The 72,089-nt window shown below is 42.7% G+C and overlaps 10 non-coding genes across 10 annotated transcripts; 6 read left to right on the forward strand and 4 right to left on the reverse strand.

Annotated features, from left to right (window-relative positions):
• The first annotated feature begins 25,112 nt into the window (after nucleotides 1–25,112).
• On the forward strand, nucleotides 25,113–25,185 carry trnak-uuu (transfer RNA lysine (anticodon UUU)). The gene has a single exon. It is a non-coding gene; the product is annotated as a tRNA-Lys (tRNA).
• A 6,216-nt stretch (nucleotides 25,186–31,401) lies between these two features.
• On the reverse strand, nucleotides 31,402–31,483 carry trnas-aga (transfer RNA serine (anticodon AGA)). Its single transcript has one exon. It is a non-coding gene; the product is annotated as a tRNA-Ser (tRNA).
• Nucleotides 31,484–50,751: 19,268 nt separating this feature from the next.
• Nucleotides 50,752–50,824, forward strand: trnav-cac (transfer RNA valine (anticodon CAC)). Its single transcript has one exon. It is a non-coding gene; the product is annotated as a tRNA-Val (tRNA).
• Nucleotides 50,825–51,850: 1,026 nt separating this feature from the next.
• trnaa-agc (transfer RNA alanine (anticodon AGC)) lies at nucleotides 51,851–51,923 on the reverse strand. The gene has a single exon. It is a non-coding gene; the product is annotated as a tRNA-Ala (tRNA).
• Nucleotides 51,924–57,194: 5,271 nt separating this feature from the next.
• Nucleotides 57,195–57,276, forward strand: trnas-aga (transfer RNA serine (anticodon AGA)). The gene has a single exon. It is a non-coding gene; the product is annotated as a tRNA-Ser (tRNA).
• A 522-nt stretch (nucleotides 57,277–57,798) lies between these two features.
• trnal-cag (transfer RNA leucine (anticodon CAG)) lies at nucleotides 57,799–57,881 on the forward strand. Its single transcript has one exon. It is a non-coding gene; the product is annotated as a tRNA-Leu (tRNA).
• Nucleotides 57,882–62,494: 4,613 nt separating this feature from the next.
• Nucleotides 62,495–62,566, reverse strand: trnaq-uug (transfer RNA glutamine (anticodon UUG)). The gene has a single exon. It is a non-coding gene; the product is annotated as a tRNA-Gln (tRNA).
• A 2,909-nt stretch (nucleotides 62,567–65,475) lies between these two features.
• Nucleotides 65,476–65,546, forward strand: trnag-gcc (transfer RNA glycine (anticodon GCC)). The gene has a single exon. It is a non-coding gene; the product is annotated as a tRNA-Gly (tRNA).
• A 3,115-nt stretch (nucleotides 65,547–68,661) lies between these two features.
• On the forward strand, nucleotides 68,662–68,733 carry trnap-ugg (transfer RNA proline (anticodon UGG)). The gene has a single exon. It is a non-coding gene; the product is annotated as a tRNA-Pro (tRNA).
• Nucleotides 68,734–71,656: 2,923 nt separating this feature from the next.
• On the reverse strand, nucleotides 71,657–71,728 carry trnap-ugg (transfer RNA proline (anticodon UGG)). The gene has a single exon. It is a non-coding gene; the product is annotated as a tRNA-Pro (tRNA).
• Between the last annotated feature and the right edge of the window lie 361 nt (nucleotides 71,729–72,089).

Here is a 72,089-nt window from a genome sequence, read left to right on the forward strand (position 1 = left end):
TCAGCAGGTGAGAATCACCTCATTGATCTTTACTGCCCTGTAACTGATTGAGCGATATTGTACGTCAGTTCTGTGGGGAATTGTTCTTTTTGTAAAGTTCACTGTTCACAGAGAAAATGTCGCTTTATTCTCTGACTCTAGCACATCAGACTGTTTCTGGGATTAACACCAGTGTTGTGGCCGCACTCTGTCCACGTGTACAGTTTGTTGTGTGAATACATTGATTTTATGGTAAAGGGTACCACAACGCTGCTGATTTCATGGTGCATTCAGGTGCATCTTGTTTAGTCCTACGAGCTGTCCCGGAAGACTGCGGAGTGACTGAAGGTGGTTTTAGTTCAGCTGAGTCACATTAAACAGACAGGACACTAGTTCAATTATTATAAATCAAATGCTACAAAAATTCCAGTTAAATGACACATTATATGAGTCGGCCTTGGACTTAAATGTTTTGGGCAACTAAACTATTTCAACCATTTTCAGCAATTTTGAATGTTTTATTCAATATATTATATTTTAAAGACATCATTGGGGGGATGCAAGGCAGTGAGATTCAGTGTATACAGAAATACTGTTTCTTTCTTTTTTATTTTTTATGAACATGCACAAACATGAACCCCCCCCCCCCCCCCCCCGAATCCACGGTCCTCCTGTACAGATATGCATAAAATACATAGGGTGTATCTAGAAGAAATACAGGTCATAAATCCACAATATATAAAATGAAATCAGATCTGACAGAGTGCAGCTTCCTGCTATATGAACCCGATGAAGTTGCCTCTGTGCTTTCTGAAATGAAAGTGCACGCTTGTCTCCAGTGGGAGCTTCAGCAGACCTTTAATGTCTGAGTGAATTCACTGGGAGGGAAACATCATCTGTGTCCACATCCTCCAAGTTAAAGGAGCCACTTCAGTCTGTAAACAGAGAAACTGTCACTGCTGATGGAGGCCTTTACACAGCCTGAACCATCTGATGGCTTCACTGCACCGCCACCTGCCACAAATGTATATACCAAAAATAGTTACATCACATTTAATTATATTCAAAATAAATATAACACTCACTTTAAATGAGGTTGATTTTCCTATTGTGAGCCCTTCTGGGTACAAACTGCATCATTACAGACAAGAATGACTGAATGAAAGCGGCTTTTACTGTGCTGCTGCTAATTGGACGGCCACACATTGCATTGCTCACGTTATTCCTCTGTCCAGAAGGAACTCAGTGAGCAACACAAACCATCTAAGTAAATTCAACACAACACTGTTGAATCACCAATCTGATACTTATACCTGACACTGGGTGGCAGCACTTGACTGTGTGACATGCACAGTTCTTTGATGACACTCCAAAAAGTGAACTTGGTGAGTTGTTGGATCAAATAAATGTAATTACGTTTACATATTGTTGTGTTTGGTTTAAAATGTATTCTTGTTAAGGTAACAGTTGCATTCCCTGTTAGTTTGTATCACTTATGAGTCTGTCACTGACGGTGTCTCCTTCTCTGTTTCAGCTGAAGACACAGCTGGACTGATGGCAAAGCCCGCTGACCGTGAGTACAGTCTTCTCTCTGTACACCACACACACCTCAGTGCGAGTATTTGGGTTTTTACTGACCTGACCTTTGACCTCTCTGACCTCACAAAGAGGGCAGAGTCCAAAGGTCAGCACCAGTTCCTCTTGAACACACCATAAACCAGCTGATAGACTGATGATCTTTATTCTTTGATTGATCCCAAACTGGGAAATGTCAGGCACTCAGCGTTCTATACACCCTGAAGCCCATCAGTCCTCACAGGACAGAGGGCAGGGGTTCCTGAACGCACCACAGAGGTCATCATCTTTCTCTGCTCTCCTCTCAGATATACACTTTGTGGATGAACACAGAGCCGACCTGATCCAGAGAATCAGCAACATCGACCCCATCCTGGACCAGCTCTTGGGCTCGGTCATCCAGCAGGAAGCATATGATCGGATCAGAGCTCAGCCCACCAACCAGGACAAGGTCAGGGAGCTCTACACATCCCTGCAAGCTGGAACAGAGGCCAAAGATAAATTCTACCACATCCTCCAGACGCAGGAGCAGCTGCTCATCGATGACCTCAATAAGACGTAAGCTCTGTGAGGACACCCAGGCCTGAACACCAGTGTCATCATGAGGGAACAATATATATTTCTATATTTTACTCGTGTTACCTTTACTTTTCCCTTCGTTTACATATAAACAGAGTTTTCGGCTCTGAAAGATCTTGAACCCAGGGATCCACATAAAGAAAAGACACCCGGCCTGTATAGGCCAAAATAGGGTTACAATAATATTCTCATAACAGAATATGTCTTTACATATAGATACGGACATATAAACACATGTATACACAACCATGTACCATGTAAAACATGGCCTCTCAATGGTCATTATAAATATTCTCATTATCAGCTTAACTGATTATAAATATCAACATTAACATGAGACAATTTGGCTGGACCATTACTTTCCATACTAGAACTACTCATCTCCCATTTTCTTTTTTTTAAACCACTCTCAAAAAAACAGAGAGAGGAAAATGTATTTTAACATCAGAATATGAACAATATTTTTAAGCACAACACATGAACTGAACGCCTCCTTACTCCATATTATCATTAGCAAATGCTTCATCTTCCCTGGTTTCTTTGTGAACATATGTAAGATGGTTTTAGTCAGAAATACTATGAGTGTCCTGTTTTCTAAAGGAGACCTTAAGAGGACTGTTAGGACTATTGTGCAGCGATTAGCCTGTTAGATGCCATGCATCAGTTATTATTATGATGAACTAATTTCATTAGTGAACTTTACATGACTGACAGGTTTCGTTACAGAATAGCTCCTTATATAGACGTTCTTTTTGGCTGCCATCTCTTGTGTCTCGCACTCACTGTCTCACATGTGTTTTGATGCTGCCAACCAACGTAGCTACACACATGACAGCCTTTGATATAACACAGTCAGAATGTGTTTCTTCCTGCAGGGTGGACCATGGTGGAGAGCAGAGGTTAAAACCTGATGTGAGGAAGGGTAAGTTTGACTCAGTCTTTCCTCATGTTATTGTGCATGAGTCAGTGTTCTATCAGTCCATCAGAAGTCCTGTCTTTAATGGACATTTGTCTCTTGTATTCAGTCACAGTGTCATTGCACACTTACTGGATCCTTATTGTTCTGACCCACATATGCAACAAGAAAAAGGCTTTTGTCCATCAAACGTCTGGATGTGATGTCATTGGAGTGAATATGGACTGTGACCTGCTAGCATGTCCCAGGTGTCTTTTTAGTCTCATGTCCTCCTCACTTCCACTCTCACATGAGCCAGATGATTTGTGTGTCTTTAGTCTGTGTCTGAGTGCCTGTTGTGTTGATGTGTTTGTGTAGCTGGAGTCCATCTTGCTTTTGGATCAGTCATTGTCATTTGTAAGTAGCTCTGTATATATTGTCATGTGTAGCTGCAGCTTGTAGGAGGGAGACGCCCTTTTTCTTTGTTCTGTTTTTGGGTCAGGAGTTTTAGGTTCCAGCTTTGTCATTTTTTTTCTTTTGTTAGGGAACCTTAGTGTGTTTTAGTGTCTTTTTGTTTGTTGATTTGGGCACTGCTCCCCTCTGAGTTCATGACCTACAGCCTAACACTGAATCCAGCCTGTGTACCAAACACTGCAGTGTTTAAGGTGCTCTAATCACTTGCTTTGTCTGTCAGACTTACCATGCAATATTCAGATTTTCGACTGCTTTCTTTATGTGTCCACACTATAAAGTGTTAAATTAAAACTTGAAAGTGTACATTTTAACACCTGTTGAGAGTTATTTCAACTCTGACAGGTGTTAGAAAGTAACACTGGCTGACAATAGTGTTAAAACTCTACACTAGTGTCAGTGTTGCAAAAACAAAACTACCACATTACACTCACACTAATACTGACACTTGATTGTCCATTTAAACTCATATGTTTTAATGTGTTTCGTTATTTTAACATAGAAGCTCAAGTTAAGTTTATTTATTAGTAGTTTGTACCATGAGTGAAGGTGGTTAGGGGGCGCAGTGAAATGTTTACAGAAAACAACAAAGACCATCCATGTGTTCAGTTGCCTTGATTTACTCTCTTAGCCATAGCATTGCCAAGATGAATTCGTTTTTTTGGATGATAATGGATCTGTTTTGCTTTGTAGGAACACACTGAACTACCTGGGAAAGTTAGTTAAGACAGACAAGGTCTGCCTATATGTGTAAACACACACTAACACTACTCACTGTCTTTGACAGATGGGATGGTTCCAGTACCGGAGTCACGCCACATCACATATTACCAAAGAATTCTTCAATCAAACTTCAAGGGCAAGATTCTGTATACACGAGAAGGCTGGGCAAACGATAAAAAGCGTCTGGTTGATATCTACACAGAGCTGTACATCACAGCCGGCCCTGACATACACATCAACACACAGCATGAGGTCCAACAGATCCAGAAAGCCTGGAGGCCCAGAGACACTGAGACATCTGTCAAACCCAGAGACATGTTCCAACATCCTTCTGGAGAATACATACCTGTAAAAACAGTGCTGACCAACGGAATCGCAGGAATTGGAAAGACCTTCCTGGTGCAAAAGTTTATGCTGGACTGGGCTGAAGAAACAGCCAATCAAGATGTGCATCTCATTTTCCCCTTCTCCTTCCGCCAGCTGAATCCACTGATGGGAAAACAGTTCAGTTTGGCAAACCTCATTCATAAATGTATCCCAGAGGCTAAGGGCATCAAAGAGGAGGCTCTTAATTGCATCTTTACTGCTTTAGAATCATCAGGAAACGGCAACTACGACGACAGCGAATTCAAGCTTCTGTTTGTGTTTGATGGACTGGATGAGAGCCGCCTTCATCTGGACCTTCATGTTGATGATAGTCACTCTGTTGATGTAACTAAGTCCACCACCACCGATATCTTGGTGAAAAACCTCATCAATGGAAAACTGCTGCGCTCTGCTCGCATATGGATAACCACACGACCTGCAGCAGCCAAACAGATCCCCACTGACTGTGTGGATGTGGTGACAGAGGTCAGAGGGTTCACTGACCCACAGAAGGAGGAGTACTTCAGGAAGAGGTTCAGAGAGGAGGAGCAGGCCAGCAGGATCATCTCCCACATCAAGACATCACGAAGCCTCCACATCATGTGCCACATCCCAGTCTTCTGCTGGATCACTGCCACAGTTCTGGAGGACATGTTGGAAACCAGAGACCTGCCCAAGTCCCTGACTGAGATGTATGCAGAGTTTCTGATGTTTCAGGTAAATCAGTCCAAAAAGAAATGTGACCCTGAACAACTGTCCAGGCAGTGCATTTTTTCACTAGCAAAACTGGCTCTTCAGCAGCTGGAAAAGGGCAACATAATCTTCTATGAAAAGGATCTGAAAGAGTGTGCCATCGATTTCAGTGACGCCTCAGTGTACTCAGGAGTGTTCACAGAGATCTTCAAAGAAGAGCGAAGAAGGAAACAGGAATTCACAACATTCTGCTTTGTTCACCTGAGCGTTCAGGAGTTTCTGGCTGCTTTCCACCTCATACGCTGTTTCATTGATGGGGACGATGAAGAGCTGGTGAACTTCCTGGGAAAGAAAAGTTGGTCATCTCTGGATGACATCCTGGACAGAGTCATGGAGAAATCTCTGAACAGTGAAACTGGCCACCTGGACCTGATGGTTCGCTTCCTTCATGGTCTCTCCCTGCAGTCAAACCAGAGACTCTTAGGAGACCTGCTGGGTCAGACAGTGATCAGTTCAGAGGCCATCCAGAGAGCCATCAACAAACTGAAACGGAGAAACACTTATAATGTGTCTCCTGACAGAAGCATCAACATCTTCCACTGTCTGATGGAGATGAACGACCTCTCAGTGCATCAGGAGATCCAAGAGTTCCTGCAGTCAGAGAACAGATCAGAGAAGGAACTCTCTGAGATCCACTGCTCAGCTCTGGCCTACATGCTGCAGATGTCAGAGGAGGTTCTTGATGAGCTAGACCTGATGAAGTACAACACAACAGAGGAAGGACGATTGAGACTGCTTCCAGCTGTGAGGAACTGCAGAAAGTTCAGGTGAGTCCAGATGTGACCAATCAGTGCAGATTACTGGTTTAGTTCTTAGACACATTCACACTGTGTGTTTCTCTCTAACGGAGCTCCTTGTGTTCATTGACACATCACATCAGCTGTGTTTTTGTCTCAGATGTTAAATGAATGGACAATAAATGTGTCTGTATTTGTAGTTAAAACAGCTGCATGTGGCCAAAGAGCTGCACAAACTACATAGATACAAAGACTGCAAAAACTGCAGCACAACATCATGGTATGCAAACATGCACACACATACCATTACACAAACAGTTCAATCAGGATGTCACACAACAGAATAACTCTTAAAAGTCTCTGAATGAAAGACAAGAATTTATCTTTCAGCAATATCAGCTGGAAGAACCTACAACAGAGGAATAAAGTGAAATACACTGTCAAAATGAGACGATGAGAATGATCAGAACTATTGTTACATGTCAAACAGTCAGATCAAATGAGATCACTGCTACTACTTAAAGTGTCCCTTTCATAATGTTCTTGTTTCTGTCATCACAGACTTCCTGACTGTAAACTCTCAGAGACTCACTGGGAAGTTGTGGCCTCAGCTCTGAAGTCCGACCCCTCCCATCTGACAGAGCTCGACATGAGCCAGAACAACCTGGAGGATTCAGGACTGAAGCAGCTATGTGCTGGACTGGACAGTCCTCACTGCATACTGCAGGTTCTCAGGTCAGTTAATGTTATTATTAGGCTGAGGTCCAGTTTTTAAATCATCTGTCAGGACTGACAGACAGAAAAGGACCACAGACATGTGTATCTTCAGTCACTGTTGCTCTGATGACAAATCAGATCTACTCATATGTTCAAATGTTGCTCAGTAAATCAGTGAATAATTATTATTTTCTTCCCTCCCAGTAACAGTAATCTGTATGTTTTAATGTTATCCCATATTATTAGATGATCAGTGGTATCAATGGCTCTATCAATGTCTTGTATTGTTTTATTAGGTTGTGTGGCTGTGGTTTGTCAGAGATCAGCTCTCTGGGATCAGCTCTGAAGGCTAACCCCTCCCAGCTGAGATATCTGGACCTCAGTGGGAACCACCTGCAGGATGTGGAGCAGCTACGTGGTTTTCTGGAGAGTTGTGGACTGCAGACTCTGAGGTCAGTCTCAATAGTTTTATGTGTTGTGATGTAAAGTTTGTGGTGGGGTGAGCTCTGAAGTCCCAAGACTGCAGATCCTCGGGTCAGGGTAAATCTGGGTGTTGATCCAGTCTTCACATTTCATTGTTGTATATCAGCATGAGTTGTAGATATAACTAGTACAAATGAGTTCCAAAATAAAATTGTTGGAACTTTCTGGTGTAAAATATTTCTGACAAACATATGTGAATATAGAAAACACTTCAACAACATGTAGCGCTCCCCTCTGTAGTCATATTGATGATGTTATGTGCGATCACAGACGGAGATCCAGAAGCAGGTACATTTACTCACTTTAATAGAGAAAACAAAAAACTACCACTGAGGCGAAAACTGAGCTGAGTCCAAAATATAACCAAAAACAACCACAAGGGCGAACTACGAGGTAACTTGAAGGAGGAACGAAAAACAACCACGAGGGCGAAGCACAACTCAGGTCCAGGGCGAGAAACAACCGGGTGGCGTGGCTGGAGGCCTAGGCAAAAAACAAGGTAAGTCACTGGTCACTTAGAACGGACAGAAAGGTGGCTGGTTGCTTAGTACGAAAATAGCAGTGAAGAACTGGCGCCGAGGAGAAGGGAGGCGGCGCTTAAGTAGCCGGCGGAATGACGGGAAACGGAACCCAGGTGAGAAGAAGCCACGACTCCACCCAGCTGGACCATCGCGCCTGGAAAGAACAAAAACAAGGAAACGAGCAAGAAATGAAAAACACAGGAAGTGCCAGAGGAGCAACTCTCACCACATTACAGATGAGGGCAGGCTTTTAGGTTCTTTTAAAGTATTTATCCAATGTTTCTTAACCCTGATTAACTCAGTTTTAATTATTATCTTGGATGTCCCTTTAATACACACAAGTGCAGTGTTTAACCCATCAATCAAATGGCCATCTTTAAATTATATTTTTAATGAAGATCTTAACTACGTCTGCATATGTCTCTGCAATTGAATCACTGCCCTTTCTCAGGTGAGTAATAAGTAACACAACACAAGGTTTTAGAAAAATAATTCTCAGTTATTTAAGAAAAGGTTAATGCTGGTGAACTAAGAACATGAAAATAAAATTAGAATATTGTTTTGGAGCCTTAAACATCAAATGTCACTTTTTTAAAGAAAAACACTCCAGCTGTTTGGAGGCAAAAACACAATATAACCTTTTTTCTTAACCCTCTAATGAATTCAGAAACTCAGTTTACCAACCTCAAGGTCACTTAAACAAAAGTTGTGGCCCCCACACCTTAATACACTCTATAAAGCAGCAACTTAAATGATTACAGACTGACATATACCGCAGCAGGCGAAAGTCTTCCCGCCTCTCAGTATGCTGCTAGACTTCTTCTCACAGATTGTCCTGTCAACAACCTTAAGACACAAGTTACACACCGTTTTGTGCACTGCTAACTTAGAAATGAACACAGAAAATCTCTGTGTTACACATGTTTCTCCGACACACCTCTCCTAGTCTGTGTCACACTGTGCTCACGGTCCTGTCACTTGTTATTAACCCCATCTATGCTGGTGGGACATCTTTCAGCAACATTCTTTAACATAACACAACAAACATGTAACACTTTTTACCCTTTGAAATCACATTTTAAATGCTTACACATTTAAACTTGAACTGAAATGATCAACACTCATTAAAACATGTGGGGATTTTAAACTGGGTTACAAACAAAACACATTTAGGAATGAAACCTTCTAGATGTAGGCTTCACTCAAGAGATTAAATGATGATGGATTGTGCAAGTACATCTATAACATTAAACTGCAACTCATTAAACAAGACGAAAATATGAATTGACACACTATGAACACAAAGTTAACTAGAAAGCATTTCCTGCAGAAAATGTGAGTTTGGTTGCTGCAGCTGAAGCATTGCTCTGAATGATGTGAAGGATTGCTCTGAATTGCTGGAGAATCTGCAGTCTGAATTTAAGTTGCTGAAACACTTTGAATAGATGAAGCTGTTTTATTGTGAAAAGTAGAAAACCTTTGAACATTAGGAAGTTATGAAACAGAAACTGCTGAAGATGAACAATATGAAGTCACTGACCTTAAAGAATAGCCTGGAAATACACCATAAAGGTCTGAGGCTGGAATCATATCTAAAGCTAATAAGGACAGGCTGTATGGTTTTAATGTGGAAAAGTATCAGAGTTACCTCCCCCAGAACATTTTGGATGAAGTAGAAGCCATTTCCTGCATTCTGGTGGATTTCAACAGCTATTATACTGACAGAAGTAAAGGGTTAACTCAACAACTATTACTGAGAGATTCAATAACTCCTTATTTATTTTAAGCCATGATGACAAATATAAAACCAACTGAAAATGAAACAGTTCTGTCAGCCTCATGGTGGCACTACACTAACAGGTTATTAGAACAAAATGTTTACATCTGTTACTGTCTACCTCTGTGCCACCATGACTTTAACCACAAAAACCACATTTCTGTTTCACTGTATTCCCAATGAGGCCATCAGCTGCACTGTCAGGTTTTAGAGACTTCACAGAACAGATCAGATTAAACAGATTAGAAACAGATTACCCAAAGCCTCCAAAAAAGCTGCACAACAGGTAACTTAGTTCACATGAATCTGTGCTGATGTGTCTGCTTGTGTTGATCAGCACACAATCAGTTCACATGAAGTGACTGAAACACAGAGGGAGGATCAATATAGAAGGAAACCCGCTCCCTGTCTCTCACTCCTGGCCTGCCCTATATGCCATAACGTCTGCTGCACGGTGTGCTTGCAGCTGAATCTCAGACCTCACCTGGCAACAATACATTTTTTTCTGATTGGCTGATTCCTGTTCTCTGCCATAGAAATGACAGATGATTAATAATAAAAAATGTACAAACATAATTCACAAATTATAACCACTGACATTACTAAGCTTAGACAATAGTGTCCTTTCATGTTGTAGAATTGTTTTTTTCATTGCACTGCTCTACTTGTTACAATTATTCAGTATTGTTAAATGTACACATTTCATTTCTTTCAGACTGAGCAGCTGTAACCTCTCAGAGAGAAGCTGTGAAGCTCTGTCCTCAGTCCTCAGCTCCCAGTCCTCTAGTCTGAGAGAGCTGGATCTGAATAATAATGACCTGCAGGATTCAGGAGTGAAGCTTCTTTGTGCTGGACTGGAGAGTGCTGACTGTGGTCTGGAATCACTGAGGTCAGGATCTGGTTGTTGATCATTTAAATGCATACCTTAACATTATGTTTGAAGCTTTTCTACATGCAGTTCATGTGTTGACATGTGGAGGCTTTCAGACACTAATGTGCACTGAATTCTACACAAGTAAAAAGATCTTTATTGTCATTATTCACAACAAATTTCCATTCATTCATCAATAACAACTAAACTAATTTGCATTTCTTTCAGTCTGAGCAGCTGTAACCTCTCAGAGAGAAGTTGTGAAGCTCTGTCCTCAGTCCTCAGCTCCCAGTCCTCTAGTCTGAGAGAGCTGGATCTGAATAATAACGACCTGCAGGATTCAGGGGTGAAGCAGCTGTCTCACGGATTAGGGGGTCCAGACTGCAGACTGGAGACTCTCAGGTCAGGATCCAGCTTTTTGATCATCAGTTAAATTCTGCTTCATGTTCATGTTGAAGATCTGTTGGATTTTCCTTCTTTCTTCTTGAGTTCATGACATGTTTTGTACCTCCAGTCTGTCAGGTTGTCTGATCACACAGGAGGGCTGTGCTTCTCTGGCCTCGGCTCTGACCTCCAACCCCTCCTATCTGAGAGAGCTGGACCTGAGCTACAATCATCCAGGAGACTCAGGAGTGAAGCTGCTGTCTGCTTTACTCAACAGTCCAGATTGTAGTCTGAAGACTCTCAGGTACACAGAGACCACAGAGCATGAGTCCTCCTCAGTCTGTCAGTTTAGCTCATATATCCACAGCTGTTGATGGATGGACTGAAACTGCAGAGAAGAAATAATCACTGATCCCTGATGTTCATCTTCCTCCATCATTAAGTGTCCATCATGTTAACTTCACTTTTCTTTATACACGTTCTTCATGTCAAAATACAAACAGACTGATTTTCAGTCACACTTAGTGCAGATCAAATACTAAATGATGCCCTACTTATTAATGTCCTCAGCTGTAAGAACCACTGAATTATTTCCACAAACAAATGTTCCTGAAACAATCCATATGTGAAGCTTCAGAGGAGACAACAGCACAATGGTAGAAGGAGGAGTTCCTTCAGTCAGAGACAGAGAGCAGGGAGACACTACAATATTATCACTGTAAAAACTACACACAGACATGAGTGAATGTATTTATTTGAAGTGTGTCAGAAACTCTTCCATCCATGACACATGTGAACCAGGCTTGTGTTTGCATATAGAGTGAAAGGAACAAACAGTCAGAGACAGTGTGGCTTGTTTGCTGCTTTGGATAAATGCACAATGCTGAGATCAAACCTACACTGTTGCTGCATGAAGAGGATTTTACAGTAAAGCACTGACAGAGCAATATTTCACAGAATGGAGGACATGAATAAACACAGAGCAGATCAGGAGAGACTCTTCTGGAGTCGACACAGATGAGTTTCAGTCTGTTTGTGTGTCTCTGACAAACTGAGGAACTCTGCTTCATGTTGATCAGCAGTTTGGACTCATGTTGGTTAGAAAATCATTCTGACTGTTTCTTCCTGCAGGGTGGAGCATGGTGGAGAGCAGTGGTTAAAACCTGGGCTGAGGAAGTGTAAGTTTGACTCAGTCTTTCCTCATGTTATTGTGCATGAGTCAGTGTTCTATCAGTCCATCAGAGCTGTTGTAGCGCAGCCTCGGCGGTTGGATTTCTTTCGTGTTTACTGGAGTTTATTACTCCCCAGCAGGAGTTTTAGGTTCCAGCTTTGTCATTGTCACTGCTACAAACGCCAGTCCTAATTTTCAGCACAATGCAGCATTTCCATTCAACCAATCACAGGGCAGCATTCCAACTGTCATGGCGGCGCCCTGTCAGTAGATAGAAAGTATGTCCAGGCGTCTTTTAAATGAGTGTTTTAGCTATGTGACATGAATAACTTTGACAGTATCCATGAGGCAGTCCTCTTTTCTTCCATGGGAAAAAAGTGGAAGCCTTCCAAACAGAATCCCGAAACTCAGCTGGAGGGAAAATACCGGCCACTTCCTGTTCACATACTAAAGAGAAAAACTTTTGTCATGCGGATCAACTGACAGCCGGCGAAATAATATTATTAGAAATACATATATAAATACATAAAATGAGTTTTATGATGAAATGGATTTATAGCTTTTTGGGTGGAAAAAAGATTTGATTGTTTAATAAATGTTTAAAATCAAAATATAGATCAGATTATTTGATGTTATTACAAACTCATGATGATATATTACAGTTTGAAACATAAACTAGAAGTTTCATATAAACCCTTTTTGGAAAGAAAACACTTTTTTCTGGATTTATAGCGTTTTGGAAGCAATCTCTTCGTTTGTTAGGCGGGACAGCCGAAACCAGTTAAACAAGCTTTTACTGACAGCTCTGAACAGACCACATTAACTTATCATTCATTTTAGTGCAGCCGCCACAACTTCCATTTCACAAACCATTTTTTAATCTTCAGTTATTATATTTCCTTTTATTTTGCTTTGTGCTTTGGTTTCATTCTGTAACACTGGACTTATTTTCTATGAAGGTTTGAACTCTGACAGTGTTTGAACAGGAGAGAAAGGAGTATAAAGTGTGTAGTGAGGGCTTCACAGCCTTAAAGCATCTAGGGCAGGGGTGGGCAATTTTTGCGAGGGCCACATAGACTTCCATTAGAAAAGCAAAGGGCCACATTTCTTTCATCAATAATAATATGAATTGAATTGGAGATCACTGGCACAGTATCTACCTTTATAAATATGCTCTTGTTACATTTTCATCACTGTAAGCAGTGTTTCCCACAGACCAGTGTGTGGGGGCATCTCGGTGTCACATCGGTCGGAGAGTTGGTCATTGGGGTTTATAAAGGTTAAATATACACCTGCATGCTTATCTATGACAGTTTTAAAGCTACAAGAAGCATTTTGAATGGATTCAGTTAAATCTTAATTCCCTCAGTTAGTTCTGGGTGATAAGATGAATAAATACATGCTTACTTGAACCCTGCCTGGACCTTCCCCCACCTCAGCTCCATACATTACAGGCCAGTAGAATGAGTTTGCTCAGACAGACCTGTCCTTTCTCATGTTTCCTGGATGACTCACCGAATTGAAATTAAAGTTCTTACTTTAATTTGAGCCTAGTTTAGTTCTAATCTAAGGAATGGATTCCACAAACATCTGAAGCTGAAGGTTTTTATTTCACTGTATGAACTCAACACTGACCTCATGTGTCCGCCTGTTCTTGTTTTGTAAAATGAAATTTTCTGCTCAAATAAAGGTTCAAATAAATAATGTGATTTAACCACATAAATACATTAATAGCATAAATACTATAATCAGATATATGGAACTACTAAAGTTACAACAAGGCAACTAACTGATTAATAAATGGGTGCGCGATGTTCCATTATCAATAACGTTGGCCGTCTTCTCTGTGAACATATCCGCCGGTCCGGGTTTTCCTTCAACAGTCATGGTGCATTGAAAGGAGGAGCGGGCGGATCAGCTGCTCTCGGTGTGTGCGCGTGCATGTGCGCTTATGTGTGTGTGTGAACGCGGACGGGAGGGAGAGAGAGAGAGTTGCGCGGCGTTGAATGAACGGAATTATAGCTATATTATAAAATCGCATTGGCGGAAAAAAAACACGGAATCAATGTGTGGCGGAGGGTGTTGATGATGTGAACTGGTCTGTGTGTGGGGAACCCTGGTAAGAGTCTTTTGCTGTCATTTACTGCTCTCTCCTCTGTCCTCTGTGTGTGTCCAGCTCTACTCTGAGTGTGTGCTGGTTGTATGTTGAAACACACACACACACACAGAGCAGCACAGATGATGTGAAGATATTTTTACAGAAGAAAACCATTCGAGTTCAAACTAGTTTTAAAAACGATCAAATCCCAAAGCTCTGAAAGTTGGACAAGATCTGAGCTTTTTAAGAACAGATGACGAGGAAATATTTCGGCTGCAGCAGCGCGGTGACATCTGAATGTGCCTTGGAGTTTCTTCACGCTTTACCGTACATTTCAGCATAGTCACGCAGCACCAGGTCTGATCTAGAATAACTGTAAAAAATAAAGCCCATCACTTCACGGATTTCACCTTTTGCGGGTTATTTTTGGAACGTAACCCCGCGATTAACGAGGGACCTCTGATGAGAAGGAAGAGACTGGGCTCTCAGCTGCAGTAAAGGGGGCAGGTCTGGCTCCAACACAGGTTTCAATGTGCAAGATGTCTTGCCCTCACATTCTTCTTCCATTTCCACTTGTCCTGAAACTTCGGCCTTCGCTGTCAACCTTCCTTTTCTTACTCACACTTGCCATTTTAGAAATGGGCAATAAAAAAAAAACACAGATCACTGGCAAACAGGGTGGTGAGAGTTTGACCATGTTTGCTGCCATCTTGTGGTGAAATGTTAAATATATATAAATAATAATCATTTTTAAACGTGTGATTTCATCCTGTGGACAACAGTACTGGTGGCATATTATGACATTATTGATTTTATGCCAGAGGCTTCGGCCCAGTGAACATATGAACTGGACTTTTGGTCTGTTCTACAGGAAAAACCCTCAATGATAATGCACCAACAATCCCAACCAAAGAAAGGAACATAAGGACAGAAGAACCAAACAGGAAAGAAAATAGAAATAACTATTGTATATATAACCTAGAAAATTCCACAAGAAATTTTGAGTGGGCCAATGCGCGCTCACCCACACTCTGCTGCCGGTCCGCCCCATTATATACCACCAAACCTCATTCCTGATCACCGGCAGATGTGAAAGATGCCACTGATGACATTTCATGCTTTTACAGTGTTTCTGATTGGTTTTATATAAGGTTTAATAGGCCCCATGCTTCTCCATTCATTCTGAATGGAGGAATCCTAAAGATGTGGATGTGACTTTGGCTGCTATTTTATGAAGTTTGGTAAAAGACATGAACATGAGGACTCAATATGATAAAGTCCAACTCCTTATGAGCAGTTTGCAGTTGAAATGAATATTCTGTGTAGGGGCATGCCAGACTGATAGGCTTCCAAAGTTAGCTGGGTTTTGTCAGGGATCTCACCAGTTTCCCATTATTTCCTATGAGGGGGGTTAGGTCAGCTTAAGTGGCTTGCCTGTCAAAACAAAAAGTGGCACAGACATGGGGACTCAATATGTCAGAGGTCTAATGTTTATCTACATTTTACATTTTGAATGAAGGTTCTGTGTGAAAGCATGCCCAAACGCCATGCCTTCAAAGTTTTGACAGTAATTTGATGCCTGTGGGGAGGGTGGATCGCAGTTTTTCTGGATTTTTTCAAACACTGATTATCCGATCGCTACCAAACCACAGAGGGTAGTAGTCCTGACCGAGCCGGTCGATTTGATGTATAATTTGTAGGGGTGGCTAGCGCTAGTTAGCTGTGTAATGAATTAGAGGCTTTTATTTTGAAAATCAGTGTGTGTCTGTGTAAGTGTGTATGTGTGTGTGTGTCTGTGTAAGTGTGTGTGTGTGTGTGTGTGTGTGGGGGGGGGGGGGGGGGTTGGGGACACTCCCTAATGCATGTTAAAACATGTTTAAGTGTTTTATTTTGAAAATCTACACGTCAGCCATATCCTGTTATTGTGCAGGGTCTTTTATTTTGAAAATCCATGTTTGTGTGTCTGTGTGTTGGCAGGTGTGTATAGTGTGTGTCTGCATATTTCTGGGTGGCTTGTGTGTAGTTTACCAGGCCTAGTAAGGTGTGTAATGATTTGGAGGCTTTTATTTTGAAAATCAGTGTGTGTGTGTGTGTGTGTGTGTGTGTGTGTGTGTGTGTTTGTGTGTGTTCCTGTATGGGGCTTTTGGATGATGCTCTTTATCCAATGATACAGTTGATGCTGCTGTTCTTCTCATGTTCTAAATGTGTCGTCTGTCTTTACTCACATTGCTGCAAATATCCAGTTTGTGTTTGAACACAAAGCTGATAGTTGTGTGTTTGTTCATTCAAACATTAGTGACAAAAAGTCTGATGATAAACTTTGTATGAATGAACAACACATCAGTCAGTAAAGACAGAATGAAGCCATCAGATGTGTCAGATGATAAACTGCAGCTGTGTCTTTTTCTCTCCATCAGATTTCTGTCAACTTGAAGTCGACACAAACTCAGTGCACACAAAGCTCAAACTGTCTGACAACAACAGGAAGGTGACATATGTGAGAGAGGAGCAGCCATATCCTGATCATCCAGACAGATTTGATGTGTGGAAACAGCTGCTGTGTAGAAATGTTCTGACTGGTCGCTGTTACTGGGAGGTCGAGTGGAGAGGAGAGGTTTATATATCAGTGAGTTACAGAAGAATCAGAAGGAAAGGACGCAGTGCTGACTGCGTGTTTGGAGGAAACAATCAGTCCTGGAGTCTGTTCTGCTCTGATCATGGTTACTCTGTCTGTCACAATAACAGAGGAACATCCGTCTCCTCCTCCTCTGTCTCTCACAGAGCAGCAGTGTATGTGGACTGTCCTGCTGGCACTCTGTCCTTCTACAGAGTCTCCTCTGACACACTGATCCACCTCCACACCTTCAGCACCACATTCACTCAGCCTCTACATGCTGGGTTCTGGTTCTGGTCTCCTGGTTCCTCAGTGAGTCTGTGCTGTGTGTAGAAGCAGAGTGTGTGGAAGTGACAGCAGCTTCAACTTTGTGCTTTAAATGTTGATGATGTTTCACTTTCATTTGAATCACTGACTGTGATTTCAGGTCAGAACATGTTTTTGTCTTAGAAGCAGTGAAATGAAGAATGTGAAGCTGAATTTATGATCATGAACTTTGACATGTCCTCACAAATGAAACCCTTACATTAAGAAATGCATGATTCCATGTTGTTATGGCTCTGATATTAAAATGTAGTATTATAATAGGAGTTAATGGACCTAAGTGGAAAACACCATTTAAAACTGCTGCAATACAAACACTAATAACTCCAACTCAATATTTTGGATAAACTTTGACATGACAGATATAAAATAATGCCTGAGCCTCCCAACTTGTACAATAACTTGTCTCTCTCTCCCCCCCTCTCCCTCCCTCCCTCCCTCTCTTTCTCTCTCTCTCTCTCTCTCTCTCCTCTCTCTCTCTCTCCCCCCTCTCTCTCCCTCTCTCTCTCTCTCTCTCTCTCTCTCTCCCTCTCCAGCCTCATCTCCTCCGTTATCAATTGTCAGGTTTCTTCTGTTTCTCTCTGCTCCTCCTATAACAAAATGACAACAGGCAGAATGACCGTTTGATATAATAACAATAATATTGCTCCTCACGTGAACTATACTTTATACTATACTACAGTAAACAGTCCAGAAACAACATTCAATCAAAACGTTTAGTTTACAGCGCCTCGTATCAACAGGACGTCATGTTTGTAAATACAAAACTCATTTTCTTAATGCTACTAGCATTTTAAAACTCTCCAACTACTGCTCTTTACTTACATTTAAATGTGAATTCGGCACGTAGGTTTCATAGTTTTTTTTATGTTATTTATTTTATATGTTTTTTTTTCATACTTCTTGATACCACTTAGTATTTCGTGAGAATTACTTACTCTGATTACTCTTATTACTTACTCTATACTGGCCACTATTTACTTTGACAGCAAGCGAGAATATTTTTACTGACTAATAATTCAAAAGTAACATTTTCACAAAAATATTCTAGAAAGATAAATCACCTTTGAAATCAATCAAAAGATGATGTGGAAAAATTCTATATTTCTGCTGTAGACTGAACACAAGTTGAGTACCTTAGTCCTGACAAGTCTTTCCCAGTGTCCCTGCTGCTGTTTGACTAGTTTGAGAACGGGTTGGTTGGACTTCATTTCCCAGCAGCACTGTTCAGCAACAATATTCTGGTAAAGCTCCAGGTCGGCTCTGTACTGACGACCATTCACTCTGCCACTGCAGAACAAAAAGAGGGCATCAACACACTCCAAGTTTCCTCCATACCAGGTCACTTGTTTGCAATTCTGAAGCATTTAAGGCAATTTACAATTTCAATTTGCAAAAACACAAAAGGGAACAATATTCTACATTGTTTCATGATCATCTCTCAAACTCTATAATCTTCCCCTATATCCCTCCTCATTCTTTGTCAGGGTGAACCAATAAACCACTATAATTCCTTGGAAGCTTCCCACAGGTGAGCAACCACAAGGAATCAGGTATACTGACAGTCAAGAAATGCACCAACAACCAAGTTACATATTTGCTGCTGATAGAAGGTCTTAGGAATCAGATGGGCAAGCTTTATTCTACTGTTATGTAATGTATACAATGAAAATCTGACACAAATGAGGGCGGGTATATTGAGTCTGTGCAAACAAAGAAGTTTGTTCCCTGACATGAATGAATGTAACTGCAGCAGAGTAAAGATATCTTTGCTAAATTAGTATAATGTTAGGCCAATCAAATTTCATGATAATGTAATCACAAATTAAATGTAGATTTCCTTTAAATCCAATTATGAGACAGCTGTATTATTCAGAAACAACAGAATACAGAACAATCACAGTAGCACCAAAGGAAAGTGACTGAATGAGATGCCCTTTACATTAAACTGTAACCCGGAACTGTGTGACACCGTTTGTTTGTCTAATTTACTGGGTTCACCAAGATCACTCTTGCAACTGCACAGTTGACCGTCTGATACCAACGTACATGGGGGTGGTAACTGAAATCCAACAACAAAACACTTAGAACAATGTAACTGTATTATTAAGACCACATATTGTACGACGTCTCGTGCCTTTTTGTTGAGTCGTCTCTTCTGTTAGAGCTGATGACCTGCTGTCTGTAGCTTTCATCTGCCCCTTCAGGTACACCTGTACACATGATTTATGGAGTGTCTCAGCTCATTCATAGTAGCCTATATAAAACATCTTTCTGTGTGCTAGTTTACACCATCTCTTGCCTCTTAGTGTCAATCTGCGATGTTTAGTAAACTGTGGATCTGTATAGAAGTTACAAAAATGCTTTTACCATTTCCAGAGGGGTTTAAAGAGGCAGCCAGGCTAATCACTGGATACACGTCTATCGCATCCCTCTTCCTGTGTATGATAGCCAGCGTTCAATTAAACATTTGTGACAGTGTGTATGTGACAACAACAACATCAAAATGGATATAAACCTTAAGTGGCTACAGAGCAGAATGAAAGGTATTACAGGACCACAGAAACAAGAGAGCAGAGGCTGTGTGGTTCCCTTACGCTCTTTGCAACAACAACCACCTAATCAAAGGCAATAAGCTCTGACAACACCCCAACAAACTGGGAATAGGGTTATAGAATAATTATTGTATGTTTCCTCACTGTAACGCTGCTGTTAGTAATAACAGTTTCTTTGGCGGACCTTGAAGTTTCTATGCCCTATTACTCAACACTGTGCTCTGTTTGTACAAGGAGCCCTGACAATCAGGCATCTCTGCCACTCCCTACGTATTGATAATAATGCCGCACAAACTTAATCACAGTACTCATGTTGAATGTATACAAGACCTGAAAGAATACAAAGCTCAATCAAAATCAGCAGCACACCATGCCAAACACATACTGGTACTCACACTCAAAACTACACTGAATCTCTGAAACACATGCTTATCTAAAGACACCAACCTCTCCTTAATTATTATTAATTAATATTATGATTCATTTTCTTCTTTTTAATGTGAAAGAAGAAAAGAATTCTAAGAAGAAGAAAAGAAGAAAACAAATCTGTCAGGGCACGGTTACATTTCCATTCAAACAATATAAAAAGCACTACTGTTTCCATTACAGCTGAAGGTTTACAAACCATGTACAGAATCATTGTATCATTTAAAATAACACAACATAACAGTTGTGGCTGTGTTAGTAACTTACTTTGTAGATGACTGGCTCAGAAAATACTGGGGTATCAACACACAGTATCTGTGAAGAGGACACAGAAAATCATCAACACATGCATTGTGTTTACTGTCACTTCTTGTATATGCTGCTAACACAACCCAATGACTCCATGGGTATTAATAAAGTTAATGTGAACGCACGACACTTTGATCATGTTCAATTTCAAATGACATAAACCAAACAGGCTCTCACACACAAGGAGTTCAGCAGCTCTGGTGCTTTAACACATCTTCATTAAAGTGAACAGCCTGAAACAGCCATGATCCAGATACTAGGACTGTCAGCAAACATTACCAACAACTGATTTAAGCTAATCGAATGAACTCAAAATTCATTAGTAATCCTGTACTCCTGTTAACCTCTCATTGTGATCAACAATTACATAATGCAATTAGCAGAAAAAGTGTCAATATTATTACAAAGGGGCAGCTAATTATCTACAGGTTTAGATTTTGTTCCACAACACCCACTGTTTTAACAGAGACAAAATGGCTGACATGGAACGACAAGAGGAAAACACCAAGTCATTGAAGCTCATGTAAATCACATGAATGACCTCACAGTGTTGTCAAATCATTTAAAATAGCTTAGCACACATTAGCATCACATCTTTCAACCAGAAAACCCACACATTAACTAACAGACAAGAACACCAGTAAAGACAAACGAGCCACATTTAGATCTTCAACAGTGCAGCCACACTGGAAGGACATGCTATATTCTACTCTAATCTATGTCCTTCCAATGTGGCTGCACTGTTGAAGATCTGAATGTTCCCACACCATCAATACTACCAATATGCAGATACACCTGGTCACCTATAGAACTCTACAGCATGTATTGTCAGCAACAATACACTGTACTTTACCACAGACACAAAATGGCTGACATGGAATGACAATGGCAGGCAGCAGAGTGTGTGACTGACAAAAGTCAAGGATCATTGGTGGGCAGCATCACAGCTCCATAATTTAGGAGAAAAGCAGAGAAGATGACTGATATTGACCAGGTTGCTTCACATACTATTAAATCACATTAATCAACTGGTGCAGCTGTAGTTGTAATGACAGGATGTGACACAGTAGCTTCATCATGTCATTGAGGGAGAGACAAAGCTCATGATACACACAGCCTTACAGAAATGAAGGCTCTCTGTTGCATTAACACTGTTTCATTAAGGTTAATTACAACATAACAGCATGAAACAGCCATGATCAAAGTCAGCACAAACCAAGAACCAGCAGCAGGTGCATTCTCACAGCTTTAGTCTGTCCCTCAGCCACATTACACACTTACTATAAACCAGTCTGTCAACCTGATTTAAATCATATAAACTGCCAGTGATGAAAGAGTGAAGCACACATTTGCATCAGAAGCAGCAGAACAACACACAACACACACAAGAACTACATCTGTCAATTAGTAAAAAGGCTGTCCCACATATTAATGCTACCAAGGTGATGACAGTGTGCTTTAACACAGCACTCATCATCTATGGCCTCTCCTTATTACACTTTCAGTCACAACACACTGCACTAACCACAGTAACCAAACATGGCAGACCACAGTCATTTACCCAGTCACAGCTGCACTGATGCTTTTACACTGTCCCACACAACTTCATTCATTGAGAGCATTATAGCACCAAAGCAGCACATTAATATGAAACCACACATGATTAGGACTCACTGACCCTGTTAGCCTTTCACATGCAGCAAAATACACTAATTAACTACTTCAATAATTAATGATTTAAATTAAGTTTAATTAATTTAATTTAATATTAGCAATATGCAGAGAGAAGACACCAAGAAACTGCCACATCATTACAGAGCTTCAGCAATATTAAGCAATGCTTATAATCTCAGTTCACTGTTAAAATGAATGAGCCACACAGCACATCAACATTATCCACATTATCTCCACACTGCACAATAACACCAATGTATGAAACATTTTTAAACATGTAGCAACATTATCAGCATGAATATGTTAAGCTAGGAAGCTAACAACAAGCAGGAGGAGCAAACCGTGTCTTACCTCTCATAAGCTGATGAAGGAGGGTCTGACCGTCGTTCGCGCCACACGGTTTTTATATCAGGTCCAAGGGTCCAATCAGATGTCCCCTTCAGTGACTGTGCACCTGGCTGTCATAGGACGGACTGTCTGTCAGTCAGTCAAATGTCGGCCATGTTGGTCTGTGTGCAGCTCACGTAGCAGGTGTAGATACACACACACAGAGTGCCGATGTTAAATTAAGCGAAGAATAATAATAATATCATAATATATATAATATGAACTGATCAGTTTCCTGACGGTGTTCCAAAGATCTTCAGTAACAGAGATGTCCCACTCTGTCCTGGTGGCTCTGTCACTTGTGTGTGTGTCTGTGTGCATGTAGCAGCAGGAAAGACAGAAGGAGTGAGAGGTCTTACTGTTAGTTGGAGGCCATTAAAACACGCGTGGAATGATGTGAGTTCACGGTCCTGATGCAGGTGGAGAGGAAGGTGCACTCCTCTTCCTCAGTGATGAAGGTGAGCTGTCTGCTTAGTTTCACTGATGTGGATTAGCCAGCTATGCTTCAAGCTAACTGTTGCTAGCTTAAAACCTTATAATCAAAACAACATGTGCCGCTGTTTGAGCGGTGGTTTTAGCGAGCATGCCAACAAACAGAAAGGCCTCCATGTTCAACTTAAAGGCACTACAAACAGGTTTTATCCTGCTGACTGAGCTACATGCTGTCACTCATTTTGACTTCCTACTCGCTATCTCTGGGCTCACAAACGGGAAGTTCTTAGATGACACTTTCTATGTCTCAGAGAAAACTCCTACCTGCTCTCGTACTATAGAGTTCCTTCTGTTGAATGTGTCACTGTTTGTTTAGCATGTTCCTCCTGATGTTAGCTGTATGACTGCTGCAGCGACCGCTTGTTTTCTTTTAACGGCAGCCGGACACGGATGCGGCGGAGTGTTGTTGGACAGCAGCAGAAGACGCAGCGTAGACCCAGATTAATTAGTCACAGGTTCACTTGCTTCGATTTTCGCATCAATTGACGCAAAGACGTGAAATCAAATATTTGTAAAACTGTTTTATTAATATTTACAAATACACAAATACAGACATAAGACTTCTTACCATAATGTGTTTTTGAGATTGGAGGTTGAATCCTTGTAAGCCGATGTTACCCCACATGGTAAACAGAGTTTGCTCCATCAGCACGCTGTCTCCTTTCCTCCCTGTGGACGTGAACAGCTCCTCCAAGTGTGGCCGAGGAACATGAAGCCATTGCAGCAGCATCAAAACAAGGCCCTGAGCAGCATAACAACAGATAAAGTAAAAATAAAGACGATACAGAACAACCATTAGATCTGCAGATATACATGTAAGTCTGTTCCGGTTGGCCAGCAGGTGGTGCAGAGGCACGGTTGGTTTGGTTGGAGTCAGCTCACATGCTGCACTTTTCTTCAGTGACACCGTAGTTGCTGAGAGAAGTTTGTGCAGGGCGCCATATTGCTTTCAGAAGTTTGATTCCTCTGAAAGGTAAGCAGCACTTTATGATGTGGTTTATTTCATGTGAAGGTAGTGATTGTGCATGGCTCCTTGGGAGCTCACTGTAAAAATGGATATTTATGAGGCTGAGTTCTGTTTCTGACAATTACATTATTTGGTAGTTAACCCTTCATTGTAAGCATACCTATAAGTATGTGTAGTCATATCAGTGTTAATTTTGGCAGCAATTTTTGATTTAGTTTTTATTTTAGTCTTGTGACTAAAATGTCATTTGATTTTAGAAACATTTTAGTCATCAACATTTTTTAACGACTAAAAATCGACTAAAATTCTATGATATAGGCTATTTGTCATGAAATTAGTTTGACTGTGCAATAAAAACAGGCACAGCTTTAACTTGTGTTATTTGAAACAAACATCTCTTTATTTAATTGCCGTTACCTTTTCACAAAAGAACAAAAGCACCAGTGAACAGTGAGCTGCTCTCCCTGAACGTTCATACACTGTTCAGTCATGACCTTCTTCATGAACAGGCTCTCTCATATTCTAATAGGCTCACCCTTAACCCATCTGCAAACACGTGTTGCCAACAGCCAATAGAAAGAAGACACAACACAAAAACTAATCAAGTTTACTAACATGAATACAAACAACAAACCTAAAATAACATCCCTGAAGCTCATACACCCAACACTAACCAGGTCTAAATGCATTCACTAGTTAACTAGTGCAACGTTTTGCCTTACTAGTGCGAGAAATAAAATATTTAATATCAAGAAATGTAACAAATGCTGAACTGGCTTTCCATACAACACTGTCATGAGGTCCACATTGTCCTGTAATGGAATCCAGAGTCTGAGAGTGTATGACTGGCAACAAATAACAATTTCACTTTGTAGATTAAAGCAACATGTGCTGACACCAGAATCAGTCCTGTCAGCTGATATGAACAGGACTTCCTCCTCCTCCTCCTCAGGTTCAGACAATATGAAGTCCTCTATAAAAACACATACATTCATTAAGTATGTGTTCTTTATGTGTATAGGACCACTGTCCTCTGTGGACTAGCAGATGTGAGCATGTGAGGAACTGGAACCACTTCTTCATCTGAACCATGGAGATGCCAATTTATAACACCTGAAACCACCTCCACTGTCTGCACACACAGGAAGTTCACCCTTAAAGAAGCATTCAGCGAATTTCTTTATATGTTTGAATGTAGCCAATCAATGCTCTCTGTTTCAGTTAACCTGTCTGCACAGAATTAGTCCCTGAAATGACATGTAGAGCCTGGATAGCTCAGTCGGTAGAGCATCAGACTTTTAATCTGAGGGTCCAGGGTTCAAGTCCCTGTTCGGGCGGCAAGCTTTGTACTCTTGTTACACCACATTCAGATGTTAACCCTTTAAACCCTAAAAGAAAAAAAAATCACCTAAAAAGACAATAATAATGTGCATTATGCATGTTCTTGGTGTCTAGGAACATCCAGGGAGCTCGGAGAATGCTTTTCCAGTGTTTAAAATATTGTGTCTATTAGTATGCCTGAGTGAATTACAATAAACTAAATGAGAAATGTAACATTTCTATCCTCAAGTTTTTTTCCTGTTTGACAGCAGAAAACAGTATGCTAACAATGATTCTATGTACACAGATGCCATTGATCACATTCAGCTATCCCTTGGCTACAAATGTACCAAATTTGATAGAATTTGAACAAAGAGCAAAGTCTTCACAAAGGTTTTAGTAAGGATATCACCAGGCGGACACTCTGGCACAATTTGGCACCACATTGCCAAATAGGTTACTTATCATTTCCAAAGGGAAGTGGCTGAAAAATACAACTTATATCCATTTCACTAGTCTATTGCCATCTACTGGAGCTTTTGGGTATGAATTTTACCTTGTACTTCATCAACTTCTACCATTATGCACAGTGTAAAATCAAAAACATCAAAATGTATAATTTTGTCTCCAAATAGAGCAGTTTTTATTATCATAACTAATAACTAATGTAAAATAATGAAAGTCCAATCAAATGTAAAGTAAGAAAAATACAATAACAACAAGGAGAGGTGATGCCTCAGCGTTGAGCCCAGATGGGCCTGGGACCTCGCTGAAGAGGAAAGCCAGGTCCCAGGCCCATCTGGGCTCTTCCCTCTTGTTGGCTATGAAAATAATAACACTTATTTTTATCTGTAATTGCATACATATTGAAATATACACATTATGTAAAAAATATGTAAAGACAGTATTGAATAGGATTGAATCATCCTTCATCTCTGTTCAGCTCTTCCCTTAGGGGTTGCCACAGTGAATCATCACCACTATCCTCTGCATCCTCCTCTCTCACCCCAACTACCACCCTGCTGTCTACTATACTGTGTATATGTATATATATAATAAATCATTTTTATTAGCAACAAATAGTTTACACTTCAAAATAAATGTACAAAACTTACTCATAAACTGGGTCCATCTTTTCCAACATTCAACTGGCTGGCAACGGGGTCAAACAAATCCGGAAATCCCTGCCGTTGAAATTCTGCTCCATGCCCCTCTCGACGCAGTAAGAAGAAGAGATAAGCTAGCTAACAACCTAAAAAAAACCTCTGACACTCACTGAAACTCACTGAAATTCACCAAAAGTCACTGAAGCGCACTAAAGCAACTACAACCTCCACAAACACCTACGCGCACTAGCGTTAGTGTTGTTGCATCTAGTCTTTACGCAGGGATTTTATGTCAGCTGGGTATTGTAGTCCATTAGATTTTTTATACCATTCAATTCAGTAGCTTGTCCTCTTTCATTGGACTACAAACATGGCCGTGTCAGAATTTGAAGTAATAGTGCCTGCACGTTTTCAGCCCTTCAGCGGCCCATCGGGTTTAACCACTGCAGTACTGTTAACCTGCTAGCATCTTTGCTTATCTAAACACAGTTTTCATTTCTGTCCAATGCGAGACAATTACCAACCCCTATAAAGGAGAGGTTCTGCTTCTCAGTTCAATTCAATTCAGTTTCCACTGACCACTTCCTGTTATGCAACAAATACACTTTATGATTCAATGTTGAGCTAATGCCACAGCCACAAAGTCAATCAAGGATTGTTTTTTGAAGACGTTTCGCCACTTCCCCAAGTGGCTTCTTCAGTTCTGCTACTTTTCTGGTTGGGAATCCGAGTTTTATGTGTTCAGGACCTCTGTGGGTGGATCTTGCAGGAGCTCACATGACTACGATCCCTATAGTTCAGGGTTCGGCAACCCAAAATGTTGAAAGAGCCATATTGGACCAAAAAAACAAAAAACAAATATGTCTGGAGCCACAAAAAATTAAAAGCCTTATATAAGCCTTATAATAAAGGCAACACATGCTGTATGTATCTATATTAGCTATATTAGCCTACTATCAAAATGACTAAGTTGGCTACAAATACATAATGAACCTTCATGATTACATGTTTATTTTCTCTGCAGCACATCCTGTAGGGAATGACGCACCACGTGACTGCTCTGTTGTACGACAACTCCATTACAATATGAATGAATTATGTTTCATTGCTTTGATGAAATTAAAGAAATGCAATGAAGAAATCCGATTTTTGATGTCATTTTTATTTTGAGGATTCGAAAAAACAACAACAAAATGGAACGTGCATAACGTGCCCCTTATCTGGGCAACAAACAGAGTGCAATAAAACGCAGCCTGCATTTATAAAAATAAAACAGCAGCCTTTTGAAAAGGTAAAGTATATAAAATCTAATTCATACAGTTTAAGTTTGATTTCTGTGCAAATACCAAGCAAGTCAGTGCAAGGGTAAAACAAAGCAGCATCCTCTTCTCTTTTGGCACGCAACCAACGCAGCTTCGGACCTGAGCAACAAAACACAATAATATCCCTAAGTGTCATTCCACATATATACTGACGAAAATCAGAAATCACTTTATAGAAACAGCCACTTCGTTACTAAATATGTGCCTATGACAGGATTGTGTTCTTACCCGTTTAATGTGACGTCTGTTTTCGGTTTTTCCATTTTCAATGGTCAGCTTCTCAACATCGGGCATTTAAGATGTAACTTTAATCTTGACGCAGGACTGCAAGCTCTCATCTGGCGGGTGCAATATTTTGATTTGATGTAGTTCATGTTTGGAGATGCAATCCACTTCTTAAATCTATTTTTGCGCTGCTCTAATTTCTCCAGAAGTAATGCAATCGCACTTTTTCTCTCACTCCCAACTGGGTACTCGGCTGCAAATGTAACATGCCTTCCCTGGAAATGTCTTTCCACTGGCTTAGGAAGTGGAAAGACATTTTCCACTGGCTTCCACTTCTACTCTTTTTGTTATTTGACAACTTCTCGCTACAGAGCAAACATTCAGGCAATCCTTCCGCATTGGCAATGAATGCAAATGATTCGGTCCTTTGGGATCCATGGCCCATCACACAGCCACCGGTTTGTTTACAACAGCCACCTGCCTGGCATCCCGCCCTGCTGATAGAAACGTGTATCGCAGGCTATGACGCAAATCTTCGTTGACAGAAATGTTGAAATTGAATATTTATTCTAAACATTTTTACAGCATTGGAAAATGTTAAGAATGTTTGTGTCATGTTTGTCCTCCTACAGAAACCATATTAAAACAAAACATTATATTTCCCTCCCACATCTTTTTCCATTTTCAAACATTTTTGAAAAAGCTCCAGGGAGCCACTAGGACAGCGCTAAAGAGCTACATGCGGCTCTAGAGCCGCGGGTTACCGACCCCTGCTATAGTTGGTTAATGGCCAGTTAACGACCAGAAACTCTGGGATGAAGGGACAGGGTTGTGAACAGGTGAGAGCTGTTGCCTCACTAGTTGACGGCCCATCGTTAGAGTTTGAGTGGGAGTGAAGTCTGCTAGGAAGGGATGAAAGGACAGAGTTGTAAACAGGTGAGAGCTGATGCCTCAGCCCTCCCCCTCTGTTTAGAGAGGGCTTTTCCAATTTCACATAGACGCTTCTTTGACTCCTCTTTCATACCATCTGTCCTCCCTGTCTAGGATTTGGACATTATTATCCTCAAAGGAATGACCACTGTCTTTGAGGTGGAGGTGAACTGCTGAGTCTTGTCCTGAGGAGGTGGCTCTCCTGTGCTGTGCCATCCTTCTGTGTAGTGGTTGTTTGGTTTCACCAATATAGAGTGGCGAAACGGCTAGAATGAAAAGCATTCCAGAATGAAAGAAAGCATTCCCAAATGAAAGGCAGAAATCTAGAATGAGAGGCAGCATTCCGGAATAGACATCCATCCACCCATTCCAGAATGATAGGCAGGATTCCGGAATGGTAGACAAAATTCTGGAATTAAACCCCTAACCCGACAGTGACCTGTGATGTCATCCGATTGGAGCCAGAGACTGACCCTCCTTAAGAGCAACAGTGGCAAGAAAAAACAGGAAGAACCCCTGAAAGTTTTGTCCAACGTCTCAGCTGTTACCTTTAATATTATCATAACAGATGAAATCATTCAATTGGATTTTGTGGTCTGGGTTAGATCAGTCAGCGTTTTAAATGAAAACTTATTTCTCCTCCAGAGGAGGAACTGTCAGGAGTGGGATTTGAACCCACGTCTCCAGTGGAGACTGCGACCTGAACGCCAGCTGGCGAAGGATCGTCCGTACAATGTTGGAAAATGTTGGACACAAGAGCCAATCACAAGCCTTCAATTGCTGGAGGTGCGCCCAATCAGCTAGCGGATTTCTTCCCCACTGTCCAACATTTCCAACATTTGACCAATCACGGTGGACAAATGTTGGAGCAGAGAATCAGTATGGCGCATACCGGTCGTCATTCATTCTGCACTAGCTAGCGAGAAAAACAGTCGGTACGGTAATTAAACAGTTGCTACAGTGCCGTGTGACACTATTTTACGTTTGTGTGTCATGTAAACTCTTGTACTGTGTTGACGTTTTTATAGATTGATAGATTTGTTGAGTTACGGTCGTTACACAAAGTGGATTTTGTTTTTGCCACTCGGTGCTTACTAATGTTATTTAAGGTGCAGTGTTTAAACACCAAACCTGAGAATCAAAGTATTTCCACCCACGTTTAAGCACTACCACAGCACCGTTTAAGCACTACCACAGCACTACCACATAAGTTATTTAGATTTTTATGGTGTATGGCCATATAGAAATGTCTTCCTGTAAATAAACATTGTCCCTTAATGCTGCTTAAAGCTACGGCATTCTTTGTAATATTTTATTATATATTTTATATTATATGTTGTGGTACACGGCGTGTCAGAGGACAGCGGGGGGTTGGGTGATCTATTTTGCCAGCTGACATGCTGTGGGTGAAAGGAGAGAGACGTGAAGGACAGCGGTGGCAGACAGGAGAAGGAAAACGGGAAAACGGGGAGAGTAAGAGGGACCCGTGATTCGAAAAAAAAAATACGGACAATATCCATTTGTTTTTATGGACAAGGATCGCCCAGGGAGAGAGAGGATCCTGTGTGGGGTTCACCAGGAGGAGTTTTTTGTTTGTTTGCCTGTTACTTTTTGATCGGGACTGAAGGGACATTTATTTGTAAATATGGGTCGGATTACAGCGTTATTTGGGATGTAAGAAAATATGATTTTGAGTTAATAAACCCGAAACAGTCTCATTTCATGTGTCTGTGGTCTGTGTTATGCAACAAAGGTAAATAGAGTACAACACAGGAGAGTCCCTGCTTAATAGCAACACTCCGTTTACTTTAGGCAGACTGTTAAAACGTTTATCCATATGTCCATTTGTAAAAATGATGCCAAAAATGTAGCAGATGCAGATCAACACTAGCATTCCTGTGGTCGCCGGTTCGAATCCAAGCTGTGGTCCAAAGTAAAATCCTAAGTATTTCAAAAGTTTGAAATACGTACATAAATTAGATATGTTTCCACAGCTTTCCTTTCTTTTTTCATTTTTCCCTTTTTCCCCTCTTTTTCCTCTTCTTTTCTTCTCCCCCCTTCTTCCCCATCTTAGACGGACGAATGTTCCCCAGCTTGAACGCAGCGCCTTGGACCGCTCGGCCATCCTGACATGAAAAGCGTGCCCCCTAAGTCGTGCTGTCCACAACAAGTTTGGAAAATCTCAAGGATGAATACTTAATAAACAATCTGAAATCTTCACTGACACTGATGTGGACAGACTCAGAGTGTGTCTGTCTATGCTATCTCAACAAGTCTTGAGCCAGAGATGAGATTTTTCATCTGGTCACCACATGATGAATCATTCTGACTATTGTAGTACCTTGAGATCTGCCTTCCCCAGGTGTTTTGTCCTTAAGGTGAAGCAGTCTCTGCCTCAAGGTGAAACTGGGTTTGAAATGTGCTGGGACGTTTTATCCTTTGCCTCCTCACTGCACACCAGTTGCTCTCGGTCCAGCGTTTTTGGAAGTGTCAGATGGACTGTGCCAGGGTTTGGTCCTCAGACAGTCAATATAAATGGCAGCACTGACTGGTCAAGATGACCTTTTTCATAGAGCTCGTTGTTAACACATCAGACTTGTTAAGTGTAAACGATGGAGGGGCATAAAGTGATCTTGGAGATGAAAAGAACCGTTGTTGGCAGGATTCGAACCTGCGCAGGGAAACCCCAATGGATTTCTAGTCCATCGCCTTAACCACTCGGCCACAACAACCGGCAAAAGGTAACGATGAAGAGTCTGACGACCCAGGTTGGTTCTGTCCATGAGTGCATGGTCTTGTCCAGTTTGTCCTGTCCAGTTTGGTGTTGGTGCTCCTTTACTTGTTTTCCATTTCATTCGCAGGTTTGATTGTTCACACCTGTGATCAGTCATCAGCCAATCCTGCTGCAGCTTCCATCTAGTATATGTGTCCAATGGAAGCTGAGCAACATGTCAGCTACACACATAGAAACACTACACATAGTTTGTCATATAAATAACATGGATTGAATCATGTTGTACAGTCAATGGAAACAAAAAGCACTGAGAGTGGTGCTGGTAGTGCAGCAGTGGATGGAGGCTGAAGTGCTGCCACCTAGTGTCAATATTTGGTATTAACTCTGACTACATATTCCACCTTTAACTCTCTGCCATATATACTGTGCCATGTGTGAAGTGATAATAAAATGTGAATGTGAATTTATTGTAAAGAACTTTACTTATTATCCCTGTTATAAGTGAGCAGTGTGTGTGTGTGTTTGATGGAGTGTGTAATGTCTGCTCAGTGTTACTGATGCTGCTGTGTGTGATCTGAAAACTGATCAAACTGTGATGTGTCTGATGCTGACAGAAGAATCAGAGGTCAGACAGTCGGATCCTCCTCTGTGACACCTTTAACATCATATCAGAAATCTCTGTCTGCTTCTGGTACATGCAGCTGATCACCAGCAGGGGGCTCACTGCTTTGCTGTCACTCAGGGGGCCTGCTCTGTCTGCCACTGGGATATGATGAGGTGAACGTCAGAGTTTGAATGGATTTCATTTGTCATGTGTTTATGATCATTTTATGAATCAGTTCAAATAAAGGAGACTCACTGAAGTCACAGTTTAGTGTTTTAATACTTATACACACTTATTTTGAAGCTGCTATCAACTTGATGAGTCTTCCTGTTGAAGCACGAGGCAGGACGTGTGTCAGAACATCCATGAACTGAGTAGATTAAGAGGAAAAGCTGATGTGTCACAGCTGCTGGTTGTGTTCTTTAGTGTCTCCATCTTGATGAAATGAGGCGTTTTACTTCCTCCAAGTAGAGTGGACCTGGCTCACAGAGTGCTGCTGCTGTTTCTGTCTCTCTGTGAGCACCATGTTAAACAGCAGGCTCTGAATAGTGACGTCATGATGTCACAGTCACATCAGTCTAATCTCCCAATCTGAGAGAGAGCTGTCATCAACAGCAGGAAGTGCAGGAAGCTCATGGTGTGCAGGCCTCTGATGTGTGGAGGCTGTTGGCTTGTAGCAGCCAACAAGAAGGGAGTTTGTAAAAGTTCTCTGTAACTTTAGATGTGAGGATTCAGAAAGAACTTAGATCAGATATGTGCAGCACTTGTGCAACAGATACTCCAACAGTGACAGCTCTTCTGAAGAAAGCCTGAGGAGCTGAGACCTGGATGAGACACTGATACAGCTTTGCTCTGCTGACAGGAAGGATGAAAGCTGACCACACACACACACTGACACACACAGACACACATACACACACACACGCACATACATAACACAAACATATAGACACACACACGCACACACACACACACACACATATAGACACATGCACACATATAGACGCAACACACACACCAACACACAATCATACACACACTCTTACAGACATGCACACACATTTATTGTCACACCGGCTCAGAAAGTGTGACACATTGGGGAGGACAAACACAACTTTAACCGTTTGACCATTTTATTGAAGAAAGAACAGTAGTTGTATACCAACAATTGACAAACAAGGAAATGTGCAAACAAAATACACTGCCATGCCTGCAGCAGGCTGGAGAGAGAGCAGCCCTCCTAGTAGGCCAGACAGGGAGAGAGAGAGTGAAGCAAACAGACTGGGAACTCTTAAACCGTCTCCAGCTCGTCAGCACAGGAGAGCTGCATAAGCTCAGGATCAGCTCCACCCAGCAACCTCCTGCACACACAGGGGAGAGACAGCAGCAACAACACAACACTCCCTGAGAGGCCAACACAGGGCCACAATATAGACACTGACACACACTAACACACAGACACACACACACAATACACTGCTTCAGACACACACACTGCCTGCTTCAACTGTGGAAAGGCTTCCTGTGCATCAGTACAACAGGCTGTTGGGCCTTTGCAGGATCCTGCAGGGTCAACCCCAAAGTTCAGACTCACAGTTCATAGCAGGATGAGCTGGATGCAGTCACAGCTCCTCACTGTGTGCAGCAGCTGGACTGAGCTGAACACTGGACTCAGACAGATTCAACATCCACACTTCAGTCACTGGAAGCCTTCAGAATGCTTCTCTCCTCACTCAGCTTCCAGTCCAGATCCAATACCTTACTGCAGGTAGTGACGGACCTGTCAGCTGTGTGTTAGAAATGCATGAATAAACAGCAGCTTCATGTTGATGCAGGACGTATGAGGTCGGAACACTGATGAGATGAAAAGATTCAGAGGAAAAGGCAGAAAGAGCAGAGCTGATAAGTCACATGACTGATGCACTGACACGCTCTCTAGTCAGCTCCAAAACACCACTCAGATCCATCCACCATTCCAGAGCAGCTCTCAAAGGTGATCTGGAATGACAGCTGACAGCAGAGAGAGGAAAGCTTTAAATGTACTGCTACAACCTGATTGGCTGCATGAGCAGCGAGGCAGCGCCTGATTGGTGGAAGAGCTGACTAGAGAGCGTGTCAGTGCATCAGTCATGTGACTTATCAGCTCTGCTCTTTCTGCCTTTTCCTCTGACTGCTGTCCTGATAAAGACCTGAGGAAGACTGTTTGGAGGACACACAGAGTGGACATGGGTCACAGAGTGCTGCTGCTGTTTGTGTCTCTCTGGAGCTCCGGTAGGACTCTGCTTCTATGACGGACGTCTTTATAAGAGCTGGGAGAAGAGTGTGTGTGTGTTTATATTTGTTTTCTTCACTGACAATCTTATTACGGATAATGCTACTAAGGATCACAGTGGAATTAGTCTGATTGTTTTTAAAGTTGTTATTATAGCAGTTTATGTTCACTGTGTATGTCCACACTGGATGTTCCTTTTTTAGGATTAACATTTATGGAGCCCTGAAAGGGACATTTGCAATTTATTTATTTATATTTCATGCTGTATTTATTTCATCCCTAATATGCAAATCTCCTCTTAAGATACAAATCATAAAGTACACAGTCCTTCTCTGGATAACTATAAACTTCACTACATCCAGTGGTAAAACAGACTGAGCCCTGTTGTTGCTGCTGTCAGCTACAAGGAGACATAAACACAGCGTGAACTGAATCAATATGAATTAAAATGGAGGAAACCTTTATTTGACCCACAATGCAGAAATTAAATCAATACATGTAACATTCATTGAAAACATGTGGCAATAAATGAATGACTAATATGCCACCATATGAACGATCTGGCACCGCCTGGCTGCGGCTCCAAGCAGATGAAGGGAGGTTGGTGAGAGGTGATGAGGTGATGATCTGTTGCCAGAGACAGGTTGATGTGGCCACACTTGTGTGAAACCAGCCCGTCCAGTTAGGATCAACACTGATTGTGAATCAGTTTCAGCTGCTGTTGTGCAAATGGAACAGACAACAGGTGGAAATGAGAGGCAGTTATCAAGACAAATCCCGGACGAGCCCTGGTGTTTAACTGTATTCCATTGGACACCAACTCCTTGTTGTTGACACTCCAGTGTTGTTGACACTTTTCAGTTTCAGGCCTCTCTAACTACCACACAGCTTTACAAAGCTAACAAAGTTCTATTCAGACCCAATCCAGAGCAGTTGTTCCACAGTAACACCTGCAGGAGGACGTCATCACCCAGTATGTGACCTGCACTGTGAGCTGTAAAGGCTGCTCCATACTCCGCGAGACAAAGAGTGGAGAACGCACTCCACGGGTGGTAAGAGATACAAAAAAAAGGTCTTTTCCGCACTGAGGTACCATACTCCGCGAGACGCGTGTGTGCAGAACTCCTCATACGGCCCGCCCACTGCAGCGCACGTCAGACACCAAACAGGAACAACATCACACACAGCCCACCTCCAGTGTTTGTGAACAGAGGAAGGTACAGCAGCTGACATTATGGATTTTGCAGCTTTGTTAGTGCAGATGGACGAGGAGACGAACATGCATAAAGAGGAAGAAGAAGAAGAGGAGTTGTTGCTGCTATGCACGGAGTTTGCGAGAAAAAGGCAACGTAGGTGGCACGTCCGGCCACTCGATGCAACGAGAGTCGAGCAGGGAGAGTACAGAGTCCTGGTGCAACAGATGCGGCAGATGGATGACGAGAGGCACTTTAGCTATTTCAGGATGTCGGCCGGACGTTTTGACGACCTTGTCCGTCGGATCACGCCGTTCATCCAGCATGCACCCACACACAGCATGCCCATCTCTATCCAGGAGATTGGCAGTCACACTGCGCATATTAGCTTCTGGGAGCTCACAGGTCAGTGTCGCCGCCAGCTACAAATTGGGACTGACAACAGTTTGTAATACTGTTTCCGAAGTGTCCAAGGCCATCTGGCTTGCCCTGCAGAACGAGTTTGTGGCCTTTCCATCACCGACACAGATGGCCGACATAGCTGTGGACTTTTGGAGGCTGTGGAATTTTCCAAATTGTGTTGGGGCTATAGATGGAAAACGTGAAAATCAAAGCACCTCCAAGAGCAGGAAGTGACTACTTTAATTACAAAGGTCAGCACTCCATTGTTTTGTTGGCTGTGTGTGACGCGCGACATAGATTTACCATGGTCGACGTGGGTGCCTATGGCAAAGAGAGCGATGGAGGAGTTTTTGATAAGAGCAACTTTGGGTCCGCTCTCAAGAATGGCCAGCTTCCTTTACCACCACCTGCTTGTCTTCCCGGCACGACCATCAAGATGAAAGTGGAGAAGCGCAAGAGCCTCTCCAGGTATATAGGTAGGTGTGTAAACAGCACTGATTCAACAGATTTAATTAATTCAACAATGGATGTTTTGAGGAGCAGCTTGCTGAGGCAGTGAGGAGATACGAGCATCTCTACAATACATCGTTGAGGACCTACAAAGACACGCTGATGGCCAACAACTCCTGGAAGGAGATAGCAACGATACTCTGCACAGAAGAGAGTGTGTGTCGCAAAAAGTGGCGCTACCTGTGCGACAGATTTGCAAAGGCAAAACGCAGTGTGCAGAATAGTAAAAGTGGTGATCCCGGTGGCAAGAAATTCCCTGTAGTATACACGGCGTGCGCTGCAGTGGGCGGGCCGTATGAGTTCTGCACATACACGTCTCGCGGAGTATGGTACCTCAGTGCGGAAAAGACCTTTTTTTTATCTCTTGCCACCCGTGGAGCGCGTTCTCCGCTCTTTGTCTCGCAGAGTATGGAACAGCCTTATGACTACACTAAGCTATGCAACAGTACTGATGCATGTGTTTTTATTTTTGCCATTGAGATATGCTATTTACATCCCGCTCTGTAAGCATTGATGGGACTAGCGGCAGCTTTGTGCATGGTTGGACGCAGAGTGCTGTGGGTCTCTGCTCTGCTGCAGCTGACGCTACAGTGAGAGTGACCAGCTGTGAATGCGTTGAGGCGGGGGAGGAGCTCACGGCCGCTGCTTGTCGAGGACTGACTGCAGAATGATTTCACGCCAGTTTTCAAAAGTCACCAGAGAGAGTCACTAGTTGCTTTTGATTAAAAAAAGTTTGGAAAGCGCCAAATGTAGTGAGAGAGACGCCAAGTTGCCAACACTCATCTCTATGCTGTGGTAAAAACACCTCCCTGCATTACTTGATGCGCATGTCCACAACCGAACAGAACACGCGCCCTGAACTGGATTTTTTTCCTGAACCGTCCCACCCCTAATATATATATATATATATATAAACAATATTATAAACAAGATATATATAAACAATGTAAACACTATAATATAACATATGAAGACAACAATATATAATATAACAATATAAAGATGATCAACAATATATATATTATAAAGAAGCAAATGCATTTTTCAAACAATATTCCTCGAAACCTGAGCACTGAGCACCTGAGAACTCACACACACACACACACACACTTTGAGCTAGTTTGGTCTTCGTAAGAGCTAAAAACAACATACTTAAATTCCATTCATATAACATATTTATTGGTGTTTGTGTGTAAATTCGTAGTCTGCAAAATTGTTTGCTAAGTTAAAATGCCCGCAGCCTCTTATTAAGGGAGGCTGAAGATAGGTCCTATTACTGTGCAATAGGACCAGTTCTGGGACATCAGTCAAAAATGGACCTCATGGCAGAGTTTGAACTTGCTGTGCAGGGAATGGAGTGGGCTGAGGTGGTCTCCACTCTTGAGGCAGCCTTACATGACCTCCTCTACCCATCCCCTCCTCCTCTTCCTTCTGCTGCCCCTTGCTGCATCCTATGCCCAACCTCAGGGACAAGCTTGTTATGTGTTTGAGCAGCAAACTCCACCAGCTGGCAGAGACAGCTAGCCAGGGACAGGTAAGACACTGAGCACAGATCAGGGATTTATGTCATCAAAAGTATGAGCCAAATCGTCATCTTTGGCCTCCAAAATTAAAATTGGAAAAAGCTATGTAATTAAAAATTTAGTGATCAGCACAAGCTCACCCAACACCCTGCTGTGCCGAAAAAACACAGTCATCTTTTGCTGCCCTCCTGTTATTGTGGATGGCCATCTGGAGGAAGAGGGCAGGGAGACACCGGAACCACCCCCACCAGAAGTCACTACAGCAGATTTAATTGCTCACCCTGAGCAATTTGAGTATATTACCACATCTGGACATGTCACAGCTGTAAGTTTCTTATGATGGCCTCCTGCCAATCTCACTGAAGCATTACCTTAATATTGATTTTGCATCCATATGACTTCACATCATATCTGGGATCATCATATATTTTAAGTTTAACCCTTTTCTGTCACATTTAGCTGCATCCTGTGAGGGAGTATAAAGGGCAGCAGGGTGGAGGTGTGCCCATGAGGCGACTAAAGCTGAGGGAAGTAGGAAGCTGATGTTACTTTAACATATTTAATTAATTTCTCACTTTGGTAAAGTGTTGATGTTGATAAACATTCTTAGTGATTCAGTTTATTTTCAGTAAAGAGGTTAAAGCGAGGCAACTGGACTTAGAGATTCTGGAAGATGTTCTGCTGCTCCTCCAGCTTCATCAGTTGCTTCATCACCTGTTCAGAACTAAACAACCTCTTTCATTATAGGGCACACAGGAAGTTACTGTGCTGTTTTGGAGGGAGGCAGTCATGACCCCACTGTCAATTGGGGTCCCCATCACCATCACCCAACTTAAGGGGAAGTACAGCCCGGACTACGGATACTTCCTCCAAAGCACCCACTTCACTGAAGTGAAGGTGAGTGTACTCACTGTAGGAAGTAAGCTATGTGTGGCTTTCCAAAGCAATTAATATTCATATTTCCTTTCTTCAGCATTCCTTGGAACCCATAGCAGTGGAGGTGGAGGGACTCCGCACTAAAGACAATGGAGACATTGCCATCTTAAGCCTCCAAAACACAGAGTTTGTTGTTCCTCAGGCAGTGTGGACTAAAGACCTGCCCGAGGAACTGGAGGAGTTCCCAAAAACTCTTTTTTGGAATGAAATCCTTCATACTCTCCACCCTCTGTACCTTTCCGTTGCTGTTGGACTTTCCCCCAACCCACTTCTTTTTCCCCCAATTAATTAACATAATAACTACATAATAATTACAAACATAATTTGTATATAGTTTCTGTTAATAATAAAATGATTGTTGAGTATTACAAAATATAATAATAATTGGATAAAAATTGTTTGCTGGTTATGTCAATAAAAATGATTGTTGTTTCAATTAATGCATATGATTACATTTAAATTATTATTATTATTATTATTATTATTATTATTATTATTATTATTATTATTATAGGTCCTTCGTGTCCTTAATAAATAATAAATAATTCACTTTAGACTCTGCAAAGATGTTATAATGTGATGTCGCACTTCGCGTCATCGTGCTTCTACTGACGTGCGTCGAGGGTGAAGACCGTCGGAGTGAGAGCTACCTTCGATCAACCGGAAGTTTTGTGGGCCATTCAATGAACTAGAAAACTAGAAAATGCTACGACTTCAGAGGAGGACCACACTCTTATAAATGTGCTATATAAATAAAGCTGACATTGACATTGACATTGACAAGAGCCAACTGATGCAGGTTCATGGCCTTCATTCAAATAATGTTTATTATTATGACTAGCAAATGATCCAAATATAAAACTCAGCTACAAAGAAATATGTATAGAAAAATATATATAAAAAAACATCGAAAAGCATCTAAACTAGATCATTTAGGTGACGACATAATGAAGTCTCCAATTTCCCAGTGTCCGTGAACGTCTCATTCCACATGAACGCCACAGCAACGAACCTGCATCAGTTGGCTCTTGTCAATGTCAATGTCAATGTCAGCTTTATTTATATAGCACATTTATAAGAGCCCACCAAAGTGCTTAACATTAAAATACATAAAATAAACTCAAACTGATAAAATACATAAAAGAAATGAACTGCAGTAAAATACAATAAAACAAAGATACAACAATTTTTTGTCCCGGTGAGAAGGCGAGCCGCTGCGTTTTGGACCAGCTGCAGACGGTGAAGCTCTGACTGTCCAATTCCAATATACAGGGAGTTACAGTAGTTTAAGGGAGAGGTTATAAAAGCGTGGATGACTTTCTCTAAGTCACTCTGACTAAGGTATGGCTTTACCTTAGCAATAAGCCTTAGTTGAAAGAAGCTAGACTTGACCACTGAGCTCACCTGCTTGTCCAATTTAAAAGCACCATCCATAATCACCCCGAGATTCCTTGCATGAGTTTGTATGTTTGGCGCCAGTGGGCCAAGGGAGCTGGCAAGGACCTGGACTAGGTCGGGGCGACCAGACAACCTCAGTTTTGTTTTTGTTTAATTTTAGAAAGTTTAGGTCCATCCATTTCTTAATATCACTCATGCAGTTTAGCAGTGATTGGAGGGAATCTTTGGCAGAAACTCTAAGTGGCAAATACACCTGCTTATCGTCAGCAAAACAATGGAAGGGGATGCTGTGCTTCCTGAATATGGACCCCAGGGGTAGCATGTAGAGAGAGAACAACAGCGGGCCCAGAACCGACCCCTGGGGCACCCCGCAGGTCAGAGGGGCCACTGAAGAAGAAAACTGCCCTATCTGAACTGAAAAGGATCTGTCTGTTAGATACGATTCAAACCACTTTAGGGCAGTGCCTTTTATGCCAACATGGTGCTCTAAGCGAGCCAAGAGAATGGCACAGTTGCCAGAGTCACGGGTGAGCAAGAGATCATTAAAAACTTTTAAAAGAGCAGTTTCAGTGCTGTGGAGAGGCCTAAAACCAGATTGAAACGGTTCACAGACATTTGCTGTTTTTAAAAATTCTTGGATTTGAGTAAGAACAGCTTTCTCTAAAACCTTTGAGATAAAAGGGAGCTTGGAAATTGGTCTAAAATTTGTTAAAACCGAGGGGTCTAGGCCTTTCTTTTTTAAAAGAGGCTGCACCGTGGCATGTTTAAAAGAGGATGGAACAGATCCAGAGCTCAGACACAGATTTATAAATTGTAAGCTAAAAGTGTCAACTGTGCAGAAGACCTCTTTAAAAAGACAGGATGGAATGCTGTCAGATTGGCAAGTGGCAGGCCGTAAATTTTTAACAATCTCAGTGAGGTGAGATAGTGAGACAGGCTCAAATTTGTCAAAGACAGCGGAGCTGGGAGAAAGAGCTGAGGGGTCCTGGGCAGACTGAGAGAGCGGGTGTCCAAATGCTAAAATTTTATCAATAAAAAATTGCTTAAAAGCCTCGCACAGAGTAGGAGACGGCTCAATACAGACAGCATCACATGGATTCACCAGAGAATCAAACACATTAAAAAGAACCTGAGGCTTATGAGCATTTGCAGACACAAGTGCGGAGAAATATTCTGTCTTTGCAGCTTTAACAGCCTGCTGGTATGATGTGAGATCGTTTTGTAGGAGATCCCACAAAATTTTAAGTTTGTCCTTTTTCCATCTCCTCTCTGCCTGCCTAGATGCGCGTCTGAGCACACGAGTGGACTCGTTGAGCCAAGGCTGTTTCTGCGGCCTTACAGGCTTGAGAGTCATGGGCACGATTGAATCCAAAATCTCAGAGCAAAGTGAATCAAACATCATTACACAATCATCCACACTGTGGCTGCTAAGATCAAGGGAATATAGAAAGGAGTTTTTAAAAGCAGCGGTAAACCGCTGGGGAGTTGAGGGGTTAAAAACACGGAGACGGCAAACGGGCGCGGTGTTCATGGTGCTGGGTGCAGGCACAGAGAGGGAGAATAACACAGGTAAATGGTCAGATAAGAGGGAGTGTCCGATTTCAGTTATCTGTACATCCAGCCCATATGACAACACAAGATCCAGAGTGTGGCCTTTCTCTAGTGTCGGCACCAAAACGGACTGCGTGAGATTAAAAGAGTCAATGGCACTCAGAAAGTCTCTGACCAGAGGTCTGCTCTCACAGCAGACATGCACATTAAAATCACCAACAATCAGAAAGTGATCATATGACACCCGAGTGACACCCGACACAATGTCCGCAAAGTCCCGAACAAAGTCTTTGTTAATTTTTGGTGGCTGATAGACCACCGCACAGAGAACAGTCACGGGGAGCTTTACCTCGAAGAGTTGCAGCTCAAAGCTGGAGTAGCTGACAGCCGGAGATTGTTGGCAGTGGAATGAGGATTTAAATATTGAAACCAGTCCTCCTCCTTTGCCAGTGGTACGTGGGGAGTTAAAGTAATTACATCCAGTGGGGAGCAGCTCCGAGAAAGGTACCAGTTCTCCTTCACGTAGCCAAGTTTCCGTCAGGAACATAAAATCCAGTTTACGCGAGGTAAAGAAGTCGTTCAGGAGAAAAGTTTTGTTGGTGACGGACCTCACATTCAGCAGCGCCAGATTTAAATTAAGAGTGCCAGTCGAGGGTGAAGCAAGCTTCAGTGAGCGGAAATTCTGATGATCCACACCACTTCTACCTGTTCGTGGCCGCCGGCTGGCAGGAGGCAGCAGCAGCTGAGCGGGGTCCACCAAACAGCCGACGCCGTCGTAGCTGTCGACCTCCGGGAACACCGGTTGGATCCATCGGGCCCTGATCGCCAGTGAGTGTAAAGCAGGATCATCCAGCAAAAGCAGATCACGACCAGGTACACGAGCAGATCTCAGGAGAGCCTCGATCCTCACCCGGACGCCACCGCGTTTCCCCCGTCTCCTTCGGCGTTTCTTGCGGGTGAGATACACAGGAGGGCGCCTCAGGAAGGCCGGTATTTCCTCAAGGAACAGAGGAGAGCTAGTCACGGGGTCAGTTTTAAGCTGATTGCAGAAGCATCCGACCTCAAGCAGAGTTTGCCGATCGTATGTGAGAAGCGAGAACACCTCTTGACAGCACAGGTAAAGCAGTATCCACATGAAAAACACAGAGCACAGCGACAGACGGCCAGCAGCAGAACACCCTAGCACCATCTTGCCACGTCACAGAGTGCTTCATGAACAAGGGTGAATGTTACACATGAATGTTGGCTGTAGTCACAGCTTGATGTTGTGACAACTTAACATGGTCTGACTCCATGTAAGAGTCCATGTACATGTACAACTCTTACACATGAAAAACTCAGGTGATGTAAAGAACACACAGGCATGGTCATAGCGCCTTCGATGTAATCATTAAAATCCTAAATAAGCCGTGTTTGATTACGCTACGGAGCCACACACACATTAAGCCAGATGCACCTTTCAAAATAAAAGCTTGCGTCACTGCATGGCCACCCCTAGACATTGCATGTATTTGTTTGTAGTGAGCTTATAGGCTACTTTGTAGGCAGGATGTTCAAACAGAATTTGTTCCAAAGGTTTTCTAATTACAAGGATCAAGGGTAAACCTGTGGTAAAACAACCATAGTGCTACAAGTCCTGCTGATAAGTCTTCAACCAATAACTATCTGTGTGCAATTTCGCCAACAAGTTCCACCTTGTAAGGTACAGATGGCAAAAGGTATATATATATATATATATAGGTAAACCATGATTGCCTACTTGTGGTGAGTTTAGTGGATTTGAGAAAGAAAGAGAGAGAGAAACAGCAATTTAGTTGAGAACACAGATAGTTAAAAGTAGATTAGTAAAACACAAGACATAGGTAAGTGCAGTTTGTTGAGGTAAGATATAGTCAGAGGTAAGTGCAGTAGTTTCTTGAGGTAAGAATTCAAAAGTGTAGGAAGGGAAAAATGAATCCCCAAATGGTTCAGGAAATTGAAAGGTTTCTGAGACATAATGCTTGTCCTGTGGGCTCTTCGGCAAAGAGCCGGTTCATTATCCGGAGAAGGTGTGAAAATTACTTAATTAAGGGTAAGTGGTAACTATTGTTTTATTTTCTATTGTAAATTACAATTTCATTAAAAAATAAACGGAATCATCATTAGATGAGCAGCTCCACTATATTCGCCGAAGACGAAAGCAGGGAGAACACCTTGCAAAAGTTGTTAAGTCACCTGAAGAAGCAAACCAGGTGTTCCAGGATTTGCATGCTAGTAAGCATGGTGGCCATTGTGGGATGGAGAAAACCTATGATGCTATTGCACGTAGATATTACTGGCCTGGTATGGAAAAAGACATACGTAATGGGTTACTTTTTTTTTTAATCTGTATTGGTAATTTTTAATTATTTTTTTTTTATTCACCCCATACTTAAATTATTGTAGATATTTGAGTGTCCTGAATGCCAGGCCAGAAGAAACACTACGAAAATAAAGAAGGCATACATCCCCATTGAGGTGACTGCATTAAAACATTTAACATATTTCCAATTGAAGCCATGTCCATAACTAGACTTTTTTATGTTTAAGAGCCACTGGGACTACTGGGCATGGACCTTATTGGCAAGCTCACACCAACAAAGAAGGGCCACCAGTACATTTGCATTATGATAGATTACTTTACGAAGTGGACAGAGGCGTATCCACTGAAGACCAAAGGAGCAGTGGAGGTTGTTTACTGAATTATGGACTTCTTTTATAAATTTGGTGCCCCAAGAAGGCTTTTACCCGACCAAGGACGTGAATTTGTCAATCAGGTAACACCACTTGTCATGTTATCTGCCCCTATTTTCAATGATAAGTTTTGTCTCAGTATTATTATTGTTAATCCAGATAAACTATAAGATCTGTGACAAGCTGGGAATAAAGAGAAGCTTGTGTTCACCCTACCACCCCCAGACCAATGGCTTGGTAGAGACAATGACTGGGACCATTCAAAGGTATGGTTTTATAATGTTTGTGGATTTTGTGTTACTTTTTGCAATCCTGTAACTGTGTTTATCTTTGATCTTACAGGACTTTGAATAAACTAGTTGGGGAGAAACCTGAGACTTAGGACAGCCACCTGCAGTCCTCTTTGTTTGCCCTGAGAACAAAAAAAACTCAGTTCTCACCTTATTGTCTAATGTTTGGTAGGGAGGAAAGATATCCTACTGAGATTCCAGAAGAGTATGAGGTGTGTTCTCAATACATGTATGTGGTGCATGGTACAGTAATCCATCAATCTGGTTTACCAACATTGTGATATTTCCTCTCAGGTAACTGATAGCATCGTGGAGAATGTGTTGGGGCATGAAACACTATCTGCAGGACTAAAAATACTTAAAAGAAATTATGCAGTCGCCCTGGAAAACACTGAGAGGGTCAGGGCTAAAGTGAAGCGGAAGAGGGAGGAGACAGGGCAGGAGGACAAGTTTGCTGTGGGAGATCAGGTCATGAGACAAAAACATCCGTCAGGAGCAAAGGAAGGGGGGTAAACCACTGCTAGGGCCCTTCACAATAATTAAAACTGAATATAAAAGTGCTGACCACAAGAACAAGGTGGTGCATAAAGTCAACATTGACCACCTTACCAAATACACACAGCCCACACCCCGCATCCCCCACAAATGGCCTTCTTCATCCACACTTTCAGCATCACCATCCACTATTTCCTCCCCATACAACACTACCCTCTACCTCTGCTCCACCGTCATCCAGCCCTGCTCCTCCTCTATCAGCAATGCAACCTGATTCAGTGGAAAGTGGTGATTATGGACTTTCAGTGTTTTGTCTGTGCTGAGGTCATTACAAGTATTTTTTTTATTTTCTTCCTACAGTAGTAAATGAAATTTGGGCTGGGAAAAGCCAGAGATTTTATGGAGCAAGATGGGCCCATATAAATTGTTTACACAAAACCTACAGGAACACCTTGGACCCGGTAAACTTGTGGAAAGAGAGGTAAGCAAAAAACGTGGCATTGGACAATGTTTATTTTATTTTTTTAGATCATCAACATTTCTTAATGTTTACTGCAATATCGTTATATACTCTTTGCAGGTGACCTGTGGCAGCTTTTTGACAATACTGTAACTCAGGGCCGTGGACAGTCCAGTGCCAAAGCAGAGGCTACTGTTCAAGTGCAAAGGTATCCTGCAGAACTGAACATTCCAAGGCAACAGGACCCTTTGCTCTACTGGCACACTCAGAAGCATCTATATCCGCACCCGTACAAACTGGCAATTCAGATTCTGTGCACACTTGCTTCTTCGGTCCCCTGTGAGAGGGTGTTTTCCAAGGCTGGGGAAGTTTATCAAAAAAGAGGAATCGCCTGAGCCCAAACACTTTGATATCACTATTGCTCCTAAATAAAAATCAATAAAAATGCCCCCTCCCCCAATCACCCAGTAACACAAGCACTTTCATAAAATGTATAAAAAATGTTAATATACATATAATAACTAACAACAATAATATTACAAATATTAATTAATGCACATTTATCTATACCACATTACCACACAATAGATGTATTTACTTTCTCTATATCTTTACAATACCTCATACAGAAATTCTGACAACCCTTAGAACACGTTCCATTGACAGTAAAAACTATGGACAGAGCTTCCGTGGGAGCTTCCGTTTGTTTCTGAAGAGCCATTCTGAGGCTCGGTGGGAGGTTCCAGGACATGCTGACCGCCACCATGTTGGCAGTGTCACGTCCGCCAAAACTACAAATATGGACAAAGAGGGGGAGGAAACTCGTGCTGTGATACGACAACTGTCTGTTACTCAAGCGGCAACGCCCATAATTATGTGTAATTTTAAGTCTGAATACAATTGAAAGGAGTGAGTTGTAAAAAAATTCACCCCCGATACAGTTGACACTAAAAGAGAACCTATCATCTGAGACCAGAGTGGTTTTTTGTACCAGGCTGTAAACATGTTCTTTTCTGCTGTGATGTCGGCCATTTTATCATGGGAGTCTATGGGAAATTACTCGCTTTGGAGTCAGGACTTTCAGCATGTGCAGCTAAAAGTCCATTTTCCATCCCTCAGCAGGTCAGAGGACAAGGAGAGAACAAAAGCTGAACTAGGAGACAAAGAAGCTAAAAAAAGAGATTCAAACAAAAGAGACTCATTATTTTCTACTAAAGGAACAAGAAAACACATCAGGTTTTCTAAAGGAGCAACAACAAGCAGCAGCCCTACTAACAAAAGGACAAATGTCCCTCTGTGTCTCATCTTCCCTCCTTTGTCCTTTGTCTCCTGATCAGCAAGTGGAAGCAGGTGAGCTCAGTCAGAGAGGAGGACTGGGAGTGTCTGGAGGAGCACAGGAGAAGAAGCAGCAACTACCAAGAGCCCTGAGCACAGTGTTCAATGAGCTTTTTACCACAATCATGTTGCTGCTGGTAACAAACACATGTGCTTAATGGGTAAGGTGGGAGGAGGCATGAAGAAGAAAGGCTTTACTATGAAGTCATCACTGTGATACATCACTGTGAGTTTAATGGAACTTATTGGAGTCTTAACTCATAATGAAAGAAGTGACAGAAACAGCAGGTGAAATTATAAACTACCAAAGTATTAAAGAAAAGGTCAAGGGACCCAAACCTGGACAGACTGCATGCTGAAGACACTGAAGGAACACGGAACAACAGGTGCAAACATAGAAAGCTCTGAAAGTGACAGTGACAAAGGACAGCACAAGACTTGGACACACAAGAGTTAACAAGACACAGGTGACAACAATCATGGCGGAGCAGCTAACCAACAAGGAGGGAAACACAAGAGGAAGGAAAGAGTCCTTTCACAATAAAACAGGATATCCAACAAAACAACAAAGTACATGCAGCAGGAAGATGGAGGACTTAAAGGGAAACAAAGCTGACACAGCTGGCGTCATGACATTAGTAACAGTTCAAATGCAGTAAACATGCTGCAGACATGTGTTCATAGATGAAGTCAAACATCAAATGTGCCGTCCCATTCACCTAAATGTTACTAAGAAGAGGACTTCCTGCTGCTACTTAAACATGATGGTCTGCTGTGGGTCATGTCTTTGTTCTGCACGTGTACAGCTAACATCTCCAGTGTTACACAAACACATCATGTGCTGCTTGACTTGTTCCATTCATGGTAGGAAAGCATGTGGAAGTCACACATGTCAAATCTGTGCTAGTCTCCCTTCATTCAGCCCATATGAAGACAAAGAGTCTGCAGGTCCACGAAGTTATAATTAACTATCATTAAATAACAAGAACTTATGATGCAGCCAGCACATTTATACCATGAAGACCCCTTTAAAATAATACACCTCAAAAACTGGTGTTTTCATCTGCCAAAAAGTGACTGTGGCCCCACAGTGAGTCCAGGGGCTTATTTCTGCCTCAAAAGGACTTGATTTCACTCTGGTCTGTGATATTTGACTGACTCCTGGCCTTTGTTCCTCTCCCACAGCCCCCCACACTCTTAGCTTATCACAACATCAAACCACTTCACACCCACACAGTGACACTCATCCCCCACCCCCACCCCTGTCCTTCACAGCAGCCCAGGTGAGAACAGAACTCAGGAAAACCAAGACAAGGAAGGCAGCTGGACCAGATGCCATTAGCTCCAGGCTCCTTAAGTCCTGCGCAGACCAGCTGTGTGGAGTTATGGAGCACATCTTCAATCTGAGCCTCAAGCTGGGGGTGGTACCACAGCTCTGGAAGACCTCCTGTGTGGTACCAGTGCCTAAAACACCGCACCCCAAAGACCTCAGCAGCTACAGACCAGTGGCTCTGACATCCCACCTCATGAAGACACTGGAGAGACTGGTCCTGAGACACCTCCGCTCCACAGTGGGCTCCTCAATGGATCCACTGCAGTTCGCCTACAGGCCTAATGTTGGAGTGGAGGACGCTGTCACCTTCCTGCTACACCGAGCTCTTTCTCACCTGGAGAAGCCCGGCAGCACTGTGAGAATCACCTTCTTTGATTTTTCCAGTGCTTTCAACACCATCCAGCCGGCGATCCTGAAGGACAAACTGGAGCAGACAGGGGTGGACCACCTGCTGTCAGAGTGGGTCAGGGACTACCTCACAAACCGACCACAGTTTGTGAGAGCCCAGAACTGTGTGTCTGACCTGCTCACCTGTAACACGGGTGCCCCTCAGGGGACTGTCCTGGCCCCCTTTCTCTTCACCCTCTACACGTCGGACTTCAGACACAACACTGACGGCTGTGTGCTGCAGAAGTTCTCTGATGACACTGCGATTGTTGGTCTCATCAGAGATGACGATGACGCGGAGTACAGAGGACTGACGCAGAACTTTGTTGACTGGTGTCAGCGAAACCACCTCCTGATCAATGCAGGGAAAACCAAGGAGATGGTGGTGGACTTTCGCAGACGACACTCAGCCCCCCCCTTACCGGTGAACATCCAGGGAATGGACATTGAGCAGGTGGACTCTTATAAAATACCTGGGTGTTCACCTCAACAACAAACTTGACTGGACTCACAACACAGACGCACTGTACAGGAAGGGCCAGAGCAGGCTCTACCTGCTGAGGAGACTGCGGTCTTTTGGAGTGAAAGGGGCACTCCTGAAGACCTTTTATGACTCTGTGGTGGCATCAGTCATCATGTATGGTGTGGTCTGCTGGAACAGCAGCATCACTGAGAGGGAGAGGAAGAAGCTGGACAGAGTCATCAGGAAGTCCAGCTCTGTCCTGGGCTGCTCTCTGGACTCAGTGCAGGAGGTGGGTGACAGGAGGGTCCTGGCAAAACTAACATCCATGCTGGACAATGAGTCCCACCCCCTGCAGGACACCCTGTCAGCCCTGCAGAGCAGCTTCAGTGGCAGACTGCTCCACCCTCGGTGTGTGAAGGAGAGATACAGAAGGTCTTTCCTTCCTGCTGCTGTCAGACTGTATAATAAACACTTCTGATAGGTGCAATACTCAATACAATAAATTATCTATTTAGTTTTTGATGCACTCTGTACAGTTTATATACCATTTCTACCTCCACTCACCTGTGCAATAACTGTTAAATATGTAAACTGTTTATAATGTATATATCTTTTATTGGTAGCCTATTTTATAATGTATATATCTTTTTCCTAACTTATCCCTTGCTGTCTGTATGCCGTTGCAAAAATGCAATTTCCCCATTGTGGGACTAATAAAGGTTTCTTAATCTTAATCTTAATCTTAATTTAACAGATTATTGTTGAATCCTGGAACACTTCAAACAGACCGGTGCTGTTGGTGGACTGACTTGCAGCCACCCTTTCAAATATCTTAGAAATAAAGGTGAGGTTGGAGATCACAGCAGTTTAGAAGCCTGTGGTACTTAACCACAGGTTGATCTGGCCACACCTGTGTGAAATCAGCCTGTCCAGTTAGGATCAACACTGATTGTGGATCAGTTTCAGCTGCTGTTATGCAAATGGAACAGACAACAGGTGGAAATGAGAGGCAGTTATCAAGACAGCCCTATAAAGGAGAGGTTCTGCTTCTCAGGAGGGTCACACCCTAATACAAGACCACTTCCTAAAATATTAAGTATGTACAGGTTATCAAGTCATAAATGTTATCACTATCCAAATGTCCATGAACAATGTAAACAGACTGTAAAGTGGCTGAAGTGCAAAAGTAAGCAGTAAACAGTAGTATTTGTATGTGCAAATTAAAGCTATTGTGGTCAGTTTGTGAGGTAGTCCCTGATCCACTCTGACAGCAGGTGGTCCACCCCTGTCTGCTCCAGTTTGTCCTTCAGGATCGGCGGCTCTCCAGGTGAGAAAGCTCAATTTAGCAGGAAGATGACAGCATCCTCCTAATAATACTTACTTTAAGACATGTTATATGTGAGTTTCTGTAGTGTAGTGGTTATCGCGTTCGCCTCACACGCGAAAGGTCCCTGGTTCGAAACCTGGCAGAAACACAACATTGTTTTAGGGACAACAGTGGCGCAGTGGTATAGCAGGGTTGTCTAGTAACCGGAAGGTTGGTGGTTCGATCCCAACTCCTCCCTAGTCACTGTTGTGTGTTCTTGGGCAAGACACTTCACCCTAGCCTGTGGCGCACCTTGCTAGTCATTGTATGACACTGCCGTAAAGAATTTCCCTCTGGGATTAATATAGTATCTAAAATAAAAAAAAAAAAATATATATAATGTGTTATGTTTGTTTTATATGTATGTTTTTGGTGGTCATATATAGGTTTTACTTGTTGTGTGGGTGCGGAACAGGAACAGGAACAGTTGAAGCTCAGCTTGCAGCCCCTGTATCTCAGGCTTCTCAGCTTCTCTTCAGATGTTTGGACGTTTCTGCTGGAACCTCTCATTTAATGACTCACATTTAGAACTTCTGACTTTATGTGGAGGAGGGATTGATTTTGGAATGAGGAGGCTGCAGCCTGCGATTCCACCACTAGATGTCAGCATTGCACAGCATTGGTGGTTCAGTTCAGATTGAGAGAATGCAAAGAGTGTACAAAGCTGTCATCAAAGCAAAAGCTGGCTGCTTGGAAGAATGTCAAACATCAAACATATTCTGCTTGGTTTAACACTGTTTGTTCACTACATCATTCCACATGTGTTCCTTCATAGCTCTGATGTCTTCAGGATGAATCTACAATGTAGAAAGTCATAAAAACAAAGACAAACCACTGAGTGACTTTTGACTGGTACATTTAAAATGTCATCATATGTCCTAACCAGCAGGGGGAGCACTGATCATAAACTCTCTGTCTCATATGTTATTGTCATGTGTTTTTATGGAAGATGATGCTGACTGTTGTTTTCTTGCTTCTCTCTGTAAACAGCTTGTAAACAGCAGCTTCCCTGAGGGGAAACTCAGCTAATAAATGATGCTGTAACCTCTGGGACTTGATCTGCTGGGTGGAAGTCCACTACATTATCCATCCATTCTCATCCATCCAGTTACACCCTCCCTGTTAAAATGCAGGCTGGAGGATGCGGGCATCGATCCCGCTACCTCTCGCATGCTAAGCGAGCGCTCTACCATTTGAGCTAATCCCCCTTTTACAAAGGGTCAATTGCAAGTCAATCAGGACTCACTGCACTACATGAAGTGTACTAGTGAAGTATTGGAAGCATCAGACTTTTAATCTGAGGGTCCAGGGTTCAAGTCCCTGTTTGGGCAGAACACTTTGTACTCCCTCTTGCTTGTACTCCCCTTCCCTCTCTGTTAATGTGCTTGGACAGAGCTCTGTGAACAGCCAGCCTCTTTGTGTCTTGCCCTTGTGCAAGGTGTCAATGGTCGTCTTTTGGGCAACTGTCAAGTCAGCAGTCTTCCCGTGGTTGTGCAGCCTACAGAACTAGACTGAGACCATTTAAAGGCCTTTGCAGGTGTTTTGTTCATTATCTGGTTAGAGTGGCTCCAGGTGTCTTCAATGTTGAACCTTTTCACATATTCTCATTTCCTGACATACTGAATGTGGGTTTTCATTGGTTGTCAGTTATAACCATCAAAATTAAAAGAAATAAACACTTGAAAGTAGAATATCATCAAAAGGTTGATTTATTTCAGTAATTAATGACTACAGCTGGACCAATGAACAGACTGTGGACTTCTCCATAGACTGATCTGTGTAGATAGGACACCAGTATTACTGTCCAAACAAAAGGTTCCACTGAGATTTGAACTCAGATTGCTGGAGTCAGAGTCCAGAGTGCTAACCATTACACCATGGAACCTCCACTATGTGTAAACCTGCCTGGAAGAGAACCAGAGACATGTCTTGTCCACTGAGTTTTAAAGGTCTTAACCACTAGTCTTAAGTTGGAATGTTTATGACACCATCAACTGATGATCCTGTGTCTAACTGAAGTGAACATGCTCCTCAGCAGCTGAACGTCTCCCTGTGTTCTTTCTACAAACATCATGGTGACATCATATCAGTAAACCACTGGATCCTTCTGGATACATGTTCAGTGGAAGGTACAGTCTACATATCCTGGGAGGAGTCCAGAGCTGCAGCTGCAGGTGGTGTCAGTATCCAGCTCTTCTCACTAACATGGTCTGCAGTGAAAGGTGATGCTGGTTGTTGAAATGTCCATGTAACATGTACTGGAGCTCTGTCTGGGCTCTTAATGGTTAATGATGTAGTTCCTCATATTTCACTGCAGTAGAAGATGGAGATGTGCACTTATAACAGCTTTGCTTTCCCACATCCTGATGAACAAATGTATTCTTGGCTTGAAGGTAAAACATTGATTTCTGCACATGATGCAACAAGAAGAGGGGCAACAGTGGGCGTGGTTACAAAGTCCTTTGTCTGACATCACATTAACATCAGTTTATTTTCTACATCAGATGCTGAAGCTCCTGGAAGAGAGCAGCTGGGTGATTGACAGTTTATCCTTCATCAGCAGGAATGACTCCCTCACCTACAAGGTATTGATGAGCTTTACTGGGATGTGTTTTATCTTATATATCTATCTTATCTTATCTTATCTTTATTTAACCAAAAGTCCAAACGGGCGGAGAAGCGGGTAAAAATGGAAAGACCCGGTTAAAGAAGAAAAAGGCATTGATTGAGGATGCTGCCAAATGTGCAAAGCTCACTGACATATTTTCAAGAAGACAGACAGAAGAGGCGAAGGGTAAGGGACATATATCGGTAGGCCCAATCATTTAGTTCAAAACTAGCATACATACACTACCGTTCCAAAGTGTGGGGTCACCAGGCCAGTTCTACAGCTTCTCTGATCAGATAACAGTTCAGCTGTGCTAACAATAGTTTCACAGGAGTTTTCTAATCATCAATTAGCCTTTTTAACACGATTAGCTAACACAATGTAGCATTAGAGCACAGTGAGTGATGGCTGCTGGAAAAGGGCCTCTGTATACCTTTGTATATATTCCATTAAAAATCTGCCTTTTCTAACTAGAACAGTCATTTACATGTTAACAATGTCTAGACTGTATGTCTGATTACTGATTATTTTAATGTTCTGGTGTGGACTCTGGGTTTTCTTCTGAATGTTGATGTTATCGTTTACTTTAAAGCAGTACGTGATCCTGAGAATAATGTTACTGAATGTAGTAGTGTTTATCCAAGTAGAAGTCATGATGTGCTGTTTAGTGTTCTGTATTCAACATTCACCTTCTTCCTCCCCCTTTGTATTATGTCCTTCTGCACTGTCAGCATTCTTCATGTTTTGAGGAACAGGGTAACAGAGAGCTCAAACACTCAGAAAGTGGAGCACAGGGCCACCACTCTGGTCCTGGCTGTCCTCCTGGTGTTCGTGATCTGCTGGCTGCCAGGCCAAATTGCAAGAGTCCTACACTTGTTTCTTTTATATACCACTAAGGATGAGTGTCTTGTTAAATTATTGCGCCTCATCAGAGTCTTTTCCTTCTTCTTGGGCATTTTCAACAATGCTCTCAACCCAATTCTCTACGTCTTTCTTTCCGCCGAAAAATGAAGGAATTATTCCAGCAGTGCAGAACATAAACAGCAACCACAAGACACACTTCCACATATACAACAGACACAAGTAACAGTTGATGGTGCAAGATTTGGATTTTCCATTAGCTTTCCATGTTCATGATGTTTAATGTCCCCAACAACCATATAACGTCATTGCAGGCATCCTTGTTAAAGTAAATGGCATCATTAGCAAATAGGACTACATAATAAAATCCACTAAAGGAAAGCTGCACTGTAGTGTAACTGTGAAGCCATAATGGACAGCAAGTACAGTTGCTCATTGGATGAACTCAAATTGTGCTCTTGATCTGCATCTGCTACATTTTTGGCATCATTTTTACAAATGGACATATGGATAAACGTTGTAACAGTCTGCCTAAAGTAAACAGAGTGTTACTATTAAGCAGGGACTCTCCTGTGTTGTACTCTATTTACCTTTGTTGCATAATACAGACCACAGACACATGAAATGAGACTGTTTCGGTTTTATTAACTCAAAATCATATTTTCTTACATCCCAAATAACACTGTAATCCGACCCATATTTACAAATAAATGTCCCTTCTGTCCCGAACAGGCAAACAAACAAAAAACTCCTCCTGGTGAAACCCACACGGGATCCTCTCTCTCCCTGGGCGATCCTTGTCCATAAAAACAAATGGTTATTGTCCGTATTTTTTTTTTCGAATGAGACGGGTCCCTCTTACTCTCCCTGTTTTCCTTCTCCTGTCTGCCACCGCTGTCCTTCACGTCTCTCTCCTTTCACCCACAGCATGTCAGCTGGCAAAATAGATCACCTGACCCCCGCTGTCCTCTGACAGCGGGGGTCGGGGGACAGCGCCGTGTACCACAACAATATAAAATACAATATTACAAAGAATGCCGCAGCTTTAAGCGGCATTAAGGGACAATGTTTATTTACAGGAAGACATTTCTATATGGCAATACACCATAAAAATCTAAATTAAAAAAATTACTTATGTGGTAGTGCTTAAAACGTGGGTGGAAATACTTTGATTCTCAGGTTTGGTGTTTAAACACTGCACCTTAAATAACATTAGTAAGCACCGAGTGGCAAAAACAAAATCCACTTTGTGTAACGGTCGTAACTCAACAAATCTATCAATCTATAAAAACGTCAACACAGCACAAGAGTTTACATGACACACAAACTTAAAATAGTGTCACACGGCACTGTAGCAAGTGTTTAATTACCGTACCATTTCTCGCTAGCTAGTGCAGAATGAATGACGACCGGTATGCGCCATACTGATTCTCTGCTCCAACATTTCTCCACCGTGATTGGTCAAATGTTGGAAATGTTGGACAGTGGGGAAGAAATCCGCTAGCTGATTGGGTGCACCTCCAGGAATTGAAGGCTTGTGATTGGCTCTTGTGTCCAACATTTTCCAACATTGTACGGACGATCCTTCGCCAGCTGGCGTTCAGGTCGCAGTCTCCACTGGAGGCGTGGGTTCAAATCCCACTCCTGACAGTTCCTCCTCTGGAGGAGAAATAAGTTTTCATTTAAAACGCTGACTGATCTAACCCAGACCACAAAATCCAATTGAATGATTTCATCTGTTATGATAATATTAAAGGTAACAGCTGAGACGTTAGACAAAACTTTCAGGGGTTCTTCCTGTTTTTTCTTGTCACTGTTGCCCTTAAGGAGGTTCAGTCTCTGGCTCTGATTGGATGACGTCACAGGCTGCTGTCAGGTTAGGGATTTAAGTCCGGAATTTTGTCTACCATTCTGGAATCCTGTCTACCATTCTGGCATGGATGGATGTCTATTCTGGTATGCTGCCGCTCGTTCTAGATTTCTGCCTTTCAATCTGGAATGATTTCTTTCATTCTGGAATGCTTTTCATTCCAGAATGCTGTCTTGCTGACTTTTGTCCCGGAATGTTGCCTTCCATGTCGGAATGCTGACTTCCATGACTTCACAGGCCGCTGTCGGGTTAGGGGTTTAATTCCGGAATTTAATTCCGCAATCTGGAATGATTTCTTTCAATCTGGAATGCTTTTCATTCCAGAATTCTGTCTTGCTGACTTCTGTTACGGAATACTGACCTCTGTTCCAGAATACTGACTGTTATTCGGGAATTCTGCCTATCCTTCCGGAATACTGATGTCTATTCTGGTATGCTGCCACTTATTCTAGATTTCTGCCTTTCATTGCGGAATTTTGACTTTCATTCCGGAATGCTGTCTTTCATTCTGGAATGGTAACTTCCATTCCAGAATACTGGACCTCATCTCAGGGCATCACAATAGTCAGAATGATTCATTATGTGGTGACCATGAATGCAGATGAAAACTCTCATCTCTGGCTCAAGACTTGTTGAGATAGCACAGAGACACTCTCAGTCTGTCCACATCAGTGTCAGTGAAGATTTCAGATTGTTTAAATAGAGAAGCAAGAAAACAAGTCAGCCTTATCTTTCACAAAAACACATGACAATAACATGTGAGAAAGAGAGTTTTATGTTCAGTGCTCCCCCTGCTTGTTGGGACAATTGTAGAGCACCTTCCTAATAAAGTAAACAGCGTAGAATGGACAGTGAAGGCTTGTAGTCTCAAACCACCATGTGATCGTGAACACAGCCGGCTTGGAAGCAATTCAACTTGTGCCATGTTGGCACGTGAGTACTTGCTCAGCTGTCAGCAACTTTCTGTGATAGCTGTCTGTCAAACGGAGACTCTGGTCGGCGCAGATTTACCTGCGAATGAAATGGAAAACAAGTAAAGGAGTGCCAACACTAATCTGGACAGGACAAACTGGACAAGACCATGCACTCATGGACAGAACCAACCTGGGTCGTCAGACTCTTCATCGTTACCTTTTGCCGGTTGTTGTGGCCGAGTGGTTAAGGCGATGGACTAGAAATCCATTGGGGTTTCCCCGCGCAGGTTCAAATCCTGCCAACAACGGTTCTTTTCATCTCCAAGATCACTTTATGCCCCTCCATCGTTTACACTTAACAAGTCTGATGTGTTAACAACGAGCTCTATGAAAAAGTTCATCTTGACCAGTCAGAGTGCTGCCATTTATATTGACTGTCTGAAGACCAAACCCTGGCACAGTCCATCTGACACTTCCAAAAACTATCATTTTAAAAACGCTGGACCGAGAGCAACTGGTGTGCAATGAGGAGGCAAAGGATAAAACGTCCCAGCACATTTCAAACCCAGTTTCACCCTGAGGCAGAGACTGCTTCACCTTAAGGACAAAACACCTGGGAAAGGCAGATCTCAAGGTACTACAATAGTCAGAATGATTCATCATGTGGTGACCAGATGAAAAATCTCATCTCTGGCTCAAGACTTGTTGAGATAGCATAGACAGACACACTCTGAGTCTGTCCACATCAGTGTCAGTGAAGATTTCAGATTGTTTATTAAGTGTTCATCCTTGAGCTTTTCCAAACTTGTTGTGGACAGCATGCTTTTCATGTCAGGATGGCCGAGCGGTCCAAGGCGCTGCGTTCAGGTCGCAGTCTCCACTGGAGGCGTGGGTTCAAATCCCACTCCTGACAGTTCTGTTTATTTCCTCTGGAGGGGAAATAAGTAATCATTTAAGACATTGACTGACTTAGATTCTAACCCAGACCACAGAAGCCAATTGGATGATTTCATCTGATATGATGAGACATTACACCAAACCTACAGGGGTTCTTCCTGTTTTTTCTTGCCACTGTTGCCCTTAAGGAGGTTCAGTCTCTGGCTCTGATTGGATGACATCACAGGGTGCTGTTAGGTTAGGGATTTAAGTCCGGAATTTTGTCTACCATTCTGGAATCCTGTCTACCATTCTGGCATGGATGGATGTCTATTCTGGTATGCTGCCGCTCGTTCTAGATTTCTGCCTTTCAATCTGGAATGCTTTCTTTCAACCTGGAATGCTTTTCATTCCAGAATGCTGTCTTGCTGACTTTTGTCCCGGAATGTTGCCTTCCATGTCGGAATGCTGACTTCCATGACGTCACAGGCCGCTGTCGGGTTAGGGGTTTAATTCCGGAATGCTTTTCATTCCAGAATGCTGTCTTGCTGACTTCTGTTCCGGAATACTGACCTCTGTTCCAGAATGTGTGCTTTTCGTCCAAGGCGCTGTGTTAAGGTTGCAGTCTCCACTGGAGGACAATCCTGAGACAGAAACTGGTACACCCAAAGGATAAAACTCCCAGGGAGAAACACAGCGATGTCATATATGCAGTCCAGTGCAGTGAGGAATGCTCTTATCTGTACATTGGAGAAACTAAACAACCACTCCACAGGAGAATGGCTCAGCACAGGAGAGCCACCTCCTCAGGACAAGACTCAGCTGTTCACCTCCACCTCAAAGAGAAAGGACACTCCTTTGAGGACAACAATGTTCACATCCTAGACAGAGAGGAAGTCAAGGAAGCCATCTATGTTAAGCTGGAAAAACCTTCTCGAGGTGGTAGCCTCATCTTTCTACCACATACAAAGCAGTGATTTCATCCATTCCCAGGAAGTTTCACTCCAAGTCACATGCTAACAGCAAGAACAATGGGCTGTCTACCAGCAGTCTCATAGTTGTTAGCCAGTCGTTAGACACACCTGGCACAGGCAGCCAGATCATCACAGGTAATTATGGAAACATTTAGTGCTATTGTTTGTGAGTTTTACCCAGACCACCCATTGAGGTCTGCAACCACCCACTGAGGTCTGCAACCACATATAAACCATGTTTCCCCACCAACAGTTAGAACCGATGAAGCTGCTTGGATGAGCAGCGAAACCTCTTCAGGAAAACTCTACAAGTCCAGACGCCTTGCTTCAATCTTCTCTACAAACATGCCAAAGCAAACAGTTTTTACCAACAATGTTACACACTGAGTTTTGAAGGTCTTAACCACTAGTCTTAAGTTGGAATGTTTACGACGTGTGAAAAATTGTAATTCACATATTACCCATAGACTCCCATGTTAAAATGTCCAACTTCACAGCAGAAATGAACATGTTTACAGCCTGGTACAAAAAACATTCTGCTCTCAAATGATAGGTTCTCTTCTAGTGTCAATTGTATGGGGGGGGGGGGGTGAATTGTTTTTACAACTCACTTGTTGTAATTCAAAGTCAGCTTTATTGTCAAATCTGCTATATGTGGTGGACATACAGAGAATCGAAATTGAGTTACTCTTCACTCCATATATAACATATAACTAAAAACTTAAGATAAATATAAAGTGTAAAAAAATGTACCTACAATGAGGGGCACACAAAATACAAGGCACAAAATAAAGGCACAATGCAGTGAGAGTGCAAAAGATGTAGGGCAGAGGGACGCCGATGATCCTCTCAGCTGCTCTCACTATGCGATGAAGCGTCTTCCTGCAGGTGGCGGTGCAGGCTCCGTACCACACAGTGATGCAGCTGGACAGGATGCTCTCAACAGCCCCTCTGTAGAAGGTGCACAGGATGGAGGGAGGGGCTCTGGCTCTTTTGAGCTTGCGGAGGAAGTAGAGGCGCTGCTGTGCCTTCTTGGTCAGGGATGCAGTGTGGTTAGTCCAGGAGTGGTCCTCAGTGATGTGCACACCCAGGAACTTGGTGCTGCTCACCTGCTCCACAGCAGCACCGTCGATGGTCAGAGGGGTGTGCTGACTGTGTGCTCTCCTGTAGTCCACAACCATCTCCTTTGTCTTCTCCACATTCAGGGAGAGGTTGTGGTCTCTGCACCACTTGGCCAGAAGGTGCACCTCATTCCTTTTTCCATTGTTTCATCTCCACCGGAGATGAGACCCACCACAGCTGTGTCGTCCGCAAACTTCACAAAGATGTTGGAGTTGTGTGTTGGCGTGCATTCACGGGTCAGCAGAGTGAAGAGGAGGGGGCTCAGCACACATCCTTGGGGAGCCCCGGTGTTCATTGTGATGGTGCTGGATGTGTTTCTGCCGACCCGCACTGTCTGAGGTCTCCCGGTGAGGAAGTCCAGCAGGCAGTTGCACAGCAAGGAGTTCAGCCCCAGCTGGTCCAGTTTGTTGATGAGCTGCTGTGGGATTGTATTCAGACTTAAAATTACGCATAATTATGAGCATTGGCGCTTGAGCGACAGACGGTTGCCATATCACAGCACGAGTTTCCTGCTTCCACGATCGCCCGCCCCCCTAAACTCCGCTAGTGCTACCCCTCTTTGTCCGTATTTTGAGTTTTGGCGGACGCAACGCTGCCAACATGTCGGCGATCAGAGTGTCCCAGAGCCTCCCACCGAGCTTCAAAGCGGCTCTTCAGAAACAAATGGGCGATGTCACGGAAGCTCTGTCCATAGTTTTTACTGTTGAACTTAAAACACAACATGACGAGGATGGGATTCGAACCCACGCGTTCAGAGCACAATGGATTAGCAAACCATCTTTGAAGAAGAACTTGTTTCTGTCACAGCTTTTGCCTTAAACATAAGCATCTTGTTTGAAGACAAACATTGAAGGCCAGTTTTTGGAGTAGTTGTTTGGTTTCTCCACCCTGCTCTACCACTGAGCCACTGCTGATGTTAGCTTCCCTTCTGGACTGCTGACTTGCCAGAATACTGACTGTTACTCCTGAATTCTACGTATAATTCCAGAATACTGATGACTATTCTGGAATGCTGCTGCTTATTGGCACAGAGGCAGCTAATAAACTGAAAGTTGTACCTTTTTCAGATGACATGGTGAGGAGGAGAACAGAAGATCTCTCAGCTGACATTCAGGCACAGCTGCTGGATAGACTGCGATCATGTAAGAAATGTTCCTTTCAGTTGAATGAATCGACAGAGCAGAGCATCTCCAGTGCTGCTCAGTTGATAGTTTTGGTGTGCTATCCCTGGAAAGGAGATATTTTGGAAGACTTTCTGTTCTGCAAGTTATTGCGCAGATAAAGTCTGTCAATCCAGAGATTAAAGCTGCTCACTGTATGCTGCTGAACATGAGGATCACTCTGAGGGGCGATGGCTGTCGCAATGGCTGCAGCACAGAGACTGTAAAACTGTACCGACCAGCTCAGAGGAGAAGAAGAAGGAGCAACATCACATCAGGAAGGCCCTGCAAACCTGTGGCTATCCCAGCTGGGCTCTCATCAAGGCCAAAAACAAGACCCACAGACAACAAGACAAAGACAACAACTGGCTGATAAAGAACATTGTCACTGCAGAACTGAAGAAGCTACTCGGGGGAGTGTTGGTCCCACTTAAGATTCAAATTTAGGGTGTTTTCACACTTGCTCCCTTTCGGCCCTCTAAACGAACGCAGATCGATGACTCAGGATTTTTTGCTCTGTTTAACTCTAACTCTATTTTCCCTGAATGTGCAGTAATTTACCCAGAAAACACAGGAGAAAGCCGACATTCTGCTTCAAGTGAAAACTACCCAGAATTCAGTGCAGTGGACCTGGTGTGAACAGAAAGAGGACTAAATTACATAAAACCAGTGACCCTGACATGATTTGAACATGCAACCTTCTGATCTGGACTCAGACGTGCTACCATTGCTCCATGAGGTCTGTTCACAGCTTCTGCTCTTCCAAGGACTCAGTTTAGCATGACATGATTAGCTTGATGTTCATATATGTGTTACACATTATTACTAGATGAGCTGCAGTGAAACATCCAAGCCACCACGTCCCAGCACATATCAGAGATGCAGAACAGATGGAACAGTCTTATGGAGTGATGGAGGCCATGAAGCCTCCTAAAGCTTTGAATGGAGCTGAAGTCATGATGCACTGACCTTTCTTTTTATATAATGTCTCATAAGTATTTGTTATAATATTGCCCCAAAAAGTCAGCCACACTTGTGTGAAACCAGCCTGTCCAGTTAGGATCAACACTGATTGTGAATCAGTTTCAGCTGCTGTTGTGCAAATGGAACAGACAACAGGTGGAAATGAGAGGCAGTTATCAAGACAGCCCTATAAAGGAGGTATTTGTTATAATACTTTAATAAATTATGTCTTCAGCTACTTTTATACTCATTATTAATCCCAGATTAAGGTGTCATTCAGGAGAGAGATTTAAATTCTATCTTTATGTAACTTCTCCTTCTGATACACTCTGATAGTTATTCAGTTACAACATGCTGACTGGAAATCTGCAAAGTGAGCCCTGGATTTTTAGAGAAAGTAGAAAGGACACCAGTATTACTGTCCAAACAAAAGGTTCCACTGAGATTTGAACTCAGATCGCTTGAGTCAAAGTCCAGAGTGCTAACCATTACACCATGGAACCTGCTTCTTGTGGATCTTCTCCTCCTCTACCTGGCTGACTGTCAGCAGTTTGACATTGGTAAAGATATGTGCAAAGCAAGTCATACATTCTCAGACTCTGGATTCCACTCTGGATGACATTAGTGGCAAACTGTTAAAATACAGTCCTTAATTTAAAGTGCACTTACCTGCATAGTGTGCTAAGCAAGCTGCTAAAATATGCACTGTCACTTTCATCTTTCAATTCTGAACATTTGTTGGTATGTTTTTTTGAGGTTTTTCACCTGATCTGATCTGATCTGAACCTGATTCTGACACTACAAGATTCAATAAAGCAAAGCAGAAATAAAGCGATGACTGAGTGGAGTCCAGCTGACCTTCAGTCACAAAGAGTCATCCTTTCAAGTGGAAACACTGCAAAACCATATAACACTGGACAATGTGTCTAGAGAGAGTCTCTGTTACACAAACTGCCATATGCACCAACACAGATACAATGGTGCCGGGTAAAGAGGCAAAAATACCCACTGGACCACAGTGTCGCCTGAGGGTTAAGTGCATCCAAAACCTGCTCACACTGCAAGATCTGTGTTCAGGTGTGTACAGTGAGTTGCTGTTAAACTCTTCTTAAGGTGACAGCTGCATTTGCAGACTGAGTAAAAGCACATTCAGGGATTTTTCTACTAAATATTTGATGTGTACAAATGATTATTTTCTACCTACATTTCTCACTGTTAATGTCATTTTAAAACATGTTCTGGTCATCTGGAGTATTGTTGCTTCCACCAACACTAAACACATTTATTGTAAATATGTAGCTCATGATAGGACCAACAAGGCAAAGTTTAAATGTTGCTGTGTTAGACATTTACAAGCAGATCACAGTGAAGATGAGTCTGATGGCGGACTGCAGGAGTCACCGCCTGTACCGTTCCTGGAGCAGCAGAGTTTTTTAGTGTTATCATTCCATAGGTCATCATGCCTTTACACATAATAAACCTATACTTATTAAAGCTATTTATAAATGATATTATGTATTTATTGTAAAACATTTATTATAGTTTCCTGTTAAATATTCCTCGGTGTCAGTTTGATATTACATCCTTGAACCAACCAATAAATAAATGTCCCTGAGACGGACCATTATTCATCTTGAAGAGTTCAACATGTGTATTATTACACTGCATCTTACAAAAGATAAAAGATGATATTTATTTCAGAAGAGACTGATTATTCTGTGCATCAGACAGAGTGATGAGCAGCAGAGGCAGAGGATGAGGAGCCGCTCTTTAGAGGACACTGAGGTGGCTCTTAAAGAGCCGCTGTGGTTTGAGGAGCCGCGGACACTTCAAGCTCTCTCTCCGTGGATGCAGCGGGCCAGCTGGATGTCTTTGGGCGTGATGGTGAGCCTCTTGGCGTGGATGGCGCACAGGTTGGTGTCCTCGAACAGGCCGACCAGGTGCTGGCCTCCTGCAGAGCCATGACAGCGGAGCTCTGGAAGTAGTCAGCTCCATGTTTGATTATTCTAGATGCTTTAAGGCTGTGAACCCCTCACTGCACACTTTAAACTCCGTTCTCTCTGTTTAAACACTGTCAGAGTTCAAACCTTCGTAGGAAATAAGTCCAGTATTACAGAATGAAACCAAAGATCAAACCTGTTTTCAGCAGCATTCTGCATTCTGGAGATGGACTGACACTGGTCTACGGACTATCCGGACCAGAACTCAATGAGCTGTAAGAGAAAAACAAGGTGAGAGGTGAACTGGTTATAGGAGGGACCACTGTAATGCAAACATGTGATTTGCTGATTCTGGTGTTTTTAGGTTTTGATTTAAATTTCACAAAATCATTTATTTGCATTCAATTATTTTTGATTGTAACCATATATAATTCATACTTCTGTCTGTGTTCTAAGAGTCTTAAAAATATGTGGTTTCCTTTTTATTTACAGTGTGCATGTCATGTGACTTATGAACGTACAGTTTGTGCATATATATAAACAGTTTGATTTCCAGGTTGATGCAGCAACAGCTGCTGCTCTGACACCATTGTTCATGTCTTCCTCTCTGCACTGTGTTAACACACCTGAATGCTGCAGAGCATCTTCTTCTTTCCTGCTAAATAAATAATGGCCCTGTGGTCTGGTGGTGTCGGTTCACCATGGACAGTGATGGACAGGAGGACAGGAAGGTCCGGCTGCTCTCAGCTGGGACCTGTGTGTGTCTGGGTGCACACACACCTGCAGTCTGCCCACAGTTACTGACGTAGCCACTCCGTCACACCCCAGCTGACACATGACCGCACCAGGTGGCTGCTGCTATGACAGATGGTGGTTGTCAGCATTCCTTCCATTCCATTCGATTCCCCGACGGGGAGAAAGACTTTTACCACCAGATAGGAGGATACTGACCCTGTACATTGCTGCTGCAATAGAAAACATTTCCCAGTTTGGGATAAATAAAGTATTTGTTCTGTTCTGTTCTGTTCCACTTGTGTCTTGTGAGCTTTAGATTATATTATTTCTTGGGCTCTATGCTCTAAGTGTCTTAAAAATATGTGGTTTCCTTTATTTACAGTGGTGCATGTCATGTGACTTTACTTATGCAACATGTATGATAATGTTCTGTCTCCTCTCATTTCCAGACGTGCAGCCAAAAACATGTGCAGTGATGATATGTGACGGTATCATCATGGTCTCAGAGAGAAGAGCTGAGTGTCTGTTCTGATCTGTGGATGCTTGTGTCTCTTCTCCTCTGTAGTTTCTGCTTGTTGCTCCGTCACACGCCCTCTGCTGGTGAGCCGCGTCATTACACACAACCGCTCATGTAATGAGGTGAATTTATAACTTTTGACTTTATGTGGAGGAGGGATTGATTTTGGAATGAGGAGGCTGCAACCTGCGATGGCACCACTAGATGTCAGCTTTTCACAGCATTGGTGGTTCAGTGGTAGAATTCTCGCCTGCCACGCGGGAGGCCCGGGTTCGATTCCCGGCCAATGCAATGGCCCTTTTAACTGAGGAACATGTGAGGGGACATATATTCACCTTCACATCTATGCTGTTGTTCAGCATGTTGTTTTTATATGTGTTAACAGACCTATCTGACTTCTGTTAACATCACTGTGACATACACACAGAGGCACTACACTTCACAGACGAGCTTCAGTGGTACAGTGCACATCACATTTGAAACAAGAGCACTTACCACTTTCTAGTTTTCTTTCAGTTTTTGTCATGTCAACAGGCATAGTTGACAATAACATCCTCACCTACAGTGTAATACTCAGAGTTTTTCATGATATCATAACAGGACATAATACATCTCTGTACATTTCTCATCTGTATATCTGCATATCTTATGGTTGCTCTGTACATAGTCTTTATTTCTACTTTATCTATTGTTATGCTGCTCAGGACCTTGTTTTCATGCTGCTGCAATGGAATGGAAGGAATGCTGACAACCAACAAAGGACATCAAGGCATCACTCAACAGAAAGAAAACAGCCTTCTTGAGTGGAGACAGAGAGGAGATGAGGAGGGCCCAGGCAGAGGTGAGGGAGAAGATTGGAGAGGGCAAGGAGAGCTACAGGAGGAAGCTGGAGAGCCAACTTGCCCGGAACAACTTGAGGGAGGTATGGAGTGGCATGCGAACCATCACCGGCCACAATAGGATCTCTGACCAGCTGATGGATGGAGATCTGCAGGAGGCCAACCAGCTGAACCTGTTTTTCAACAGGTTTAATAGTCCACTCCCTGACCACCCTCCCCCTCCCTGTGATGCACCATTAACACTTGTCTATAACAACAATGTACCTCCTCCTCCTCCCCCTCCCCCTAACCATACTAACCAGTTTCACCTTCCCATCAATAACATCACCCTGCCCCCCTTACCCCACCTTCCATTAACAACCCCCCACCCTCCCCCATCAGATCTCTCTCTCTGCTCTTCTGTGTCCACAGTTACCATCACCACAGAAGATGTGAGGAGGGAGTTCAGTCGCCTACGACCGGGAAAAGCTGCAGGACCGGATGGACTCAGCCCCAGAGTTCTCAGGGACTGTGCCACACAGCTGTGTGGGGTCTTCCAGCACATCTTCTCCCTGAGTCTGAGCCTGATGACTGTCCCTGCCCTGTGGAAGACAACATGCCTTGTTCCTGTGCCCAAGACCAAACATCCAAGCACACACAGCGACTACAGACCAGTTGCTCTGACTTCACATGTGATGAAGTCTCTGGAGAGGCTGGTCCTGAAACACCTGCGTGCTGTTGTGGAACCATCGCTGGACCCCCTGCAGTTTGCTTACCAGCCTCGTATTGGAGTGGAGGACGCCATCATCTACCTGCTGCACAGAGCACACACCTACTTGGAGGAGGCAGGTAACACTGTTAGAATCATGTTCTTTGATTTTTCCAGTGCGTTTAACACCGTGCAGCCTGCCCTTTTGAATAGGAAGCTCCTGGACATGCAGGTAGAGACCCCACTGGTCACCTGGATCACTAACTATCTTACAGGTCGACCACAATTTGTGAGGCTGAGGAACACCGTCTCGGACACGATAGTGAGCAGCACGGGGGCACCCCAGGGCACGGTACTGTCTCCATTCCTGTTCACACTCTATACATCGGACTTCAGACACTGCTCACAGTCCTGCCACCTGCAGAAGTTCTCGGATGACTCTGCCATTGTGGGCTGTACCAGCAGAGGTCGGGAGGCGGAGTATATGAGTGTGGTGGACAGCTTCGTGGAGTGGTGCAGACAGAACCACCTGCAACTGAATGTCACAAAGACAAGAGAGCTGGTGGTGGACTTCAGGAAGCACCAGACACTCCCAAACCCGGTCAGCATCAAGGGTACCAACGTGGACATTGTGGACAGCTACAAATACCTGGGTGTCCACATTGACCACAAACTGGACTGGTCCACAAACACAGAGGCAATATACAGGAAGGGACAGAGTCGCCTGTATCTACTGAGGAGACTCAGGTCCTTTAACGTCTGCCAGACCATGCTGCAGATGTTTTACCACTCGGTGGTCTCCAGCGTCATCTTCTACGCTGTAGTGTGCTGGGGCAGCAGGATGAAGACGGCCGACACCAACAGACTCAACAAGCTCATTAGGAAGGCTGGCTCGGTGCTGGGAGTGGAGCTGGAGTCTGTGGTGGAGGTGACGGAGAGGAGGATACTGAGGAAGCTCCTCAGTATTCGTAACAACACGTCTCACCCCCTGCACGACACACTGCTGTCCTACAGGAGCACATTCAGCGGTAGACTGAGACTACCGAGGAGCAGCACAGAACGCCACAGGAGGTCCTTCCTGCCAGTGGCCATCAGACTGTATAACTCCTCCCCTTTCTGTAGGGAGAAGCGCTAGATAATCATGTCAGGCATCACTGTCATTCCCTCCACTGGTCTATATTTATGTTTACTTAGCACCTTACATCTCCATATTTGTATCCATGTATCATATATTGTGCTCATACTGCGTACTGTACTCTTATTTTGGATTATAGTGACACTTATACTCTGTACTTAACTGCATTTAATGTAACTTGATACCTCTGGCACAAGAATTTCCTTCGGGATTAATAAAGTTTTATCTTATCTTATCTCTTATCTTATCTTAGGTCATAGCAGCAGTCACCTGATGAGGTCATGTATCAGCTGAACTCAATTAAATTGAATTTTCCATCCAATAAATGCAGCAGAAATAGAAACAGTAAGGTGCATAACATTCCTCCAGGACATAAACCTTTGCATTTCAATATACCAAATTAAGTTGGATGAAACCCCCACATCGCTGGGCTCCTGTCTTCACAACGTGTAAGCTGCCCTCCTATAGGGTTAAAAAACACAAACACACAACACTCATGTTGATCCTGAGCATCACATAAACATGTGAATCTTTCATTAATATTGAAGTTCCTCCTTTGTTCTGGGAAACTTACAGAAGCTTCTTTGAGAAGTGGTTCAGCTGGGCCATGAACTTCAATGCAGCGGCTTTATATTCCTAACCAGAAATCTTTGTTCATAACTTTACCAATGTCAAACTAAGAAGAACATGTGCTTTGTGTTGTTCTTCCACTGACTGAAACATGAAAAAAAAGCTGTCACACATGGCTCGTTGGTCTAGGGGTATGATTCTCGCTTTGGGTGCGAGAGGTCCCGGGTTCAAATCCCGGACGAGCCCTCATCTTTGAACTTCAGTAGATAGGATGGCTGCTTCATGTTTACATTTACAGCACATAAGTTCATATTCCAACTTAGTCCCTGTAAACAGCTGTCTGCTCAAACTCTTAGAAGCAATCATTCTAGAACTGCACTGCACTGAGGACCAATGTCCAGGGAGAGCTGAGGAAGAAGTACAGGGGCTGTAAGGCAGGAGTGAAAGTAGAGGCTGCACGTAGACATTTTAAGCCAGTGATCCCCTCGGCAATAATAAGGAATGTCAACTCAGCTGGGCCATGAACTTCAATGCAGCGGCTTTGTGGTGATCTGCAAGAAGTCATCATTCACCTTGAAAACAGTAGTAGCACAAAACAGTATTGTTAGTTGTAGTTACTCTCACACAGAATTGAATGGCTATAAAGAAATGTGAGTTTTCATTTTACATTAATTAATTAATTACCAATTAATTAATAATTAATTGAATTTTTGCTCGTATCAAATGAATAAACTCCGATCTTTATTTACGGACTCCACAGCAAGATAGGAAACATTACAACAGCGAAGTCTCCTCCAGCAGATATTGGAAAGAATTCCACTCAGCCGAGAATCCGCGGTACGTTTAGTCATTGTGCTGCTTACGACCAAACGAAGCGCTGGAAGAACGTAACGTAGGTTGATTTGCACAGACACACATTTAAATGTGAAATTGTCCGGTTTGTTTATTTGTTTGTTTTTTCTGCTGCTGTTCTACAGTCTGAGTGAAAACATGCACTAGTGTGGGACATATTCCAGTCACAGGTTCATTTGCGCAGACACATGTTTTAACTTTAATAATCACTGATGTGACTTTTCTGAACTTTGTTTGTCTATTTTTCTGTTTAATTTTAATGTTGACATGCTTTGTGACCTTAGATAAAAACATTTGAAGGACAAAGTTACTTTAAATGTTTGCTTCATTATTATTTTGAAGCAGTTTGTGCCTCAATATTATCAATACATATTTCCATGGCTGGTTGGTGCCTAATCACCAGCTTAGCCTGTTAGAATGAAGTAGTTAACTTGACTGATGATTTGTCGGTATCATGCTAGAACACTGTGCCAATTTAGAGTCAAAAACATGTAAGTGCAACTGTCATGAATTAATCGTCAAATTAATCGTTATCGGCTAAATGCCACAATTAATCGTGATTAATTTTTTTGCCAATATCGCCCAACCCTAATCAGTATATATAGTAATAATATGAAGTAGTTGAGATTTCCTGTGGATTTTAACAGGTTGTTAAACTATTTTACCTACAGAAGTAAACACTTAATGACTATTTCAGAGACAGATTCAACAAAAACTCGGTGACAAACTAATTACAAGTGAAACAACAGTTTTGTCAAACATACTGGTGCTGCTACACTAACAGCCTCCATATCTGAGGCCTTCTCTCATTTACAGAGACAAAAAACTGGCAAATCCCATAGAAAAATGAACCAAACTGCTTAATGCAGATAATACTGAAACACTAAAAATACTAACTTACAAAAAGATGCATGTCCTTATTTTTATTTGCTTATAAAACTGCTGAATTCACAACAAACCTTGTGGATGTGTTTATAATGATGCCCTGCCTCATCTGCTGCATCAGTGTTTCCCTGTTCATATAATGCTCCACTGTGTCCTGACGTCCATCACATGTGTTTTATTCTTGCTGATAAGAATATGAGCAGGTGGCTGTGCACTGGCTCGGCGAGGCTGAAGCTAGCAGGCTAACAGGAGCTAACATGGCCTCATTACAACATGGGTTAATGCTGAAAACAACTCTAACTCTCCGTGTCTTTGTTAGAATCTCCTCATGTCCATTGTGTGTGGGGAGGCAGCAGAAAAGGCAACAACATGTCATCAGACAAATAATACCATCTACTGTAACTGGAAGTAAACAGCAGCTTCCTTCCAACTTTTCTAAGTTTCTTTAACATCAACCTAATGTCACCTGGGGCCATGTGACAAACAGTCAGGCTTCAGCATGAGCTGGACTTTGTGGGATGACACTGACGTTACCTCCTCCAGCGTCGACCAGCACTGACGGTTCTCTTTACGGTGTTTTACGCTCGCTCGAAGAAAGCCACTGGCTTTGTTAGGTCTGTTACTATAGTAACGGTATTGCAGCGCTGTGGTAACCAGGAAAACATGGAGTGGATTTCAGTGGTGAGGTTATTCTCTTACGAACTTAGTGGAACAGAGTTTTTCACGAGCAATCGAGACAGCATTAGGTGGAGTTTCCTACTCACTAAATGTGGGGGGGTCCAAACGGGCCGTTTTAAAATGTGGGGGGGACACGTCCCCCTCTGATATAATGGTAGCGACGCCTATGGATTTAGTAGTAGCCTAATCCACGTATTAAAGTACATCTGCATGCAGGTGGTCCCCTTACAATAGAACACGTTTATACCTTTTCCTTTTACTAAACAAAGTCATTTCAGCACGTTTACAGGTCTCCCCTGCTGTCTGTCACGTACGGCACAGTTCCAGCCCGATGCACACCCAGCAGCACAGACACACACGCAGGGGAGCAGGCACCCACCAGCAGACAAAAACGATATAAAAAAAATAAAAATACGAACGAAAATAAAATATATCGTGAAAATATGCCGACTGCTTCACTTCAATAAATCGCGACTGTATTGTTTCACATTAACTACACTTAAGCACTGGCTGTACCCCTGCATACAAGTGCTGCTTAGGCTAACACAGAGCCTTTACTTCCGACGTTAGTCCTCAGTGCAAAGACTTCTTCTCTTGAAGAAACAATATCAGTTCTAGAATGATTGCTTCTAGGAGTTTGAGCAGACTGCTGTTTACAGGGTCTAAATTGGAATATGAACCTATTTGGGTTGAAGATTATTCCTGTAAATGTAAACATGAGACAGACATCCAATCTACTGAATTTCAAAGATAAGGGCTCGTCCGGGATTTGAACCCGGGACCTCTCGCACCCAAAGCGAGAATCATACCCCTAGACCAACGAGCCACATGTGACTTCTTGCTTTTCATGTTTCAGTTGGTGGAAGAACAACACAAAGCACATGTTTTTCTTAGTTTGACATTGGTAAAGATATGTACAAAGATTTCTGGTTAGGAATATATAGTGTTGCTCCTGAAGAGGGACTTGAACCCTGGGCCCTCAGATTAAAAGTCTGATTTCCTGCAAGATCCACCCACAGAGATCCTGAACACATAAAACTCAGATTCCCAACCAGAATAGTAGCAGAACTGAAGACACCACTTGGAGGAGTGTCTTCAAAAACCAATCCTTGAGTCCAATGTACCAACCAGCACACAGTAAGTGAAACAGGCATGTCCACGCTTCAACAATGAAAACACAGATTGGC

Source organism: Parambassis ranga, unplaced genomic scaffold, assembly GCF_900634625.1.
Source record: "Parambassis ranga unplaced genomic scaffold, fParRan2.1 scaffold_27_arrow_ctg1, whole genome shotgun sequence".
NCBI lineage: Eukaryota > Metazoa > Chordata > Actinopteri > Ambassidae > Parambassis > Parambassis ranga.